Source organism: Aegilops tauschii, chromosome 2 (genome assembly GCF_002575655.3).
Source record: "Aegilops tauschii subsp. strangulata cultivar AL8/78 chromosome 2, Aet v6.0, whole genome shotgun sequence".
Lineage (NCBI taxonomy): Eukaryota > Viridiplantae > Streptophyta > Magnoliopsida > Poales > Poaceae > Aegilops > Aegilops tauschii.
In genome coordinates, this window is record NC_053036.3 from 294,719,157 (window position 1) to 294,791,245 (window position 72,089).

Genomic DNA, 72,089 nt, shown 5'->3' on the forward strand with positions numbered 1-72,089 from the left:
GGTTCAAACATGCTTGCCTGGTTCGGAGAAGTCGGAGTCTAGCTCGGCGAAGTTCGCGGCTCCGTCACCTCCTCCGGAACCTACGGTATAACGAAACCGTATACTAACGTGAAAACCGTTGCGTGCATAAAAATTGTTCCAAATTTTTTCCAAATAAATACGATAAAAAACTAGACAGAAATATAAGACTGACAGAAAAAGAATCAATCAAAAAGCATCTTTTATTTAAAAGATATAAGGGTTTTGGTCCAAGGGCTAATCTGTGATGAAACAGAAAAGATCCAGGGACTTGTTTGAAAAAGCAGAAACCGCTTCGGTAAGAAATACGTTAGCCCAGAGAGAAAACACATTCTGCCCGAAGGCGTTTTCAGAAAACGGTTCGAAGGGGAAAAGAAGAGAGGCTGATGGGGGGGTCCCACCCGTCAGGTTCAAAACTTCCAACAGAGCTCGCCGGCGCCCGAAGGCTGCGGTGGTCGCCGGCGTTGAACCACGGCGAGGTAGAGCGATCGGAGGGTACCTACGGGTTCAGGGTGTTCTTCCGCGTCGGTGGCTGGTGGACTAGACCGTCGGAGAGCACCACGTCGACGGCGATACTATCTCCGGCGGACGGTGGTTCGGGCGAGGGTGGAGCTTTCTGGTGGGTACTGCAAACTTCAAATTGATGCGCGGGTCAGAGATGTGGATGCACTAGGAGACTACTGGCATGAGCTGAGAGGTAGGGGTGCACGCACGGGAGTGGATCGAGCTGGATCCCGAAGCGGGTCGAGGTGGCCGGAGTTGGGGAAGAAGACTCCCTCTGGGCTCTTCCAGTGGCTTGGCGTGGTACTAGTGGTGTGTAGAGGTGGTGGGGTTCGAGTTCGAGCTCGGGACCTCCTTTTATAGGCGATCCGAGGAGGTGGCCGTGAACGGGATAACTCCGGCGAGCAATTATGGCGAGGCAGAGGTTGGGCAGGGGGTTTAGGTGGCTAGGCATCATCGTGGAGGATCACTGGCGCCGTTTCTCTGCTAAAACCTCGGTCGGGCTTGCGTAATGCACTGGCCCTTGACGGAACGGCCGTACGGGCACGGCGGCGGCAGGGAGCGTGCTCCGCGCCTACCAGTTCACGACGACGGACCTGCAGCGTGCACAGGTGAGTGGACGGCCACGCAGGGGCCTCTCGTGGCTTGGGCGGCACTGGACGGCGCCGTCCAACGCTGCGCCTCTCTGGCAGCCGCAAAGGGCGCTGCTGCCGTCGCTCACGGGGAGGCGCACCTCCACCAGCTCGTCGCCGACGCCCGCAAGCTTCCAGGCGATCGTGCGGCGCAGGGATAAGAAGGAGGCACAGGGCGCAAGGCGCCACCGCGGCTACTGGCGAGATCGAGGAGAGGTTCTGAAGAAAACGACAGCGGCTCACTGAAACTGTATACTGAACTTTCTGAACTTGACAGTAACAGTGCACGCCAGGTGTTTGATGATATGATTTGGCATGAGGAAAAAATTCTCGAGCTGGGACTTGGTGAGGTGACCTCTCGATGCATCCAGAGGCTGCCTGAATATTCTCAGATTTTTAGGAGGAGAAAACAAATGAATTTCATCAAATTTGACAAATATGGTCCAAACTTGCAGCAAGCACAATTTGAAATTTTTGAACTGGAGACCAGTGGATCTTCATGGATCTTGGTTGAGGGTTCTAAGGACTAGCCAGGGAAATTTGTTTGGAGGCAAAACTCAAAGGAGAAATGGTAGTTCCTTTGTAAATCTCCAAGAGCCAAAGTAGAGGACAAAAAAAGATTTTGATTAGAAATAAATGGAAACAAAATCATGGGGGAGTTCAACTTGCTGGATTTGAAGTTTATCTTGACACAAAGATGGGGAATGGCTTTTTGGGAGGGGATTTCCACTTATGTCATGGCAAGAGGAGATTTTGAAAGGGGAAAGGATCACTCCATAAGCCATAGGGCCATTTAAAAAAAAGATTTTCAAAAACTTTTCCAATGAAAAACATTGGTGTTGAGCCAACACAAGATGGAAAACCTCCAAAACCAAAGATCAAGTTTTGGATGGAACCAAATAAAATACTTGTTATAAAAGAAATTTTTTGTGAAGGAGAGTCCTTTAGAAGAAAAATTTAAATAACCTCCCTCAGATCAAATAAAGATTTTGATAAAACCAAAATAAAAATTTTGGGTGTCACCACACCTACCCCCTTAGGAAAAATCTCGTCCCCGAGATTTCAGCTGATCCTCAAATAGATGTGGGTACTCTGCCTGAAGAAAATCCTCTCTTTCCCATGTAGCTTCATCCTCGGTGTGATTGCTCCACTGAACCTTGAAATTTTTTGTTGTTTTCTGACGGGTTCTCCTTTCAGACTCTTCCAATATTTTTACTGGTCGCTCTCTGTAGGTGAGGTCTGGTTGCACATCAATGCTCTTATGAGATACATGCTTTTCCGGGTTGCTCACACATTTCCTCAACTGTGAGACGTGGAACACGTCATGGACGTCTGACAGCTCTTTGGGTAGGTCCAGCTGGTAGGCTACTGTGCCTCTTCGTGCAATTACACAGAAGGGTCCAATAAATCTTGGGGCTAGCTTCCCTTTGATTTTGAACCGTTGCAGGCCCCTCATAGGAGACACTCGTAGGTACACATATTCACCGGGCTCAAAGCTGACCTCACGATGTTTTCGATCGTAATAGCTCTTTTGTCGGCTTTGAGCTGTCTTGAGTCGGTCCCTGATTTGTTTAACTTTCTCCTCAGCTTCCTTGAGCATGTCTGGGCCGAAGATGCAACTGTCACCTGTTTCTGACCAGTTTAATGGGGTACGACACCTCCGTCCGTACAGTGCTTGAAAAGGTGCCATTTGTAGGCTGGCTTGGTAACTGTTGTTGTATGCGAACTCGGCATACGGCAAACTCTCTTCCCAACTGGATCCATAGGTGAGAACACAGGCTCTCAGCATGTCCTCTAGGATTTGGTTCACGCGTTCAATTCGTCCATCAGTCTGGGGGTGGTACGTTGTACTGAATGCTAGTTGAGTGCCCAGAGCTTGTTGTAAGTGATCCCAAAATTTTGAAACAAATTGAGTGCCTCAGTCGGATATTATAGTCTTTGGGACTCCATGCAGACAAACTATACGGGAGAGATAAAGCTTAGCAAGCCTCTGAGTGGAGTAGGTCGTCTTCACGGGAATGAAATGTGCTACCTTGGTTAGCCTATCTGTGATGACCCATATAGCATCATTTCCGCGTTGTGATCGAGGTAGTCCGACGATAAAATCCATTCCAATTTCGTCCCATTTCCACTCTGGTATCCTGTTGGGCTGTAGTAGCCCTGCTGGCTTTTGATGCTCAGCTTTAATGCGCTGGCACGAATCACAACAAGCAATGAATGTGGCTATATCCCTTTTCATACCGTGCCACCAAAATCTTTCCTGAATGTCCTTGTACATTTTGGTTCCTCCAGGGTGGATCGAATATGGGGCGGTGTGGCTTTCGGTTAGGATTTGTTGCTTGAGTTCCTCAATGTTTGGTACGCAAAGTCTGTCCCCGTACCATAATATTCCCTCATTTTCTGTGACGAACTCTGAAGCCTTGCCAAGGCTCATCTTTCTCTTTATGCCTTCGATGCTGGGATGTCCATGCTGAGCCTTCTTAATTTGTTCTATTAGGGTGGGCTGTATCTCCAGATTTGATACGCTGCCCTCAGCGACTATCATCATGTTGAGTTTGGCGAACTCCTGCTGAATTTCAGGCCTCAAGTTCGGTAGGCTGTCGTTGCCCGAGCTGGGGTTCCGACTAAGAGCATCTGCCACTACATTTGCTTTCCCTGGATGGTAGTGAATGCCGACATCATAGTCCTTGACTAATTCCAACCAGCGTCGTTGTCGCAAGTTGAGTTCTGGTTGTGTGAAAATGTATTTAAGGCTTTTGTGGTCCGTATATATTTCACAACGATTTCCCAACAGAAAGTGCCTCCACTCTTTGAGTGCATGGATGACTGCTGCTAGCTCCAAGTCATGAGTAGGATAATTCTCTTCATGTTTCCGTAGTTTCCTGGAAGCATACGCGACAACTTTGCCGTCCTGCATCAATACGCACCCGAGGCCCTTCCGGGATGCGTCACAATACACTTCAAAACTCTTGTGTATGTCCGGCACAACCAAAACCGGTGTTGTTGTTAGTTTCTTTTTGAGTTCTTGGAAGCTTTTCTCGCACGCTTCAGTCCATACAAATTTCTTGTCTTTCTTGAGCAACTGAGTCATTGGCTTTGCCACAGTGGAGAATCCTTCAATAAACCTTCGGTAATATCCAGCCATTCCTAGGAAACTCCGTACATCTGTTACGCTGGCTGGTGGCTTCCAGTCAAGTATGGCTTTGACTTTTTCTGGGTCTACGGCCACGCCTTCTTGGGTCAATATGTGGCCTAGAAAACCAACTTGTCTTAGCCAAAATTCACACTTGCTAAATTTGGCGTACAATTGATGTTTCCTTAATTCTCCCAATACAATTCTGAGATGTTCAGCATGTTCTTCTGGTGTCCTTGAGTATACCAGAATATCGTCAATGAACACCACAACAAATTTGTCCATAAATCTCATAAACACTTTGTTCATGAGGTGGACGAAATATGCGGGGGCGTTCGTCAGTCCAAACGGCATTACTGTGAACTCATATAATCCGTATCTGGAGGTGAATGCTGTCTTAGGGATATCTTCTGTCCGTACTTTTAATTGATGATATCCCGATCTTAAATCAATTTTTGAGAACACCTTGGCTTGTGCGAGCTGGTCAAACAAATCATTTATCCGTGGCATCGGATATTTGTTTTTCATGGTGACCATATTGAGAGCTCGATAGTCTATACACAATCTCAGTGTCCCATCCTTTTTCGTGGCGAATAATACTGGTGAACCCCAAGGTGAGGAGCTGGCTCGTATAAACCCTTTGTCCAGTAATTCTTTTATTTGCTTCTTCAATTCTACCAACTCGGAGGGTGCCATTCTATAAGGTTTCTTGTAAATGGGGGTGGTGCCAGGTGCTAGTTCAATGCTGAATTCTATCTCTCGGTCCGGTGGCATGCCTGGTAGTTCTTCGGGAAATACGTCGGGGAACTCACAAACCACTGGAACTTTTCTCAATTCTGAAATGTCCACCTTGTTCAACTTTGGTTGCCGTGCCCGTGGTCTCTCTTGAGCTGTAACTTTTATTGTCTTGCCATGATGGTGAGTGAGGATTACAGTCCGATTGAAGCAGTCAATAAATCCCTTGTTGGTGGTTAACCAGTCCATTCCTAGGATAACATCCAGTCCTTTATTTTCCAACACGATGAGATTTGCCAGAAACTTTAGTCCTTCAAACTCAATAATCACTCCTTGGCAGTAACTCTGAGTGATCTGCTTATTCCCGGGGGACTTGATGATCATAGACTTTTCCAAAGAAAGTATCGGAAAACCATGTTGTAAAACAAAACTCTTCGAAATGAACGAGTGAGAAGCTCCAGAATCAAACAAAGCCGTGGCAGGTATTGTGTTGACAGGGAATGTACCGAGCACGATATCTGGGGCATTCTGTGCTTCTTCCTTGGTCACATGGTTCAGGTGACCCTTCTTGTGATTGTTGTTGGGATTGAAATTGTTACGCCTGGGGGCTGGATTATTCCCACCATTGTTCGGCTTGGGGGCCGAGTTCCTCGGCTTTGGGCACTGCTTGGCATAGTGACCTTCCTCTCCACAAGCATAGCAAGTGACACCTGGACGGTATGTAAAGTCCTTGTCCCTTGAATGGAAATGTTTGGTTGGCCTTAGAGCAGTGGTCGTGGAATTTCTCGCTTCATTCCTCTGAATATCAGTCTTGCTCCGGTTGTTGCGAGCATGAGCCGTCTTGTCCCTCTTTCGCTTGCGAATATCCTCCAGACTGCGACGCTCATTCTGCAACGTAATGGCCTTGTCAACCAGAGTTTTGAAATCTGGGAATGTGTGTACGACCAGTTGGCATTTTAGTGCTGGCGCCAGGCCGTCCAAATTTTTTTCCATCCTTTTGTTCTCAGTCATATGCTCATCGTAGGCATAACGAGACAGTTGAGTAAACTGACTGTTGTATTCCGTCACTGTCATGCCTCTCTGCTTGAGGTCATCAAACTCCCTTTTCTTGATCTTTATAATGCTCCTGGGGATGTGCGCCCCACAAAAACCTTCCTTAAACTCTTCCCAGGCGATGTTATGTTCACTGGGGTGCATGTGTAGGAAATTTTCCCACCATGCGGCAGCTGCTCCAGTGAGGTAGTGAGGTGCATAAAGCACCTTCTCATGATCTGAACATTGAGCAATAAACAACTTTATTTCGATGTCTCAAAGCCAATCATCGGCTTCAAGCGGCCTATCAGTGTGAGCGAACGTTGGAGGGCGTGTCTTCTATAGTTCAGACAACTTGGAGTGCGGTTGGTATGGCTCACGGTGATTTCCCATATTGATGACGTGATTCATCATTTCTTGGTGTTGCTGTTGACTTTGTTCGAAAAGGCGGCATACTTGAGATAAGGCTGCCTCGCTGTCCTGTTGGCTAGACTGCCCCTGTGTGAAGTTGTTGTTGGTCTGTGTTCCATAAACTTCTTCCGGTGGATTTGGCATGGAACGAGTCCACGGACGAGACATTTTCCACTCTGGGGTATTATTTTGCAAAAATCATGAGAAGAACTGTGTGGCACAAGGAAAATTTTGCAAAGGCAAAATTTTAAAAGACCTCAAGATTTTTTTTTAAGAAACAAATTGATTTTGCAAGGAGAAGGACTGCTCAGTACATATCTTACACGCGATACGCAATTTACAAAACAGCACTCAGGATGTGCGTACACATTCCTGACATGTTATTTAGGCTAGTGCACTTCTCCGGGTTCCTACATGATGCGCACACAAACTACTTCTTACCAAACCTATGTACATATAAAACATATCATACAAGCGGGTACACCACACGGCTGCTAGGCGCACTCAGTCGGAGATGGTGAGGATGTCCTTCTGCCTGCCGAGGGTAAGACCCAGCGGCGCAGGAGACTCAACCTCCACCTCCTCCCTAATAGGCTCCAGGCGCGTAGCACTGCGCTGAGGAGAAGGTACGGGTGCGGCAGGCGGTGCAGCTCTGACTGGAGTGGGAGCAATGACCTGGTCGAACTCCTCAGTGGTAGGCAGACGGCGAGCGGTGGCCAAAATGGCAGGTGAATAGGAGGCTGAGGACGAGACGAAAGTCAAAGGCGGTGCCATGTGGAGAAGCTCCCTCCTGTTGGCAGAACAGCCCCGAACTAAGTCCATACGGGCAGCCACAAGATCGTCCACGAGGTTGTCGAAAGCTGCCTCCAGAGCTTTGAGATACTCAACAAGCATCTCGATAGCTTCATCCCTCTCTCCCCTATGGCACGCGAATGCATAGTGACAAGTATATGGCACATGGCATGGGAGGTAGCGGTAGCGACGAGTCTTCATCGTAGGAAGAATATCCCGAAGGTGAGCTATTGCCTCATGGGCGGCCATCTGCATGGCATGCCTCTCCGTAGGCATGGCCCTTCCCACAAAACGGAAGTGGCGAGATGCAGAACGTCCTCCCTTGAATTGCACCACGGCCTGGTGCATAGACACGTCGTCGCTGAGCTTGTGCTGGTATAGCGTGAACTCCGGACGAGTCGCTGGCCCGATCGTGAGCTTGGTGATGGAGACGAGGAGTTTGACAAACCCCTCGGGCACATTAGTGAACACTCGAGTCTCGCAGTCGCTGCCAGCCATCTACAAAAGTAGGCAAAAATTCTGAGTAGTCAAATCATAAATTTATGATGACCAACAGAAAATAGCTACATTTGCAAAATGCTGAAAAAGCACTAAAAACGCTAATAACCGATTAGCGATCGCACCTAGTGGCTTTCTACAGTCAGCCTGGCTCTGATACCAAGCTTGTCATGACCGGTTTTCCAATAAAACATTTATTGAGAAACCGATCCCTTTTACGGACCAGTAGAGAAGAATCCTTCTTACTGGTAGACAATTTCTTGATTACAGAAGAATCCAGGAGTACTAAATATAATACAAGGTTGAGCGGAGGCTGCTCAACAATTTATTACAAGCACGCCGATAATATACATAAAGGCGGAAATGACACAAGGGGGTATGGTGGCATACTACTGACTCATAATAAAAGTGGTGGTGGGTATGTCACAGTGAAGTGGGTGACATGACTCCTGAATCTAACAGCTCATCGAGCGCCGGAGTGAGGCTCGAGGACTCTTATTGTGGGTGGCGGAAGCGTATATAATACAAGTGACCAATATCCAGGATCGCACGGGACTGACTGGGACTCCTCTAGGCGTCGGACTCACTATCAAACTCTTCATCCATGAGATCGCCTTCGTCAACATCTGGCCAAATCAACAAGCCAGGTGAGTACTATGAAAGTACTCGCAAGACAGTTTGGACATAAGATATAACAAATGCAAACATGATGCATATGAACAGATTAATAATGCGCACTCAGATAATAAAATAGCTATGCATGGGAATTAAAAAGGAAGTCGGGCGGTAGTCCTCCCGAAATCCCAATGTAATACTGAAGGCCAATCGAGTGTCTGAATGACCCCTCGAAAGGATACAACTAAATTAACAATGCCGCAGTTGGGCGTCAGGGCGACACCACATAAAGGGCTTATATCAAAAGTAAATGACAAGAGTGCCACAGTCGGACGTCTGAGCGACATCACATAAAGGGCTTATATCAAAAGTAAATGACAAGAGTGCCACAGTCGGACGTCTGAACGACATCACATAAAGGGCTTATATTGAAAGTAAATGACAAGGGTGCCATAGTCGGACGTCTGAGCGACATCACATAAAGGGCTTATATCAAAAGTAAATGACAAGAGTGCCCCAGTCGGACGTCTGAGCGACATCACATAAAGGGCTTATATTTCATAACTCAATATTTCAGTAGCTTATGAAGTCAAATCATTTCAAGGAAATACTCAGGTACGAAATAATAAAAGGTTAGTCCATCCACGGGAATAACGTTCAACCGGGTTTACCACTCAAGCTTGTTCACCGGGGATTACCACGGAGACTGACACAGGGACTGACATGGATATGGATATACTAGCCACGGTCCTTGACCATGGACACGATGACTTGGAAGGTTTGACTCTGCAGAGTTTGTACTCTTAACCACAGCCAACGGATTTTAGTAGTCACAGGGGACTAGTTCCGTTTACGGTATTTTGGGAGAAACACATCTAACCAGTACACACCCATTCCACATTCCGATGCCAGGAATCACCCTAGGCAACGTTCAAGAAAAACTTTGAGACGGGGAGGCTACAACCTCGCGTAGCATGGGATCAAATTTATACCGCGCGCTCTAAGGGGTGCCCCCCTCTCGGTCCCAACCGGAAACACCCATGCCCCCTGACCGGATGACTGGCTTTAATCCAGGGCCATGGAACCCTCATCCCGGCCCCTCTATTTGGCGTGTACAAGGAAAGAGGTTAACAACTTACTAAACCGTATTCTTTGCAGAAAACATGTGGCAGTACGGGAGGGGACGAACGGTAACGTGGCTCGGCCCACGTTAACGTCGGAGTTCATTGGATGACATAAGACTGGCATGCTACAACAATACCATCTTACTACCTCTCATGTCACCACATGATAGGTCATCTCTCAATCAAAAGTTCACAGTAAACATCGAAGCACACGGTTAGTTGCCTTGTATGCAACGTAACACTCACCGATGCTCATATGCCATGCACAAACCATTCAAGCAAACATGCAAAAAACCCATCATATCAAAGGTTCAAACATGCTTGCCTGGTTCGGAGAAGTCGGAGTCTAGCTCGGCGAAGTTCGCGGCTCCGTCACCTCCTCCGGAACCTACGGTATAACGAAACCGTATACTAACGTGAAAACCGTTGCGTGCATAAAAATTGTTCCAAATTTTTTCCAAATAAATACGATAAAAAACTAGACAGAAATATAAGACTGACAGAAAAAGAATCAATCAAAAAGCATCTTTTATTTAAAAGATATAAGGGTTTTGGTCCAAGGGCTAATCTGTGATGAAACAGAAAAGATCCAGGGACTTGTTTGAAAAAGCAGAAACCGCTTCGGTAAGAAATACGTTAGCCCAGAGAGAAAACACATTCTGCCCGAAGGCGTTTTCAGAAAACGGTTCGAAGGGGAAAAGAAGAGAGGCTGATGGGGGGGTCCCACCCGTCAGGTTCAAAACTTCCAACAGAGCTCGCCGGCGCCCGAAGGCTGCGGTGGTCGCCGGCGTTGAACCACGGCGAGGTAGAGCGATCGGAGGGTACCTACGGGTTCAGGGTGTTCTTCCGCGTCGGTGGCTGGTGGACTAGACCGTCGGAGAGCACCACGTCGACGGCGATACTATCTCCGGCGGACGGTGGTTCGGGCGAGGGTGGAGCTTTCTGGTGGGTACTGCAAACTTCAAATTGATGCGCGGGTCAGAGATGTGGATGCACTAGGAGACTACTGGCATGAGCTGAGAGGTAGGGGTGCACGCACGGGAGTGGATCGAGCTGGATCCCGAAGCGGGTCGAGGTGGCCGGAGTTGGGGAAGAAGACTCCCTCTGGGCTCTTCCAGTGGCTTGGCGTGGTACTAGTGGTGTGTAGAGGTGGTGGGGTTCGAGTTCGAGCTCGGGACCTCCTTTTATAGGCGATCCGAGGAGGTGGCCGTGAACGGGATAACTCCGGCGAGCAATTATGGCGAGGCAGAGGTTGGGCAGGGGGTTTAGGTGGCTAGGCATCATCGTGGAGGATCACTGGCGCCGTTTCTCTGCTAAAACCTCGGTCGGGCTTGCGTAATGCACTGGCCCTTGACGGAACGGCCGTACGGGCACGGCGGCGGCAGGGAGCGTGCTCCGCGCCTACCAGTTCACGACGACGGACCTGCAGCGTGCACAGGTGAGTGGACGGCCACGCAGGGGCCTCTCGTGGCTTGGGCGGCACTGGACGGCGCCGTCCAACGCTGCGCCTCTCTGGCAGCCGCAAAGGGCGCTGCTGCCGTCGCTCACGGGGAGGCGCACCTCCACCAGCTCGTCGCCGACGCCCGCAAGCCTCCAGGCGATCGTGCGGCGCAGGGATAAGAAGGAGGCACAGGGCGCAAGGTGCCACCGCGGCTACTGGCGAGATCGAGGAGAGGTTCTGAAGAAAACGACAGCGGCTCACTGAAACTGTATACTGAACTTTCTGAACTTGACAGTAACAGTGCACGCCAGGTGTTTGATGATATGATTTGGCATGAGGAAAAAATTCTCGAGCTGGGACTTGGTGAGGTGACCTCTCGATGCATCCAGAGGCTGCCTGAATATTCTCAGATTTTTAGGAGGAGAAAACAAATGAATTTCATCAAATTTGACAAATATGGTCCAAACTTGCAGCAAGCACAATTTGAAATTTTTGAACTGGAGACCAGTGGATCTTCATGGATCTTGGTTGAGGGTTCTAAGGACTAGCCAGGGAAATTTGTTTGGAGGCAAAACTCAAAGGAGAAATGGTAGTTCCTTTGTAAATCTCCAAGAGCCAAAGTAGAGGACAAAAAAAGATTTTGATTAGAAATAAATGGAAACAAAATCATGGGGGAGTTCAACTTGCTGGATTTGAAGTTTATCTTGACACAAAGATGGGGAATGGCTTTTTGGGAGGGGATTTCCACTTATGTCATGGCAAGAGGAGATTTTGAAAGGGGAAAGGATCACTCCATAAGCCATAGGGCCATTTAAAAAAAAAGATTTTCAAAAACTTTTCCAATGAAAAACATTGGTGTTGAGCCAACACAAGATGGAAAACCTCCAAAACCAAAGATCAAGTTTTGGATGGAACCAAATAAAATACTTGTTATAAAAGAAACTTTTTGAGAAGGAGTCCTTTAGAAGAAAATTTTAAATAACCTCCCCTAGATCAAATAATGATTTGATAAAACCAAAATAAAATTTTTGGGTGTCACAACACCTACCCCCTTAGGAAAAATCTCGTCCCCGAGATTTCAGCTGATCCTCAAATAGATGTGGGTACTCTGCCTGAAGAAAATCCTCTCTTTCCCATGTAGCTTCATCCTCGGTGTGATTGCTCCACTGAACCTTGAAAATTTTTGTTGTTTTCTGACGGGTTCTCCTTTCAGACTCTTCCAATATTTTTACTGGTTGCTCTCTGTAGGTGAGGTCTGGTTGCACATCAATGCTCTCATGAGATACATGCTTTTCCGGGTTGCTCACACATTTCCTCAACTGTGAGACGTGGAACACGTCATGGACGTCTGACAGCTCTTTGGGTAGGTCCAGCTGGTAGGCTACTGTGCCTCTTCGTGCAATTACACAGAAGGGTCCAATAAATCTTGGGGCTAGCTTCCCTTTGATTTTGAACCGTTGCAGGCCCCTCATAGGAGACACTCGTAGGTACACATATTCACCGGGCTCAAAGCTGACCTCACGATGTTTTCGATCGTAATAGCTCTTTTGTCGGCTTTGAGCTGTCTTGAGTCGGTCCCTGATTTGTTTAACTTTCTCCTCAGCTTCCTTGAGCATGTCTGGGCCGAAGATGCGACTGTCACCTGTTTCTGACCAGTTTAATGGGGTACGACACCTCCGTCCGTACAGTGCTTCAAAAGGTGCCATTTGTAGGCTGGCTTGGTAACTGTTGTTGTATGCGAACTCGGCATACGGCAAACTTTCTTCCCAACTGGATCCATAGGTGAGAACACAGGCTCTCAGCATGTCCTCTAGGATTTGGTTCACGCGTTCAATTCGTCCATCAGTCTGGGGGTGGTACGTTGTACTGAATGCTAGTTGAGTGCCCAGAGCTTGTTGTAAGTGATCCCAAAATTTTGAAACAAATTGAGTGCCTCGGTCGGATATTATAGTCTTTGGGACTCCATGCAGACAAACTATACGGGAGAGATAAAGCTTAGCAAGCCTCTGAGTGGAGTAGGTCGTCTTCACGGGAATGAAATGTGCTACCTTGGTTAGCCTATCTGTGATGACCCATATAGCATCATTTCCGCGTTGTGATCGAGGTAGTCCGACGATAAAATCCATTCCAATTTCATCCCATTTCCACTCAGGTATCCTGTTGGGCTGTAGTAGCCCTGCTGGCTTTTGATGCTCAGCTTTAATGCGCTGGCACGAATCACAACAAGCAATGAATGTGGCTATATCCCTTTTCATACCGTGCCACCAAAATCTTTCCTGAATGTCCTTGTACATTTTGGTTCCTCCAGGGTGGATCGAATATGGGGCGGTGTGGCTTTCGGTTAGGATTTGTTGCTTGAGTTCCTCAATGTTTGGTACGCAAAGTTTGTCCCCGTACCATAATATTCCCTCATTTTCTGTGACGAACTCTGAAGCCTTGCCAAGGCTCATCTTTCTCTTTATGCCTTCGATGCTGGGATGTCCATGCTGAGCCTTCTTAATTTGTTCTATTAGGGTGGGCTGTATCTCCAGATTTGATACGCTGCCCTCAGCGACTATCATCATGTTGAGTTTGGCGAACTCCTGCTGAATTTCAGGCCTCAAGTTCGGTAGGCTGTCGTTGCCCGAGCTGGGGTTCCGACTAAGAGCATCTGCCACTACATTTGCTTTCCCTGGATGGTATGCCGACATCATAGTCCTTGACTAATTCCAACCAGCATCGTTGTCGCAAGTTGAGTTCTGGTTGTGTGAAAATGTATTTAAGGCTTTTGTGGTCCGTATATATTTCACAACGATTTCCCAACAGAAAGTGCCTCCACTCTTTGAGTGCATGGATGACTGCTGCTAGCTCCAAGTCATGAGTAGGATAATTCTCTTCATGTTTCCGTAGTTGCCTGGAAGCATGGAGGTAGTGATATTAAAGTTGTGCTAGTTGAGTAGTTGTGAATTTGATAAATACTTGTGTTGAAGTTTTCAAGTCCCGTAGCATACACGTATGGTAAACGTTATGTAACAAATTTGAAACATGAGGTGTTCTTTGATTGTCTTCCTTATGAGTGGCGGTCGGGGACGAGCGATGGTCTTTTCCTACCAATCTATCCCCCTAGGAGCATGCGCGTAGTGCTTGGTTTTTGATGACTTGTCGATTCTTGCAATAAGTATGTGAGTTCTTAATGACTAATGTTGAGTCCACGGATTATACGCACTCTCACCTTTCCATCATTGCTAGACTCTTCGATACCGTGCATTGCCCTTTCTCACATTGAGAGTTGGTGCAAACTTCGCCGGTGCATCCAAACCCTGTGATATGATACGCTCTTTCACACAAAAACCTCCTTATATCTTCCTCAAAACAGCCACCATACCTACCTATTATGGCATTTCCATAGCCATTCCGAGATATATTGCCATGCAACTTTCCACCATTCCGTTTATCATGACACGTTCATCATTGTCATATTGCTTTGTATGATCATGTAGTTGACATAGTATTTGTGGCAAAGCCACCGTTCATAATTCTTTCATACATGTCACTCTTGGTTCATTGCATATCCCGGTACACCGCCGGAGGCATTCATATAGAGTCATACTTTGTTCTAGTATCGAGTTGTAATAACTGAGTTGTAAATAAATAGAAGTGTGATGATCATCATTTTCTAGAGCATTGTCCCAAGTGAGGAATAATAAAAAAGAGAAAGGCCATAAAAAAGAGAAGGCCCAAAAAAAGAGAGAAAAAGAGAGAAGGGACAATGTTACTATCCTTTACCACACTTGTGCTTCAAAGTAGCACCATAATCTTCATGATAGAGAGTCTTGCTTTGTCACTTTCATATACTAGTGGGAATTTTTCATTATAGAACTTGGCTTGTATATTCCAACAATGGGCCTCCTCAAGTGCCCTAGGTCTTCGTGAGCAAGCAAGTTGGATGCACACCCACTTAGTTTCTTTTGTTGAGCTTTCATATATTTATAGCTCTAGTGCATCCGTTGCATGGCAATCCCTACTCCTCGCATTAACATCAATCGATGGGCATCTCCATAGCTCATTGGTTAGCCTCGTTGATGTGAGACTTTCTCCTTTTTTTGTCTTCTCCACATAACCCCCATCATCATATTCTATTCCACCCATAGTGCTATATCCATGGCTCACGCTCATGTATTGCGTGAAGGTTGAAAAGGTTTGAGATTACTAAAGTATGAAACAATTGCTTGGCTTGTCATCGGGGTTGTGCATGATGAGAGCATTCTTGTGGGACGAAAATGGAGCATGACTAAACTATATGATTTTGTAGGGATGACCTTTCTTTGGCCATGTTATTTTGAGAGGACATAATTGCTTAGTTAGTATGCTTGAAGTATTATTATTTTTATGTCAATATTGAACTTTTAGCTTGAATCTTTCGGATCTGAATATTCATACCACAATTAAGAAGAATTACATTGAAATTATGCCAAGTAGCATTCCACATCAAAAATTCTGTTTTTATCATTTACCTACTTGAGGACGAGCAGGAATTAAGCTTGGGGATGCTTGATACGTCTCCAACGTATCTATAATTTTTGATTGCTCCATGCTATATTATCTTCTGTTTTGGAAATTATTGGGCTTTATTATTCACTTTTATATTATTTTTGGGACTAACCTATTAACCGGAGGCCCAGCCCAGAATTGCTGTTTTTTGCCTATTTCAGAGTTTCGCATAAAAAGAAAATCAAACGGAGTCCAAACGGAATGAAACCTTCGGGAACGTGATTTTTGGAACGAACATGATCCAGAGGACTTGGACCCTACATCAAGAAATCAAACAGGAAGCCACGAGGTAGGGGGCGTGCCTACCCCCCTAGGCGCGCCCTCCACCCTCGTGGGCCCCATGTTGCTCCACCAACGTACTCCTTCCTCCTATATATACCTACGTACCCCCAAACGATCAGATACGGAGCCAAAAACCTAATTCCACCGCCGCAACCTTCTGTACCCGTGAGATCCCATCTTGGGGCCTGCTCCGGAGCTCCACCGGAGGGGGCATCGATCATGGAGGGCTTCTACATCAACACCATAGCCTCTCCGATGAAGTGTGAGTAGTTTACCTCAGACCTTCGGGTCCATAGTTATTAGCTAGATGGATTCTTCTCTCTTTTTGGATCTCAATACAATGTTCTCCCCCTCTCTTGTGGAGATCTATTCGATATAATCTTCTTTTGCGGTGTGTTTGTTGAGACCAATGAATTGTGGGTTTATGATCAAGTTTATCTATGAACAATATTTGAATCTTCTGAATTCTTTTATGTATGATTGGTTATCTTTGCAAGTCTCTTCGAATTATCAGTTTGGTTTGGCCTACTAGATTGATCTTTCTTGCAATGGGAGAAGTGCTTAGCTTTGGGTTCAATCTTGCGGTGTCCTTTCCCAGTGACAGTAGGGGCAGCAAGGCACGTATTCTATTGTTGCCATCGAGGATAACAAGATGGGGTTTTTTTATCATATTGCATGAATTTATCCCTCTACATCATGTCATCTTGCTTAAAGCATTACTCTGTTCTTATGAACTTAATACTCTAGATGCATGCTGGATAGCGGTCGATGTGTGGAGTAAAAGTAGTAGATGCAGGCAGGAGTCGGTCTACTTGTCTCGGACGTGATGCCTATATACATGATCATACCTAGATATTCTCATAACTATGCTCAATTCTGTCAATTGTTCAACGGTAATTTGTTCACCCACCGTAAAATACTTATGCTCTTGAGAGAAGCCACTAGTGAAACCTATGGCCCCCGGGTCTATTTTCCATCATATTAATCTTCCAACACTTAGCTATTTCCGTTGCTTTTTATTTTGCTTTTACTTTACTTTGCATCTTTATCATAAAAATACCAAAAATATTATCTTATCATATCTATCAGATCTCACTCTCGTAAGTGACCGTGTAGGGATTGACAACCCCTTATCGCGTTGGTTGCGAGGATTTATTTGTTTGTGTAGGTGCGAGGGACTCGCGCGTAGCCTCCTACTGGATTGATACCTTGGTTCTCAAAAACTGAGGGAAATACTTACGCTACTTTGCTGCATCACCCTTTCCTCTTCAAGGGAAAACCAACGCAGTGCTCAAGAGGTAGCAGCGTCTGGCGGCGCGAGGCGAACGGCGGCGGGGCGGAGTCCGGCGGAGGCACTCGGCCCGGCGGCGGGTGGCTGCGGGCCTCGGGGCCCAGATCGGGGCCCGGGCGGGCCTGACGTGGGCCTGATGGGCCGCGGCGGCTCATGCAGGTGGAGGAGAGCGGCGACTACATGTGGCGCAAGGGGATTGGTCGAGGGGGCGGCGACGGACTTGTCCAGCGCAGGATGGACATGTCCGGCAGCGGGAGGAGGAAGAAAGCTAGGGTTTGCCCAAAATTTCGGGGGGGGGGGTTTATATAGATTCTGGGAGCTAGGAGAGGGCTATTGAGGTGCGGTTTTCGCCCACACGATCATGATCCAACGACGGAGAGCACGGAGGGGGTTTAGATGGGCTAGTGGGCTTTTGTGAAGGGGTGCTGGGCTGCAAAGAGAAGGAGGGTTTCGGCGGCCGTTGGGGCATCAAACGACCTCCAAATGGAATGAAATTTGACAGGCGGTCTACCGGTGATGTACCAAGACCACATGTCAACTCTCGGCCCATTCCGAGAAGGTTTTTCTCCTGCTCACGAAACGAGATCTGAGAGGTGCAACGGGTGCATGTGAGAGTGTCGGATTCCGAAACGGACAACAGAGAGAACGGGGAGACCGGACGGATGCAAGTTTTGAAAAACATGCCGATGAAGTGCACATGATGACATGGCGAAGTGCAACACACAAGAAAATGACATGGCAACGACGGCAAATAACTAGAAGACACCTGGCGCATCGGACTCGGAGCATTACAACTCTCCTCCACTAACAAGAGATCTCGTCCCGAGATATTAGGAACGAGATGGAAGAGAAAGAGGACAAGGTAACCAAGAGTGCAAGAGAGAAGATGAACAAAGTCGAGAGTACTCGGGTAGAAAAGAGGACGACGAATATGACGAGAGCAAACAGCTCAAGGAACAAGATAGACTCTGAAACCACTCCAGTTAGAAGAAGACAAGAAGGGAATAAGAATGAAAGAATTGGGATAGCATCTCGGTTGAACATGGAATGGAATAGAACATGAACTTGACAAGATGGAACGATACTTGACGAGAGGAACAACACAATGCCTCCGAAAGAATTGAAAGAGTTGAATGAAAAGAACGAAGAAGAAGATGACATCTTCTACCACAATTGAGTTTGAAAAGCATCTTTGCAAGGAAGGATTGAACGGAGTTGTTGTAAATTCAACAACGAAAAGAATAAGCTTGTTGTGGAATTATTGAAAACTTCTCAAAATTATGAGCTGATAACAGGCCACAAACGGAAATGATTGAATAGTTGAGAAGAACGAAGAAATGCAAAACTCCACTTCAAAAGAATACAGAGAATTAATTGCATTTCGAGACACAAGAGGGAAAAAATACTTGCATTCCTCCAACAAGAATCTTGATGAACACTTGAAGAATGAATTAAATCCTGTTGAACCACCCTGAAGAACTCCGGTGACAAAAGGATGATGAGATAGAATTGAAGGATGAAAAGAATAAGATTAAAGCCTTGCGATGAATTAGATGGAGCTTCGCGACGAGACAAGCTAAAAAACTTGGAACTCCTGAAAAGAAAAGATGAACAACTTAGAACTAAGAGATTATTCATCAAGAAAAATCTCCGAAGGAAGGAATTAATCAACTTGATGAAAGAAGAATAAGAATTATGTTATGCTTATCCTTCATCAATTAAATCGGTGAGAAGCCATGGATTTGCATACTACTTATTCACGTTGGTAAAGATTAAGGGGGGATATAGCGCAAAACTTGGGAAGGTCTTCATGAACCACCGGTATGATTGGAAAGAACGAATGAATTGATATGATAACAAAGGAGAAGGAATTATGAACAAACCACCGTGAGAATTTGAAAATGGATAAAGAAAGAGAATTAATCACCGGGAGGAATTAGAAAATGAACGAAGATACTTGAGTGAATTAAGATGCAAGAGAACGAAGAGATCGCGAACTGATTAAAGAATGCTTGAACGAAGCACCGGTACAACTATGGGAACGAACGAAGCTGAAAACTTGGAACAAAGAAATATTCTGAAATGGAGGCCTCCGGATAATCGAAACGAAAAACAACTCCTGAAATACTCCGGATGGGTAAGAAAAGAATTTCTGACAAACGGAATAGTTTGAGAGGATAACATGAAGTAGAACCACGAATCTTCGAGAGAACGGCCAAGATTTAGAGGAAAACTCTTCTTCGGTCTTCAAATGTTGAGAATGACGTCGAGGCACACCACCAAAATTGTTGAGATACTCCGGGAGAATGAAAATCGAAGAGGTTGAGCCAACAACGAAAATAATTTGCAATCGATCTTGGAAAAGCACCTAATTGATGATTTTCATTCTTACGTCAAACTTCGAAAAGAATTTGAGAATAACTCCGGAAAATTAGGAGAGTCAGGTAAGATCCTTGGAAAAGACTTGTGGGTTAGGGCCCACTGAAAAGAAAAACATCACTGGAACGGATTGTTTGAATGAGATATGATGCACCAGAACGATTGAAAGACTCGAATGAGGTGACAACCTCGAAATAATTGAAGGCAAACACGAATCTTCTGAGATGTATTCATCACTCCGGAACGATAAACTGGCGAGAGGCGAATGAGCATGGGAAAATACTTGAGCCAAGGAAAAGAATATGATCAACTCGACAGACTTGAAATGAATCCACCGGAAAAGAAAACGAGACGAACAATGATTAACTAGACGAGAATTCACTGGTTGAGACAAATGAGGAAAGACTGAAGAGGCTCCGCAAGAACGAAATTGATGCTCGAATAGAGGCTCAGACTCCGGGAAGAAAAATGGGTGGGAGGGCGGGAAAAACAAAGGCAACTTGGAACGGGGAATCGACGAATAACTTGGAGAGAAACACACCAGTTGAAATAATTGAGGAAAGAATGCAAAGGCTTTGCACGAGTAGGATGGATACTCGATTAAGGACTCCGGCTCCGAGAAGAAAGAGGGTGGGCGGGTGGGAAAAAGAAAGTCTACTTCGGATGGTGAAGCAACGTCGTTGAGAAGGAACTGGGGATTGACCTCGCAAAAGGCGATGAGGTTCGAATGACTCCAAGGGAAGTGCGCCGGATGAAAGAGCTGACATCGCAACGAACGAAAACTAACTGTGTGATCCTAAAAAAAATTGAAGGGGAAGAGGAGTATATCAAAACACCTAAGTCAAGATTTCTCACCAGTGCGACGAAGGGGCTAAGGAGCAAAAGAATTCCTACTCTCCGATATAAATAGACTCCAAAAAAGTTTTCTTCTAGACTCGACAACGGCCAACTACGAACAATCAAGGGGGCTCCTATGGTCGCTCGAGGCTGTGATACCAACTTGTCACGCCCAATATGCAACTCTATCCTAAAGGAACTCAAAGGTCCCACCAAGGATAGAAGCGCATATTGGAGACGCTTTTGCAAGGTGGATCTCATTACATCGTACCATTACATAATAGTTGGAGATACATACAAGGCATACAAATGCCACAAGAATACATCAATACATCATACATGACATCAACATCCGACTACGGATGAAACACAAACAGAAGCTCAAACGACATCCACCCTGCTAGCCTAGGCTGCCGACCAGGAACCTAACCCAAGATCGACGAAGAAGAAGAAGAACTCCAAAACAAGTAAACATCGCTCTCACGTCATCATCATCGCATAACTTGTACCTGCAACTGGTGTTGTAGTAATCTGTGAGCCACGAGGACTCAGCAATCCCATTACCATGGGTATCAAGACTAGCAAAGCTTAATGGGTAGGAAAGGGCAAGTGGTGAGGTTGCAGCAGCGGCTAAGCAATGTATGGTGGCTAACTTACAATCACAAGAGTAAGATTAGAAACTACGCGAACGGTCGTAAACTAGTAATGATCAATAAGTGATCCTGAACTACTTACGTTCAAACATAAAACAACCGTGTTCTCCTCTCGAACTTCCCCGAAAAGAGACAGTCACGGTTACGCACGCGGTTGGTGTGTTTTAATCGAGTTTACTTCAAGTCCTCTACAACCGGATATTAACAAATTCCCATCAGCCACATAACCGCGGGCACGGCTCTCGAAAGTTTAAACCCTGCAGGGGTGTCCCAACTTAGCCCATGACAAGCTCACGATCCGCGGAGACCATCCTCCATCGCGGGACCCTCTCCGATCATACTCGGAATCCCGGTGCACAAGAGATTGCGAAAATGGTAAAACTAATCCAGCAAGACCTCCCGGCGTTCCGACACCCTGATAGTAGTCGCGCGTATCTCGTCTCAGGCCACGTCCTGATGAGCAGTCCGTACAACTAAAACCAGTCCTTGAGTTTCCCCGTGGTGGCACTGCAGGGGGCTCTAGTTTGGGACCAACACCATCAGCACTGGCCCCCCTGTTTATGTAGAAAGAATCCTCGGGTTCATGACGCCCTATGCCAATTAATTATTTATTTCAATATTATTATGGCAAATGTTAAAACCAATGTTGGGCCTTGCTGGAAGAGTTTTATTCAAAGCGAACTATCAAGAGGGGCCCATAAACCCTCACCGTGTTAGGGACGCAAAATCAAGGAACATAACACCGATATGATGGAAATTAGGGCGGCAAGAGTGGAACAAAACACCAGGCATATGGCCGAGCCTTCCACCCTTTACCAAGTATATATGTGCATTAATTAAATAAGAGATGTTGTGATATCCCATGATATCCATGTCCCAACATGGAACAACCTGCACTGCACCTGCAACTAGCAACGCTATAAGAGGGACTGAGCAAAACGGTAATATAGCCAAACAACGGTTTGCTAGGAAGGGTAAAAAGCTTAGAGGCTATCATGGCAATTTGGGAGGCTTCATAAATAAGTGGTAGGCAGCGCCACATAGCGATAGCTTCGAGACAACTAGCATAGCAAAGATAGTAGTGAGATCCAAGGTGACGGTCATCTTGCGTGAAATCCCGCTAGGAAGAAGAACGAGTCCATGAAGAAGATGAAGGCACGTAGATGAACCAAGCGTAGACGAACGAATCCTCATGATCGCAACGAAACAGGTACTAACGAGAAGAAGCACAACCGGAAAGAAGCGAACAACATGGTAAACACACAACACATAAACATGACATGATGCTCAACCAAGTATGATGCATGACAAGGCTATATGATTCTACTCATGGCAAGAGATGATGCATACAAGAACAGCACATCAAAGTAAGTTTAAATGAGGCCGAAACTACACATAACAATTTCCGGTAACTCCCCATATGCAAATTTCGAAATTGATCCAGATCTGAAGAAAACATTATGTTAAAGTTGTTAAATAGCAAGTTAAAGTGCACCATGATGATCTACGCGTTTTTCTAGTCAAGTTACGTATAAAGTTCATTTAATTTGGAGCTACGACCTAGAAGATATGAGCAAAACAAGTTACACATGGCATTGATGCAAATGCAAGCAAAACAACATCACAAACACTCCAAAACAAGGATGCAACAAGGTAACATAAAACTACGTGCAAAACCAAACAAGTTTCATGTAGAGCATGCTCCAAACGGAGTCACGGTTCAACACATACACTCAATACAAGTTTCAAACACAATCTGCCCAAAACAGCAACTAAGCACTTTGCATGAACACTGAGCTACTGTTAAAAACCACTAGGACATGCTCAAAACATCATGGCAAATATGCAAATGATAACAGGTTCACAGACTTGGCAGAAATCATCAAGTCACAGAAAATCAGCAACAGCATGTAGCACACTTTGCAAGCTTGTGCTAGTCACCACAAGGCACATAAAAATACATAGATTGCACCACTGTACATATGGCATGGATATGCTCCTAACATGTTGACATGATGCTCAAAAGATAAACAGACAAAATGCTATGAAAAAGACAACTCGGCAAGTTACAGCAGTTTATAACATTTGGCACTTCTGTAACGAGGATTACGGCATCAATATGAATAGTAACATGCATGAAAACTATACCACTACCTAGAGCACTCAGAGATGAACATTTTGATATATCATACATGCGAAACGAAGCAACGAGCACGAACATACACACCCCACAAGATGCACACATAATAAGAAATGTCAGGGACTTGGTAGAAAATTCAACCTCGCAGAGAAGTGGACGGGGAGGTACGGGGACGACGCGATCTGGGACGGGGCAGCGTTTGGATCGGCTCCCGGTGGATCTCATCCACCCTCGGCGGATCTGGCCGGAGTGGACTCCGGCGAGCGGCGGGGCGGCTCCGGCGACGATGGGGCGCGGTGCGGCGACGTGGAGGCGGCGGCGCAGGGTGGTGCGCTGGAGGTGGGGTGCCGGCGAGCGGTCGCAGAGCGGGGACGCCGGCGAGCGACGAGGCGGCGACGCGGGCGAGGCGGAGCAGCGAGGCGCGGGCAAGGCGGGCTGCGGGCGAGTGGCGCGGGCGGCGACGGCGGCGGCGGCGGCGAGGCGGCGCGGAGAGGCGGCGGTGACCGGCGCGCGGCAGGCGGCGGCGGGCGTCCGGCGGCGCGAGGTGAACGGCGGCGGCGCTCGGCCCGGCGGCGGGTGGCTGCGGGCCTCAGGGCCCAAATCGGGGCCCGGGCGGGCCTGACGGGCCGCGGCGAGTGATGCAGGGGGAGGAGGCCGGCGGCGACACGTGGCGCAAGGGGATTGGTCGAGGGGGCGGCGGCGGACTTGTTCGGCGCGGGGTTTGCCCGAAATTTCGGGTGAGAGGGGGTTTATATAGATTCTGGGAGTTAGGAAAGGGCTATTGAGGTGCGGTTTTCACCCACACGATCGCAATCCAACGACGGAGAGCATGGAGGGGGTTTAGATGGGCTAGTGGGATGTTGTGAAGGGGTGCTGGGCTGCAAAGAGAAGGAGGGTTTCGGCGGCCGTTGGGGCATCAAACGACCTCCAAATGGAATGAAATTTGATAGGCTGTTTACCGGTGATGTACCAAGACCACATGTCAACTCTCGGCCCATTCCGAGAAGGTTTTTCTCCCGCTCACGAAACAAGATCTGAGAGGTGCAACGGGTGCATGTGAGAGTACCGGATTCCGAAACGGACAACGGAGAGAACGGGGAGACCGGGACGGATGCAAGTTTTGAAGAACATGCCGATGAAATGCACATGATGACATGACAAAGTGTAATATGCAAGCAAATGACATGGCAACGACGGCAAATAACTGGAAGACACATGGCGCGTCGCACTCGGGGCGTTACACCTAGGTTGACCACACCGCCTCCGGTGAGGCAGCAGAAACACTCCTCGCGGCGGATTCATGAGCCATTTGGGCGGACGCAATGAATTCCTGGCGGAAGGAGTCCGAGCGCTGCCACCGGGCCGCCTCCTTCCGAGAGCGGTGGAGTGCAAGGCATACGGTCATTTCGTCCTCGGGGCCGCGTGGGACGGACTCCGGATCAATGGGTCTGAAGGTGTAGGACTCAGATCCATTGCCCTCCATGCCGGAGAAGGCCAGAGATCACCGGGTGGCGAAATGGAGCGGGTTTAGTCCGGAAACTGATAGGGATGAATATATGCGGGGCCAGATGGGCCCCACTGTGGGCCGAGTCCAATGTGGCGGCCACGTCCGGTCACGCCCGGGGCCACCCAATATTTGAGCTAGATATTAGGGATGCTGGTCAACCCATTTGGGTTGGGGTTTTTTACCGGTCAGTGACCCAAGGGTTTGAGGGTTTTTTTACCGGTCGGTACCCGGGCGTTTGAGGCACCCGGTAGATGCTCTTAGAGGATCACGCATGATTGAATCGACCGAGGGAGGACTGGCTTTTTCACATCTACGGCTCGCCTAGCGGGACCCTTTTTCTATATCATGATGCACTATTTTGCCTACAGATCCAGTGTCGGACAAACCTTCCGTCCCATTTTATTTGAGATTAGGATATAGTTAAACCAATCTGTCAGTAACGGAGAGCGGGCGTAAAAACATACTCCCTCCGTTTCAAAATTCTTGTCTTAGATTTGTCTAGATATCGATGTATCTAACACTAAAACGTAACTAGATACATCCGTATTTAGACAAATCTAAGACAAGAATTTTGAGACGGAGGGAGTACCTCCTTTTCCTCATGTATGTGCAATGTTATCTGATGTGCCCGCCAACGTCGGTATTATTGCTGAGAAGGCATGCTCAATCATATGTATTGGTCCAAATGAATTGCATGCTTCAAGATATAATCTTCAACATGTGTTACAGATTGGTTCATTTTGCATTGAGGTTTCACCAATTGAACCGAAGAAAGCTATGGTGAATCCAAACTTCAGAACTCCATCAAAACGAGTTCATGCAGGCGTTTCTCCAGATCGGTGATCCATATAGAAACTCCAAGGCGTACAACAAAAAGTACTAGGGCTAGGAGAGATTAATTAGCTTTCCTTAATTAAATAGTACTAGGGCTAGGAGAGAGATGACGTGTTGGAACAAGTAGTTGGATTTGAAGGAAATAGGAGATCTTCACGCGTACGTGTACGTGAGGTGGGCATGCCTGCCTGATTTTTTTTTCATGGTAATACTTATCTCATTCATATCATAAAAAATAAAGTATAAGTCACGTAAGAACCGACATGACAAAACTGAAAAGATAGCAGAACATCTCTCAGCTTGACAACAACGCCCGTCACCTACCTCCGGCACCACCACAGCAGCCACCAAAGAAAAGAATAACGGATCACCTCCTCACCTGAGTTCGACGCGGCTCCATCGCTGATATGCAGCTTTGCGGACCTCCAAGGTGGCTCACCAAAAGTGAACTCATTGTCGTTGAATGAATCAGACCGGGGCAACACCCCGGACACGCCATCGAACTCCAGATCTGGCACCCCACCACGACTAAGACGCCGAAGGGGGAAACCATACCTGCCATCCACGAACCACGAACCCAGCACAAGTTCCGTCTTCCAGATGTCGTCGATGCAGACCACAATCTGCATCCGCTCCTAGACTACCTCCCAAGCTCCGCGCCGACGCTGGAGCAAACACCGTCGCAACGGCGGAGCCCGAGGACACATGTCCACCACGAGGATGCCGCCGCCACGCCATCCTTGCTTGAACAGACTGGTTTCCAAATCCATCCCCAATCATATGACCGATGGCCTCGTCCGGGAAGGATCCGAAGAATCTTTATTCAGCGCTGTCATCGTCGCCGCCGAAGCCAAGATGGCGAACAGCCTAAAACCTAGACTACAAGGGAGTAAAAACGATTCACACTCGTGGATCCGGCGACCCCCCTACCACCGACGACCGAGGTCGCCGGCGGAGGGGAGCCACCGGAGGACGACACTGAAAGAGGGCCTCTCCTGGCGGCGGCTAGGGTTCCAGCCGCCAGGGAGAGAAAAACGATCAAAGACGATCTGATGGGTCGATGGCCAGTTGCGTCATGCATGCCTGATTCTGTCCATCCTCTTTCTGATGGTGGTTTGTATCGTTGCCTTTGTATATGCAAGTATATGTGAGTATTATGAGGGGAGGTATGTTTTCCGACAGATTAGACAACATGTTTATCAAATATTAAGCGGCCCGCTTTGCGTGTCGTTGTTATTTATTTTGTGTGAATTTTCTGCATTGAAAGTTGAACTTGGCTCGAGGTCCGTCGTTCTCGACGGATTGCATGCTGGTTATGTCTACTTTGGTGAGAGGTTCCTCGTGTGTCGAGGAATTGTCCTTTCGTCATGGTCACCCCTGCTTTAGGTTACCCGTACTGCTCGTATAACTGGGAGCATTATTTTATCGGTGGATCTTGGAGGAGTTTTGCATCATAAAAGATCGGGACAAAATATAGGCGTGTCCGAGGTCGTGCCCATATCAGTTAGTATCAGATTACTGGGTTTATTATGGTGCAAATTTTCTCTATAATTTGTCCGTACAGATTCTATAATTGCGATGAGGACAAAATATTATTTTGATGGTGAGATGTCCCAATGTGAGAAGGATCCGTCACGAGCCCTTTCATGGTTTGAAATCTATACAAGAGTGAAGGTGGGGCCAATTACTTGTGCTGCAATCTTTGACCGTTCTTCAGAAATAAATTTAGTAATGCATTGAAGCTAGCAATAGTAGAGCAGCCAGACCTATATAAGCTCACATGGCATGGAAAATTTGTGACAATAAAACATCAAGTAGAGGTGCCTTTTGGATTTTGTGGATTTACCGATTCGGTTTTATGTGATGTTCTTCCATATCGTAAATATGTGTGTAGCTTGATACTTGGTAAATCTTGGATAAAAAAGAGGGAGCTGCAGATTGATAAATCTGGCAATTTTTCTTGGAGGAAATTTAAGTTTCTTTGTCAAGGTCAGTGGGCTTATTTTGAAGCATACTCTTCTGAACAATATTTGGAGGATCGTAAGAGGCGAGACCGTGCACAGGCTGCAACTGATGCAAAGAAACAACAAAAGAAGATGGTGTTGTTAGAAAAATAAAAAGGCTGAGGATGGTGCCATTGTTACTAAAAATATTTCTGCACATGAGGAGAAAAAAGAGAAGGTGGTAGTACCAATGAGTGGGTTGAATGTACAACTTAAGAGGGTAGATGGCGGAGATAGCATGACAGTGAGCGGAGGTCAACGCACGAGTTTATTTCAGACTCAGTGTGACATCAAGGGTACATCGTGCAAGTTAAAAATTGATGGCGGTAGCTGCACTAATGGCATCAGCAAGATGTTGGTGGAGAAGCTTGGTTTGTCTACATGGCGATATGATGAACCATATCATTTGGAGTGGTTGAACAATTGTGGGCAGCTCAAAATTACACATAAGGCACGTGTAACATTTTCTGTTGGGCAGTATGTCGATGAGGTGGAATGCGATGTTTTGCCAATGAAAGTCTGCGGTTTGTTACTAGGCCGGCCTTGGCAATTTGATAGCAGTGCGCAACATGCTGGAAGGACCAACATATACACTTTTATTCATAATGGGAAGCAAAGGACACTTAAATCGAGGAATGAGAAATTAATTCGATGTGCTATTGACAGTGCAAAAGAAGAGGGCTCCCAAGAACAACATGAAACCGAAGATGGTTTCTCTTCAAGTGGAGGAGGATGATATTCTTTCGGTAAAGAAGGTCTCTAAAGATACCACGAAGCAGTGGACGGCTTCGTTTCAAGAGGAAGTGGATGATGTGCCCACCAACGTCGGTATTATTGCTGAGAAGACATGCTCGACCATATATATTGGTCCAAGTGAATTGCATGCTTCAAGATATAATCTTCGACATGTGTTACAGATTGGTTCATTTTGCATTGAGGTTCCACCAATTGAACCGAAGAAAGCTATGGTGCATCCAAACTTCAGGACTCCTCCAAAACGAATTCATGTAGGCATTTCTCCTGATCGGTAATCCATAAAGAAACTCCAAGGTGTACAACAAAAAGTATTTTTGTTTATTTAGTACTAGCAAATATGCCCGTGCGTTGTAATGGGAGATAAACTATCACATTATGCAGGTGTGGTAAATATAAAAAAAGTTTGAATCAAATTCAAGGATGAGATAAGGACTTTTAAAATGTCATTTCACAAACTATGTCTGAGTGATGTCATGATGAGACAAGGACTTTTAAAAAATCATTTTAAAAACTAAAAATGTGATGGTCTCATCACGACTTGATTTCCTAAGGCATCATAACGAAATATTTTTTTGGCTGAGCAAACTGCATTGATGGACCCTGCCTAAACTAGACTGATGAATGATCTATCTCGTCTTGACCTAGCGTAGTGGTGTGTACCACAAACTATGGGACCAAAATCATAGCTGTGTATGGATGCAAAATAGACATTTAGTCCTTTTTATATGGCTTGCAAAAACTAACCCATAGGAAGTTGCCTCAATTTTTTTGGGCTTGACGTTGTACAAAACATGGAAACCTTTATTTTACCCAACGCGAGGGACTAAATTAAATCATAAAATGACCTCTACAGATACCCTAATAAAACTTGTACGTAAGCGATGGTTCGTTTTGTTCATTATTTACGGATCTATTCTGTGAGCATTTCCTAAAATTTCATGGACATTTTTCCAAATTCCCGAATATTTTTTGATTATTGTATCATTTTTTAAAAATCATGAACATATTTTTTATTTCGTGAACATTTATTTGAAATAGTGAATTTTCTAGAATATGTGAACGTTTTTTTTATTATGAACATTTTATGATTTTTGAATGTTTTTTGAATTGACAAACAGCTTACGATTTCTCAATATTTTTAAAAACTATTTTTCTTAATTTGGTCCTTTAAATACCCCTAATTAATTTAGAGAAGAAAAAACAAAAACTGAAATGAGAAAGTAAAAAGAAAAAAAATAGAAGGAGGTGCCACGTCATGTGCCGGGCCGAGGAGACGCGCGGAAAAAGGGGGATCGATCGTTGGTCTCCCTTGTGGAGCGCTGCAGCCTTTGCCATCACGCTGTGCACATGCTTGTGTTATAGTAGTGTATTAGGCTCTAAGAAACACTTCGCGGTGATGTTTTTTTCTTAAGCCGAATCCTTTTTCTACACTTACCGGTGGCACGAGGAGTAATTACTAGCAACTTCGGGGGCAATCTCAATGACGAACGACCAGAAACAGTCTGTGCTTTAGTATTACTAGCACAAATGCCCATGCGTTGCAACGGGAGAAAACATTGATTCCAATGAACAACGGTTGGCCTAGTTGAGAAACTGTGTCGTGAGACAATGGACGCTCATGAGAAAAAAGATGGATCATCTGAGGATTGCGCATGAGATCATGACATGGGGCCGGTATTATTCCGAGTAAATTTATGTTTCTGAACCAGAAAAATTAGCAATATCAATAATCTTAAGTAATAGCATCAGCAAGCAAACCAACCTAGAATAACAATTGCAGCAGCAACAAGCAATTTCAAACATCATTTTGGTCCATTTAGCAGACGATGAGAGCGCTGTGGGTGGAGAGGGATGGGCGTACTGAGGAATTCAATTGGGTGCCTTCAACTTTGGAGCATATTCTTTGAGAGCTTAATAACTGCTACTTCTAAATGATGCATCATTGTAACCTTTACAAAATTATTGCATGTCAACACCGAGGTGATGGACGAAAGTTTTATACACGTGCACTTTGTGAACCTCCACTCATTTCATCAGATTGGTAAATTCATGTGTAGTCAATGGGCAGTGTTTATCCCAATCACTGCAAATAACCACCAGCCGTCCCAAAGTAGAGGAATATTCTAGATCTGAAAGTACCGGTAGTTAAGTTCTAATTTTTGGTAGAAAGCTAAAACTCAAATTGTTGACCCTACTGGTTTACAGCCAACGAAACCTCAGATACATGTCTAAAATTCATTAGGGCTGCCAGCCAACACACAAAAGCTCCTTTTTTGGAACATCACACATGTCAGGTTCACTTATTTAGAGGAAATGAAAGTTTTATCCACCAAATAAATCAACCTTGACAAAAGAATAAAGTTACCAGATGTCCTTACATAATCATTTTGCACAAACATACGCCACCTATACTGGAGAACAAAGTTGTCCGGCAACCAACAAAATGTTCAGATTACTTTATAAAGGCTGTCAATTTTTATTATGATGAAACCTTCAAAATTGCGTATCAAAGGTTCGGATCAAAGAAATGTAGGATCCTCATTCATACAATGAAATTTTCAAAGAGATGCCACATCTGGAGTCCGTGTGAGCCATACACGATACTCTCTCCGGTAAAACCACCCTAAATATAGGTCATTTGACATATATCAGTTTTACTTTGGGTTTTCTAGATACGACTTACTAATTCTAGGACATCGGCAGGCATGTTGTCTTAATTTGCTTTTGCAATCTCATGAAGAAAGCTGCAGATGTTCAACTTTTTTTTTCTAATGTGAGTTGTAATTTGGGTAACATAATCTTCAGAATGATTGTACAGATAACTCTTCCATGATCTACTTTTCTGAGTAAGATATTTACATATAAAGTATGCAACCCTTTGATGTTTAAGTACTTCTCAGGAGCTGAATATATGTCCTATGGAAATTTCTTACCAGATTTTGGAAGAATTTTCATATCAACAGAGGCCGCTCAGCTGTCATACTCAACAACCCAATGTACGGACTCTACTGAAATCGACAAGTGGTGCCTGCTTAGTGTGATCCAAAAAATTGGTTACAATTTGCAGAGAACTGCAGCTTCAACGGAAAGCGAAGTAAAAGATTTACAAAGAGGCACATCCTTTTCATTAAATCACAAAAAGTGAAATTATTTGTAAACAAAATAAAATACCAATAAATTCATTTGCTAGCTGTACTGATCCACAAATTATCTGAACTAATAGAATTTCCTAGTAGTATAGATCCACAAATTATCAGCTTACTTTGTTGGCACCATTGATCCACAAATTCATTTGCTGACCAACCCCCACGGGCAAGCTCAAGTGCCCCTAGAAGCATCTTCGGATACGTTGGTCTCATGTGTATCATGCAATGCCATGTTCTACTAAATGATTATAGCTAGAAAAATATTCTCCAACAGTTCCTTGAGCACACAAATGGCATGTAATTAATGCTAATTTTAGATAAAGGCAAGAGATGAGCTATTAGGTCAATTTCATCTATGGAAAGGACGATCAAGGATCAATACAGGGCTTAAGCTGCTCATATCACAAGGAGGCCATTGATTTAACCTGGTATGATTGGACATGGTTCAGGCGTGCACAGGCAGCATCTGGATCATCTTTTCCCATCTCCCTCAGGTTGCTAACGTTGCCACGCGCCTTGCAAACCAAAGATAACGCAGAAGAGAAGAATCTATCTGGGTCGCCGTTGCTGCCCTAGGTCCAGCCGTCGCTGGCCCTCGATCGATGATGGCTGCGTCTTACAGACCAGACTTCGACGGGGAGATGGTCTACCCGGATCGCCGCTGCTGCCGGCCCGACTGTCGCTGGCCCTCAATAGACGACATCTACTATGGTCCTCATGGTCGAACCGCTAGATAGACAACGTACGCGTCGGCCTGGGCCGCTGGGCGAGCTTTGGAGCAGGGGGATCTGCAGGAGGAAGAAGAGGAGAAGCGGCGGATAGCGGTGGAAGGAGAAGACGTCGTTCTCATGGGCGGCGTCGCTGCACCCCACGCTCTAGGTCGTCAAGGTTTGAGCCAGGTCATGACGTCGTTGGGGCGGCAGATCCGACCTGCCACCGTGGAACGCTCTAGGCGAAGACCGAAGAGGAGGTGGTAGCGGAGTTGGAGGCGCGTTCGGAAGATGAGATTGGACGAGCGACAGGGACAAGAGCCACGCAAGGGAATAAGGAAAAAGGAAGAACCGGGTCGGGCCGGATTTATTGGGCCACAACGCATTTGACAGACAAAACGAACAATACTGATGGACAACGGACGAACAAAACTAATAACGAACGAAGTTTACAATGGTAAGAAGCAATAGCCCTTTTATTAATGAATAAATAGGTATAGATAGATAGATTAGGGGTAGATAAGTCCTGTGATCAACGTGGCCAAAGAGATTAATTAGCTTTCCTTAATTAAATAGTACTAGGACTAGGAGAGAGATGACGTGTTGGACAAGTAGTTGGATTTGAAGGAAATAGGAGATCTTTACGCGTACATGTACATGAGGTGGGCCTGCGTGCCTGATTCTTTGTTTTTTTACATGATAATACGTGTTTCATTCATATCATAAAGAACAAAATATAAATCATGTAAAAATCAACATGACAAAATTGAAAAGATAGTAGAACATCTTTTTCAGATGGCGTTTTGTATCGTTGCCTTTATATATGAAGTATACGTGAGTATTATGAGTGGAGGTTATATTTTCTGACAGGTTAGACAACATGTGTAGCCAATATTAAGCGGCATTCTTTGCATGTCATTGTTATTTATTTTATGTGAATTTTCTGCATTAAAAGTTGTACTTGACTCGAGACCCGTTGTTTGCATGTTGTTTACATCTACTTCGGCAGGAGGTTTCTGGGATTGCCATTGGTCGTCGTAGCCCTAATTGGGAGTATTATTTTATCGGTGGATCTTGAAGGAGTTTTGCATCGTAAAAGATCAGGACAAAACATCAGCGCATCCGAGGTCGTGCCCATATCATTATCAATCAGCACAGCAAGTAGGCAAAGGTTCCAAGATCAAACAATCAAATAGCTATTAACAACATATTAATATGAATTGAAGTGTAAAAAAGAGCGCGATAAGATGGCATGAGTCACACCTAGTTAAACTGTTTTCACAACATACAGAACAAATTGTTGCGCGATTTACACAAGAGCCTCCGAACCAGGGCAGAGTTCAGGGTGGCCTCAGATTCTTGGCCTCACCCTACGGCCACTAGTGTCGCCACCGTCCGAGAGCTGTCCCCATACACTCTGGCTTTTCCCGCCACTACTGCACGGCTCCTCACACCCAGCAACAGTTCTCAGTATCTCCGACTGAAGTGATGGGCAATTATCCTTGAGGTAATCAAACCCGTCAGTCCGGATCACAGCTGCAGAGACATAAGGGCATCTAGAATGTTATGGAGCTTTATAAACTTATTAACTAAGCCAAGAAAGCAACCATGTATATGAAGCATTAATTTCCAAGCCAGTAACAGATCTAAATTGCTGAAAAAGACTATGCTAGTTGATTTAATTACATTATTCTTGGTTAGCAAACTACAGAGTAAACTACTCCCTCCAATCCAAAATAAGTGTCACAGTTTTGAACTAAGGTTAGTTCAAACTTAGTTCAAAACTGTGACACTTATTATGGATCAGAGGGAGTACATTCAGGTGCATCATATTTAACAGCAATTCTACTAATCATGAAACGTGATAGCGCAACTAAGCAGCACAAACATATTTATACCTCAGAAAGCAAAGCAATACAACTATACCAATGAGAATCATCATCTACAGTACAACATCGAGCTACTTATCTTCTACTTGCATGTCAAACAAATGTAACGCCAGAAACTCAAAGCATGCACATTTCACCTCTCACTGAAATTGTTTATAGCTTGTAATCAAACTAATCATTCCCCCCTCTTTTTGTTCATACTTTAAACGCTCCATAAGAAAAATCCCCATCAGTGACCACAGACCAGAGCATGGCACTATATAAATCCACAAAATGATTACTTGAATACCACTGCCAGGCAAGTTTTTTTACTAAACATGAATTCATGTATGAATGCTACTGTACCATGTGATGAATTTAAGTTAGATTTGATGTAAAAGCTTAAGTACCTGAAAGATTTTCTGCAGCAAATTTTAGGCAAACGGCTTTAAGCTCCATGGCGTGGTGACTATCAGCCAATGCAAGAGTACTTGCAACCGAGGCCACAGAAATGCCTTTGCACAAGTAAGATTCACATAGCAATCTTAACCTTCCTAAGTCATACTTGTCTGCTGCGGCCAACAACTTTGCCGCCAAAGTATCAAAAATAGAGCCCATGGAGCTTGATGCATCCAACTCATAATCATCAACGAGGGTATCTCTGTAGATGAAATGAAGCATTGCCTGGACGGAGTATGCACATATAGTAAGTATACTTGCTCCCAGGTTATACTGGAAGACATTGATAACAAACAAAATAGATACACACCTTGAAAACCTTGGGCTCTAGATCATCAAGAACAATCTCCTTCAGATCCTCACTCTCATTAACCTCGTTCTTGTCTCCTTCTGATTCATCGTCAAAAAGTTTGGATCTAAATACAGTAGACCGTGCAGCCAACACCAACTTATGGGCATGAAACCTCTCTCCACTCACATTAAGAATAACATCAACCCCTTCATTACTGTCCAAAAGAGAACCGAAGTGGTAGCCAAGATCAGAGTCTGGAACCTGAATGGAGTGTGGTCTGGAGTAATCAATAGTTGAAACCACAACACCCACAGTGCAGTTTATCCTCAAACAATCATCTTTAAGAAAGTCCGATGTCTCAAGAGCAGTTCGCCGAAAGAACCGTTTGTAACCCCTGAAATGAAGAATGAATATCAGAACCCAGACTGCCGAGGCTGTTAAAGACTGGGGATCTAGATATTTGTCACACTTTACAAGGGGGTTGATGATTTGCCACAGGATAGTGCAAATTATCAAATGAGGAAGTAAAGTGTGGGTTAAGATCTAATTTCTCATTAAAGACTTGTATTAACGAATTCACACCTATACCTACAAATGTCATGGGTTGGTAGTTACATCATATCCAAGGTTCATATTTCGTATCAACAAAAAGGAAAACATAGGACACCAAAGTTTCCAGATACCACTGGCAAGCAGATTTAAAAGAAAAAGAAAAAACGTTTTTCCTAATTATAGTTTGAACTTGGGAATGAAAATAACTGAAAAGCTACACCTATTGCAGTTGTCAAGATTAAAAAACAAGACCTGAGCCTCCCAACGACAGTGACATACCACCATGAGAAGTACAGTTCTGTGATATAATTTTAATCATTGTTTATATTATTACTATGGTCCAACATTTGGAACTCCTATGTTTTTTGCCTGAAATGCATATCTACAGGAGCTGGCAGCAAATCAGAAAGAATATGAATGTAAGTATTAATGGGCTTGAGAATCTGAGCTCATCATGCTAGTGGCCTGAAGGCACTGTCGAGCAAGAGCTATTGCTTTGTTTTTATTTCCAGAACATTTTGGTTACCAAACAGAAATCTCTGATTTCGTGGAAATGAGACTGGGGGTAACAGCTCTTTCATTTAAACCAAAGGTTACTTCGTGATGTCCTAAACTGTACGGGCACACTTCAACATACAACTATTCAAATGAAGTGAAACTCAACAAAAAGAATAGGTGAATAAATACCATAACATGTTGTAAGGACACAAGTACTCAAGATTGACTATTAAAGCAGTTCGGTTCCATGGTATAAAGAAGAGTCATTCCAAACACATTGCCTTTCACACAATACAGTCCACCAAGGAATTACTCCAGTAACAGAAGATGTCGTCTTAAACACAACCAAATAAACATATTATAAATGGCAACAAATTCACCAACCAAACGATCTGTCAACGGATGTACACCCAAGAATATCCAGTCAGCAACCTAATCAAGTGACATTATGCTTTACAATAAAAGCATGTAAAAGTAAAAGCATAAGTTTACTGTTAGACTACAGCATTGCAGTGACAAAACTATAGTAATGGGCTAATGGCACTAGCACAAGAAGTTGGATTTACCTCTTATTATTAAATATAAGATGTTAAGGGATAAACCTTTATAAAAGAGGATGTGTGTGCTACAATTGAGATTAGGCAAAAAGATGAACTAGTTCTGAAGCATCTCAAGTCTCTTCTTTCCAGCCAACTCTGCCTCTTCATTCCCCTCTACCCTACGGGCAGTTCATCAATCGAAGCATTACAGTCAGCCTACCTTTTATAGTGTTTTCCACAATGTGTACTGTCATCAATGTGATCAACAGTTGGGCATAGAGCCACAGCAAAGCAACATATTACACCAGAAATTAGGAATGAAAAATCAAAATTGTAAAGCTACTGATGCATACCATACTCAACAGATCAAAACCAGATAATTCAAACAGTAGCATGCCATTGGATTGAGCTAATAGACATTAAGTAGCGGATAATCCTCGTGGCTGTACTAGAACACCAAAAATGGCTGCCTTGCTATCACCTAATAATCCTGACATCACCTGAAGTTGAATCCCTAGACTAAAGCATGACAACTACCCCCAGCATGCAAGCACTAACATCAATCGAATCACAGACTCAACTGTCCTAGCTAAAGCTCCACAGACGCCAATTCAACGACAGTGTCATAGTTCATACCAGAACAAATTCAACCAAAGCAGGAGGGTTATTCAGAGGCGCCTGCTTACCACATGGAGCCTCGGTACTTGAGGGTGTAGGGCCCAGACTCGAGCGAGCGATCGAAGTGGGAGTGGACCTTGTGCTTGCCCTTGCCGCTCTGGTCCTGCAGCGTGAGCTCAAAGAGAGCGCGGACGTCAGTGCCCTCGGAAGCGAGCGCGATGAAGACGGAAACGTAGGCCGAGTTGTCCTCGGGGTTCTTCCCGTCTGGGTAGAAGTAGATAGCCCACTGGTATCCCCCGACGGTGAAGGTCTCGCTCGCGATGTGCTTCCCGACGCCCATCCCCTTGGCGAGGGAGTAGCCCTGGATCACGAAGCGGTGGGAGCCGTTCACCGTCTCCGTCACGGAGCGCGAGCTGGTAGGGGACGCCGCCATGTCACGCAACGACGGGGCGCCTGTGGCAGCAGGGGGGGCAGGTCCCGGCGGCGGCGAGGCGTCGCCGGCGTCGTCGTCCATGGGAATGCGATTGGCTAGGGTTAGGGTTGGGGCTAAGAGGCCAGGATTGGGGAATTTTCGGCCGATTGGCCGTACGGGTCTTTGGTTTGGTTCTGCTCGTGGGACGGCTGTGCCATCCACGGGTGACACGTGGAGCTAAGAATTCGTTCCGGCTCGGTCGGTTTGTGCATTCTTGGTCTTATCGAATTTTTTTAATAATAATAATACGTGTCTCATTCATATCATAACGAACAAAGTAAGAGTCACGTAAAGATCGATATGACAAAATTGAAAAGATAGCAGAACATCTCTGAGTTTGACGCCAACGTTCGTCACCTGCTTCCGGCACCACCACAGCAGCCACTGAAGAAAAGAATAACGAATCACCTCCTCACCCGAGCTCGACGCGGCTCCTTTGCTGATATGAAGCTTTGCGGACCTCCAAGGTGGCTCATCAAAAGTGAAACCCTTGCCGTTGAACGAATCAGACCGAGGCAACACCCCGGACACGTCATCGAACTCCAGATCTGGCACCCCACCACGACTAAAACGCCGGAGGAGGATACCATACCTGTCATCCACGAACCACGAACCCAGCACATGCTCCGTCTTCCAGATATCGTCGACGCAGACTACAATCTGCATCCGCTCCTGTACTACCTCCCAAGCTCCACGCCGACTCAGGAGCAAACGCCGTCGCAACGGTGGAGCCCGAGGACACAGGTCCGCCACGAGGATGCCGCCGTCACGCCATCCTTGCTTGAACAGACTGGTTTCCAAATCCAACCATAGGACCGATGGCCTTGTCCGGGAAGGATCCGAAGAATCTTTATTCAGCGCTGTCATCGTCGCCGCTGAAGCAAAGACGATGAACAACCTAAATACCTAGACTACGAGGGAGTAAAAGCGATCCACACGCGTGGATCCGGCGACCCCCTTCACCACCGACCACCGAGGTAGCCGGCGGAGGGGAGCCGCCGGAGAGCGGCGTTAGAAGATCGGCCTCCCCTGGCAGCGGCTAGGGTTCCAGCCGCCAGGGACGAGAGGAATAGAAAGTCTTACTCATCTTATCGAGCTTGCTAACTTAAGCGCACGTGCATTTGAACATCTCTAGTTATTTACTACACATCTCTACCAATAGGTAGGGTGTAGTTTGTGTGTTCATAGAGGTGAGCGTATGAGCATATGTATGAGCGCTTGCTTATGTTCCATGTTCAAAATAAATAAATAAAATACTAGCGAAAGAGCTCGTGCGTTGCAATGGGAGAGAAAATAACACACACTCTTAATCCTGTAACCATGACTCAAGACCCTACTAGGTCCACGTCCTTTATTTTCACACGTCATCACATTTGTGTTGTCGACGGTAGCCTTAGTGCTCACATGACGAAACACGTTTGAATATGGTCAGTCCTAAGGCGTCTCTCTCTCACTCGCGCGCACACTCGCTTAGAATAAGATGAGAAATATGTTGTTTTCCCCCACGAGGTTTTTCAGAGGTGTGCATGCGTGGTTGTTGATGTTTTTTCTCTCAATCTGATTTTAAATGGGTGTTTATTTGCAATTTGGATAGCCGCTGGTACGAAAGAAAAACGGATCGTGCACTATATATATTAAGTTTTCACTAAAAAAATATTTTAGAAATATTTAACAGCTAAAAATAACATCATATTTAGATTCCATATACTTTTTAATCAAATTTCATATATAACATGTTATAATCAGAGTTACAGTTTAAAAGATATGTATAATTTTGTTTTAGATAAAATGCAGATTGATTAACCGAAAAGCCAGGCGGTTTTCTGTTAAAACGATTCAGCTGACTTAAATACGGCTCGCGGGTTGATTAGTATAAAAGGCAGGGGCTTTTGTGTAAAATGCAAAAAACGGTTGGTCCTCGCTTACAGATGGACTATGAGTTAACTAATAGAAAAGGCAGGGATTTTCTGCATAAGGACGCGACGGCGACTAGAAGTACTTCGTGCTTTATTATTAGGGAAAGAAATACCCCTAGAGTTCAAAAAAATACTACCCTTATAATTAAGAAAACTCTGAAACGATGTTTTAGTCACTACTTTAGTGAGCTACAAATTTACAAAGGGAGTAGAAAATGCAATACAGTATATTTTTTGAAATAATTCTTGCATTACAATCAAGGGCTACAATCATGTTTGACTCATAACGTTTATGCTTGTATCGAATGTGGGTCTCTTATAAATTTTGTTTCTCCCCTCTAATAAATATATGATACGTCATTGTCGTACTCTCAAAAAATTGTTCTACTCCAGAACAACCTTCAAATCCAGCCAAAATCATACATCATTTCAGACTTGAGACCTACCAAAATTTGCAAACGCATGACTAGAAGAATTCTAAGTATGACGAATATAAGTATAATTGTCACAGCCCTAGCTTAGTCATTGCATAATCATCCATGCATCATGTTTAAAATTCAAATGAATTTAAAATGAGGATTGATCAAACCCTAGCACCCATTTGAATTATCAGGATCAACTAAAATATTTTTCAATGAACCCAAAATGCCCTTCAAAAAAAAGTTCATCATTTTTGAATTGGTTGGAAACTATGCCAAAAGTGGTGCACATTTTCTAGGTCGTCATGGATTTTTGAATTAAATCATATTGTATTTGAATTGGGGCATTTAAATTCTACAAATAATTTGAAATGCTCCAACAATTCGAAAGCAGCTGAGAGTCTCTGAAATAATTAATTTACTGCCCACAAGTGTTTTCAGGATTTATAAAATTGATTTGGTATTAAAACTAAATCAAAAACAAACTGCAAAATTAGAAAACAGAAGCAAATAGGAAAAAAAGACAAAAATGTACCTCGCGGCCTCCTACTATAGTCGGCCCAGCTCCTGTGCAACCCACGAGGCCCAACTGCCAGTCGTCTTCAACCTAGCGCCAGAAGGACACCGGGCGTGTGCCCGCGCACGCGTGCCACCTCCTCCCTGTCTGTGCGCCTCCTCGACCCCCTGGACTCACCAGACGCTGCCATGCTGCCCCCCAACCTCTCTCTCACTCTCCCATGCTCCTTCCCTCCTCTGCTCTCTTCCCGCAGCACACCCGAGCTACCTCGTCGACGCCGATCGCCGTACCCGTGGCCACCACCAGCCCCTCGCCTCAATGTTCTGTCCACAAGCTCTACTACATCGCCCTCTTCCTCCTAGACAAGACCCACGACGCCGGATGCATTGCATCCACGGCATCATCATCATCTTCAACCTCTGGTACACGAGATCGTCGTCGTCGATTCATCGGCCACAGCGCGCCCCCGGCCTCGTCTTCGCCTCTTCTGGAACTGGTGTGAGCTCCCGATCAAAATCCCCTTACCTAGCCGTTGTGGGCGTCCTCTAACGAGCTCCCTTCCCGCACCCGTGAGCTCACTACCAGCGTCCATGTCGTCGCCATCGTTGGAGTGGACAGACCTCGTGACCGAGCACGCGTACGTTCTCTTGGCGTCGCTATGAACCTAAAATGCACCCCGGTTGGTGAAGGAAATATGCCCTAGAGGCAATAATAAAGTTATTATTTATTTCCTTATTTCATGATAAATGTTTTATTCATGCTAGAATTGTATTAACCGGAAACATGATACATGTGTGAATACATAGACAAACATAGTGTCACTAGTATGCCTCTACTTGACTAGCTCGTTAATCAAAGATGGTTAAGTTTCCTAGCCATAGACATGAGTTGCCATTTAATTAACGGGATCACATCATTAGGAGAATAATGTGATTGACTTGACCCATTCCGTTAGCTTAGCACTTGATTGTTTTAGTATGTTGCTATTGCTTTCTTCATGACTTATACATGTTCCTATGACTATGAGATTATGCAACTCCCGTTTACTGGAGGATCACTTTGTGTGCTACCAAACGTCACAACGTAACTGGGTGATTATAAAGGTGCTCTACAGGTGTCTCCGAAGGTACTTGTTGGGTTGGCGTATTTCGAGATTAGGATTTGTCACTCCGATTGTCGGAGAGGTATCTCTGGGCCCACTCGGTAATGCACATCATTATAAGCCTTGCAAGCATTGCAACTAATGAGTTAGTTGCGGGATGATGTATTACGGAATGAGTAAAGAGACTTACCGGTAACGAGATTGAACTAGGTATTTGAGATACCGACGATCGAATCTCGGGCAAGTAACATACCGATGACAAAGGGAACAATGTATGCTGTTATGCGGTTTAACCGATAAAGATCTTCGTAGAATATGTGGGAGCCAATATGAGCATCCAGGTTCCGCTATTGGTTATTGACCGGAGACGTGTCTCGGTCATGTCTACATAGTTCTCGAACCCGTAGGGTCCGCACGCTTAAAGTTCGATGACGATTGTATTATGAGTTTATGTGATTTGATGTACCGAAGGTAGTTCGGAGTCCCGGATGAGATCGGGGACATGACGAGGAGTCTCGAAATGGCCGAGACGTAAATATCGATATATTGGACGACTATATTCGGACATCGAAAAGGTTCCGAGTGATTCGGGTATTTTTGGGGGTCCGGGGAGTTACGGGAATACGAGGAAGAAGCAATGGGCCTCATGGGCCAAATGGTGGAAGAGAGGAGGCAGGGCGCGCGGCCCCCTAGCCCAAACCGAATTGGACTAGGGGGCCGTCCCCCCTTTCCTCCTTTTCCTCCCTCTCCTTCCTTCTCCTTCCCTTCCTTCCCCTCTCCTACTTGGACTAGGAAAGAGGGGGGGGGATCCTACTTGGAGTAGGATTGCCCCCCTTGGGCGCGCCTCCTCCCCTTGGCCGGCCCTCTCCTCCTCCCCCCTTTATATACGGAGGAGGGGGGCACCCCATAGACACAATGATTGATCTCTTGATCTCTTAGCCCTGTGCGGTGCCCCCCTCCACCATATTCCACCTCGATAATATCGTAGCGGTGCTTAGGCGAAGCGGTGCTTAGGCGAAGCCCTGCGTCGGTAGCATCATCATCACTGTCACCACGCCGTCGTGCTGACGAAACTCTCCCTCAAAGCTCGGCTGGATCGGAGTTCGAGGGACGTCATCGAGCTGAACGTGTGCTGAACTCGGAGGTGCCGTGCGTTCGGTACTTGGATCGGTCGGATCGTGAAGACGTACGACTACATCAACCGCGTTGTGCTAACGCTTCCGCTTTCGATCTACGAGGGTACGTGGACACACTCTCCCCTCTCGTTGCTATGCATCACCATGATCCTGTGTGTGCGTAGGTTTGAAATTACTACGTTCCCTAACAGTTGGCTCCCTTGCGTGCTATAACGCTGCGTCCGTGCGAGCCCGTGTGCCGGCCGCCTCTGACCTTGGCGCCGCCGTCACCTTCGGCCACCCCACGGCCTCCCGCGTGTTCCATTGGATGCGTGCGAGCCTGAGCTTCACTGCACTGCGCCGTCGATTTGGTCGTGGGAGAGCGAAACCCGATGACCTCCGTCGTCCTGTGAGCTCGCCGGCGGCTAACTCCGGCGGGTTGACATGGTCGCTTATTAGGCGCTAATCACCGTAGTTAGTTTAGCACTAATGACCTTCCCTAGGTCGCTGACAATGGGGCCCAGACAGCTAATGTTTTAGTTTAGATTTAATTAACCCAGTTAATCAGCTGTGTGACACTAACATGCAGAACCCACACGTCAGCTTTGACCTGGACCACCCCTATTGACTACTGACGTCATCCTGATGTCATGCTGATGCAGTAGATCATTTACTGGATTTAGTATATTTTAGAATAACCAGAAAAATCCAGAAAATGATATAAACTTCAAAATTTCATAGTAATTCAACTGTAGCTCAGAATGAAATAATTTATACATGAAAAATGATCAAAAAATCCAATCTATCCAATGGTAATGTTTTCATGCATGACAAAGCAAGTTAAACGTGCTGATCAAGTCAAATAAATTAAATGGACATTGAAAAATCATATGTAGAGTTTGGAATTGAACCTTTGGTTCAAATCAACTCAAACCAATCTGTTGCTAGTTGCATTAGCTCAATCAACAACATATTGCCATGTCATGATCATGCATCATATTTGTTGCATTACATTGATTGTGTTCCTTCTTTGTTGCCGGTGTTTGTTCCCTCTCGGTAGACTTTTTCCGACATTGAGATCGATGTCACTGATGAAGACACAATGCTATCTTCAAAAGTGCTAGGCAAGCAAACCCCCTTTGAGCATTCCGATACAATCCCACTCTCTTGCTCTTGCTCTCTTTTATTGCATTAGGACAACAACGATTCAACTGTTACATGTTGTGGTAGTTGAACCCATTCCTCTGCATGACCTGTCTTTGCCACGGTAAATAGTTGAAACCCACTAGCATGAGTAGGAGTTGTTTGAGCCATGATGTGCCTACTCATTCATGATTATTTGTTATGTCTGCTATGCTTAGAGTTGTGTCAGGTTTGATTCATCTGGGATGGATTGGAATGATGGCGTACATGTCCTACTATTGAGAGCTAAGTGTGTGAACACGATTCAGTAAAGGTAGCGATGAGAGGCCATGAAGGAGTACATGGTGGGTTATCTCATTGGGACCGTCCTTAGGAACTGAGTTATGTGTTTGTGATCCAAGACAACTACTACCACACATTGGGCCCTGAAATATGACCCCGCTCGACTTATTAACCCCTTGTACTCTGTCCAGGAATTGCAAGTAATTTCTGGTGTTTGTAGTATGCTGGAGGTCGTGCGTAGCACTGACCCTAGGGGTGGCTTGATACATCTCCAACGTATCTATAATTTTTGATTGTTCCATGCTATTATATTATCCATCTAGGATGTTTTATATGCATTTATATGCTATTTTATATGATTTTTGGGACTAACCTATTAACCTAGAGCCCAGTGCCAGTTTCTGTTTTTTCCTTGTTTTTGAGTTTTACAGAAAAGGAATACCAAACGGAGTCCAATTGACGTGCCAATTTTTGATGATTTTGTATGGACCAAAAGAAGCCCCCAAAGTAAAAGAGTTAGGCTAGAAGAGTCCCGGGCTGTCCAAGAGGGTGGGGGGCGCGCCCTACCCCCTGGGCGTGGGCCCCTATCTCGTGGACGACTCGGAGACCCCCCTGACGTGAGACCGACGCCAAAAATTCCTATAAATACAGAAACCTCCAGAACATAACCTAGATCAGGAGTTCCGCCGCCGCAAGCCTCTGTAGCCACCAAAAACCAATCGGGGCCCTGTTCCGGCACCCTGCCGGAGGGGGGATCCCTCACCGGTGGCCATCTTCATCATCCCGGCGCTCTCCATGACGAGGAGGGAGTAGTTCACCCTCGGGGCTAAGGGTATGTACCAGTAGCTATGTGTTTGATCTCTCTCTCGTGTTCTTGATTCGGCACGATCTTGATGTATCACGAGCTTTGCTATTATAGTTGGATCTTATGATGTTTCTCCCCCTCTACTCTCTTGTAATGGATTGAGTTTTCCCTTTGAAGTTATCTTATCGATTGAGTCTTTAAGGATTTGAGAACACTTGATGTATGTCTTGCGTGGGATACCCGTGGTGACAATGGGGTATTCTATTGATTCACTTGATGTATGTTTTGGTGATCAACTTGTGGGTTCCGTGACCTTGGGAATCTATGCATAGGGGTTGGCACACGTTTTCGTCTTGACTCTCCGGTAGAAACTTTGGGGCACTCTTTGAAGTTCTTTGTGTTGGTTGAATAGATGAATCTGAGATTGTGTGATGCATATCGTATAATCATACCCACGGATACTTGAGGTGACATTGGAGTATCTAGATGACATTAGGGTTTTGGTTGATTTGTGTCTTAAGGTGTTATTCTAGTACAAACTCTAGAATAGATCGAATGGAAAGAATAGCTTCGTGTTATTTTACTACGAACTCTTGAATAGATCGATCAGAAAGGATAACTTTGAGGTGGTTTCGTACCCTACAATAATCTCTTCGTTTGTTCTCCGCTATTAGTGACTTTGGAGTGACTCTTTGTTGCATGTTGAGGGATAGTTATATGATCCAATTATGTTACTATTATTGAGAGAACTTGCATTAGTGAAAGTATGAACTCTAGGCCTTGTTTCAACGCATTGCAATACCGTTTGTGCTCACTTTTATCATTAGTTACCTTGTTGTTTTTATATTTTCAGATTACAAAAACCTAATTTGCCATCCATATTGCACTTGTATCACCATCTCTTCCCCGAACTAGTGCACCTATACATTTTACCATTGTATTGGGTGTGTTGGGGACACAAGAGACTCTTTGTTATTCTGTTGCAGGGTTGTATGAGAGAGACCATCTTCATCCTACGCCTCCCACGGATTGATAAACCTTAGGTCATCCACTTGAGGGAAATTTGCTACTGTCCTACAAACCTCTGCACTTGAAGGCCCAACAACGTCTACAAGAAGAAGGTTGTGTAGTAGACATCAGTGGGCTATGAAGCGGTAGGCAAGTGGCACGGTGTACCAGGGCACCCATTTCGTGGGCTTGGGAACCCTGTGAAACACCCCCAATGTCATGCTACAGTGACCTGATACTAATGGTGCCATGTCATCAAGTTTAACTAAGCCAAATTGCCACTTGATAAAAAATCAAAGCCAATTTCAAATTTAATATTAAGTCAAATAAATTATTTCTTCAAATAGTAAAATAAAAATGTTCATAATATTGCAAATAATCACTGAGTAATTGTCTTGCAGGAACCAACATTTTATAAGATATTTAAGTGCCATAAAACAATTAAAACAGGGTAAAAACATAATTTAAAATGTTTCTCTAAATTATAAAATTCTAAACTAATTAAATAAGTGCCAAACTTTTTGTGGCAGTGGCCTAAATTACAATACTAATTTAGGTGTAAGTTTCTTATTTTATAAAACTATTTTAGTATAAAAAGGAAATAGAAAACAAAATAAAAAATAACAAAATAACAAAGCTTACCTATTGGACTGGGCCTTAAGTCAACATCGCAGGCCCGGCCCAACTCCTCCCCCCCCAGCCGTTCTGGATCAGCCACGGGGCGGCCATCCCGGACCTCCCTGCCGTTCCTCGCGATGGATAAGGCCACTCCGCACCTCGCTGCTAACCCTGGAACCCACTTTCCCTCTCCCTCGCAGCCCTTTGCACAGATCCGAGCTCGCCCGACCAAGCCCGTCGCCATCGCGTTGTCATTGCCTTGCTCCGCGACCTCCCTGAGTTGCGCGAGCTTGTCCGGTGGCTCCACTGAGCTCTTCTCCGCCGACGGCACTGCCGGACTAGAGCCGGGAGGCCGTCACGACGTCGTCCACTGCGTTCTTCCCCGCCACGGCCACCGCGTGATACGTCTCCAACGTATCTATAGTTTTTTTATTGTTCCATGCTATTATATTATCTGTTTTGGATGTTTTATATGCATTAATATGTTATTTTATATTATTTTTGGGACTAACCTATTAACCTAGAGCCCAGTGCCAGTTTCTGTTTTTTTCTTGTTTTAGAGTTTCGCAGAAAAGGAATACCAAACGTTGTCCAAACGGAATAAAACCTTCGTGATGATTTTTCTTGGACCAGAAAACACCCCAGTGACTTGGAGATCAAGTCAGAAGAGCCACGAGGCGGCCACAAGGGTGGAGGGCGTGCCCCCTATCTTGTGGGCCCCCCATGACCCTCCTGACCTAATTCTCCAGCCTATATATTCCCAAACCACCAAAAGTATCCACGAAAACACTTTTCCATCGCCGCAACCTTCTGTACCCGTGAGATCCCATCTAGGGACCTTTTCCGGCACCCTGCTGGAGGGGGATTCGATAACGGAGGGCTTCTACATGAACTCCTTTTCCCTTCCGATGAAGCGTGAATAGTTTACCATAGACCTACGGGTCCATAGCTAGTAGCTAGATGGCTTCTTCTCTCTCTTTGCTTCTCAATACCATGTTCTCCTCGATGTTCTTGGAGATCTATCCGATGTAATCTTCTTTTGCGTTGTGTTTGTCGAGATCCGATGAATTGTGGATTTATGATCAGCTTATCTATGAATATTATTTGAATCTTCTCTGAATTCTTTTATGCATGATTTGATATCTTTGTAATTCTCTTCGAACTATCGGTTTGATTTGGCCAACTAGATTGGTTTTTCTTGCAATGGGAGAAGTGCTTAGCTTTGGGTTCAATCTTGCAGTGTCCTTTCCCAGTGACAGTAGGGGCAGCATGGCACGTATTGTATTGTTGCCATCGAGGATAAAAAATGGGGTTTACATCATATTGCTTGAGTTTATTCCTCTACATCATGTCATCTTACTTAATGCGTTACTCTGTTCTTCATGAACTTAATACTCTAGATGTAGGCAGGAGTCGGTCAATGTGTGGAGTAATAGTAGTAGATGCAGAATCGTTTCGGTCTACTTGACACGGACGTGATGCCTATATTCATGATCATTGCCTTAGATATCGTCATAACTTTGCGCTTTTCTATCAATTGCTCGACAGTAATTTGTTTGCTTTTTAGTTTGCCACAATCATCCTTGCTGTACACACCTTTTGAGAGGGACACGCATGAATTGTGATTTATTAGAATACTCTATGTGCTTCACTTATATCTTTTGAGCAAAGCAATTTTGCTCTAGTGCTTCACTTATATGTTTTTAGAGCACGGCAGTGGTTTTATTTTATAGAAATTATTGAACTCTCATGCTTCACTTATATTATTTTGAGAGTCTTTAAACAACATGGTAATTTGCTTTGGTTATAAATTTAGTCCGAATATGATAGGCATCCAAGAGGGATATAATAAAAAACTTTCATATAATGTGCATTGAATACTATGAGAAGTTTGATTCCTTATGATTGTTTTGAGATATAAAGATGGTGATATTATAGTCATGCTAGTGAGTAGTTGTGAATTTGAGAAATACTTGTGTTAAGGTTTGTGATTCCCGTAGCATGCACGTATGGTGAACCTTATGTAACGAAGTTGGAGCATGAGGTATTTTTTGATTGTCTTCCTTATGAGTGGCGGTCGGGGACAAGCGATGGTCTTTTCCTACCAATCTATCCCCCTAGGAGCATGCGCGTAGTAATTTGTTTTGATAACTAATAGATTTTTGCAATAAGTATGTAGTTCTTTATGACTAATGTTGAGTCCATGGATTATACGCACTCTCACCCTTCCACCATTGCTAGCGTCTCTAGTACCGCACAACTTTCGCCGGTACCACAAGGGTGGAGGGGGCGCCCAGGGGGTAGGGCGCACCCCCCTTGTCTTGTGGGCCCCCCGTGACCCTCCTGACCTAATTCTTCAACCTATATATTGCCAAATATTTCCAAACCATCAGAAGTATCCACGAAAACACTTTTCCACCGCTGCAACCTTCTGTACCCATGAGATCCCATCCAGGGACCTTTTTCGGCACCCTGGAGGGGGATTCTATCATGGAGGGCTTCTACATCAACTCTATTGCCCTTCCGATGAAGCATGAGTAGTTTACCACGGACATACGGGTCCATAGCTAGTAGCTAGATGACTTCTTCTCTCTCTTTGCTTCTCAATACCATGCTCTCCTCGATGTTCTTGGAGATCTATCCGATGTAATCTTCTTTTGCGGTGTGTTTGTCGAGATCCGATGAATTGTGGATTTATGATCAGCTTATCTATGAATATTATTTGAATCTTCTCTGAATTCTTTTATGCATGATTTGATATCTTGGTAATTCTCTTTGAACTATCGGTTTGGTTTGGCAAATTAGATTAGTTTTTATTGCAATGGGAGAAGTGCTTAGTTTTGGGTTCAATCTTGCGGTGTCCTTTCCCAGTGACAGTAGGGACAGCAAGGCACGTATTGTATTGTTGCCGTCGAGGATAAAAAGATGGGGTTTACATCATATTGCTTGAGTTTATTCCTCTACATCATGTCATCTTACTTAATGTGTTACTCTATTCTTCATGAACTTAATACTCTAGATGCAGGCAGGAGTCGGTCGATGTGTGGAGTAATAGTAGTAGATGCAGAATCGTTTCGGTCTACTTGACACGGACGTGATGCCTATATTCATGATCATTGCCTTAGATATCATCATAACTTTGCGCTTTTCTATCAATTGCTCGACAGTAATTTGTTTACCCACCGTATTATTTGTTGAAAGATCGAGGATGTCGCCTGGAGGGGGGGGGTGAATAGGCACTTTAAAATAATTACAGTTTAGGCTTGAGCAAATGCGGAATAAACCTAGCGGTTAATTTGTCAAGCACAAACCTACAACAACTAGGCTCACCTATGTGCACCAACAACTTATGCTAAGCAAGATAAACTACTAGGTGATAGCAAGATATATGACAAGAAACAATATGGCGAGCACAAAGTAAAGTGCATAAGTAAAGGGCTCGGGTAAGAGATAACCGAGGCACGCGGAGACGACGATGTATCCCGAAGTTCACACCCTTGCGGATGCTAATCTCCGTTTGGAGCGGTGTGGAGGCACAATGCTACCCAAGAAGCCACTAGGGCCACCGTAATCTCCTCACGCCCTCGCACAATGAAAGATGCCGTGATTCCACTAAGGGACCCTTGAGGGCGGTCACCGAATCCGTACAAATGGCAACCCTTGAGGGCGGTCACCGAACCCGTACACTTTGGCAACCCTTGGGGGCGGACACCGGTACCTGTCAAATTGCTCAGGGCGATCTCCACAACCTAATTGGAGACCTCGACGCTTGCCCGGAGCTTTACACCACAATGATTGAGCTCCAAACACCACCAACCGTCTAGGGCGCCCAAGCACCCAAGAGGAACAAGCTCAAGGGTACCAAGCACCCAAGAGTAATAAGCTTCTCAACTTGTAACTTCTACGTATCACCGTGGGGAACTCAAACGATGCACCAAATGCAATGGCAAGGGCACACGGAGTGCCCAAGTCCTTCTCTCCCAAATCCCACCAAAGCAACTAATGCTAGGGAGGAAGATGAGAGGAAGAACAAGAAGGAGAACACTAAGAACTCCAAGATCTAGATCCAAGGGGTTCCCCTCACATAGAGGAGAAAGTGATTGGTGGAAATGTGGATCTAGATCTCCCCTCTCCTTCCCCCCCAAAACTAGCAAGAATCCATGGAGGGATTGAGAGATAGCAAGCTCGAAGAAGGTCAACAATGGGGGAAGAACACGAGCTCAAGAGATAAGGTTCAATGGGGAAGAAGACCCCTTTTATAGGTAGGGAAAATCCAACCGTTATCCTCACAGCCCGCACCGAGTGGTACTACCGCTCCAAGGAGCGGTACTACCGCTAAGGCGACCGTAGCCAAATAAACACTACTGCAACGGGGCAACAGGACGGTACTACTGCCGGAGCGGTACTACTGCCTGCCCTTGCGGTACTACCGCAAGGGTAGTATTCAACGGCCACAAAGGTGCAACACACGACAGTATACACTGTGAGGCAGCGGTACTACCGCTGGGGATAGCGGTACTACCGCGTGTCTAGGATGTAAAAAATTACTGCCACGCCTACATCCGCTGGAGCTAGCTTCGAGTAGAAAGTCGGCACGGTACTACCGCTCACAGGGAGCGGTACTACCGCGTAAGGGCGGATGTAAAAAATTACATCCGCGCCTACTTCCGCATGGATCAACGTCAGGGCTGGAGGCAGCGGTACTACCGCTCACCAAGAGCGGTACTACCGCTCACCAAGAGCGGTACTACCGCTGGCCCCTGCGGTACTACTGCTCCCTTGAGCAGTACTACCGCAAGTCACAGAGGCTTTAGCACTTGCTTGCCTTCATATCGCAGCTAAAGACAACAGAAGGATACAATAAAACCAGAACTGCCATAATTCTGCAAATGATCTCCGAATTGAGCAAACTCAAGCTTGTTGGATAGAAGACAACGAGTAGCATCAAAACAGCGAGGTATGCCTAGCATATAGAGGAGTGAAACCTCCAACAAAGAAGAACCGGCATAACCTCCAACATCGAAAACATCATAGAAGATGCAAGTGAACCCCGTTTTTCAATGAACTCGGCTTGTCATCAACATGACCATAAGCTCTAAGACTCACAAAGAGAACCAAACAAGAACCAAGAAAGATGATGCAAGGATGCAATGGTTTGAGCTCTCTACGAACGATACGATCAATCTACTCAACGAGAGCCCCGCTTGATAGTACGGCAATCGATCCTATAACCCGGTCTCCCAAGTACCACCAAGAGACCGAAAAAATAGAAAACCTATCAAGGGAAAACCTTTGCCTTGCACATGATCCACTTGAGCTAGATGATGACGATCTTGTCCTCCTCAAGATGGACCACCTTTCTTGATTGCGTTGGGTCGTTGAAGACTAGATGATTGCTCCCCCATACTCCACTATGGGCGAGCCACTCTTCGGCACATCTTCACAAGTCCATTGACACCACAATGGACGAAAAGCTTCAAGCACTTGATCTCTTCGTGATGCTTCACTTGAACTTGCACATGGCAATCTTGATCATGATCACCACTTGATGTCATCCTCTCCATGGGTTGAGTGATATCTTCCTCTTGACGCAAGCCCATGGACACGTACCTAACCCCACATAGAACTCTCACATAGATTGTCGGATCACGGGTTCCAGCAAAAGCCTCAAGGTTCAAACACTGGGGTGCGCACGAAGATCTCCCCCTACCGATCCACGTCCTAGCATCGCTAAGATCTCAAGGGCTAACTCGACGAACTTGCAACACAAGGGACACAAGATTTATACTGGTTCGGGCCACCATTGTGGTGTAATACCCTACTCCAGTGCGGTGGTGGTGGATTGCCTCTTGGGCTGAGGATGAACAGTACAAGGGGAAGAACAGCCTCCTGAGGCGAGGTGTTCTTGTGCTTGGTGAACTTGAGTGGGTGAAGATCACTCAAGTTGGGATGAGATGCCTCCGAATGAGTTATCCCCTACGGTGGTGGCTAGTCCTGTTTATATAGGCCCTGGTCCTCTCCCCAAATATCGAGCGGAAAGGGAGCCAACAATGGCCAATTTGAAAGGGGGCAGCTAGTACATCTTATCCTGACAAAAGCAGTCTTCGCCTGCAAAAGGCTCTGGTGGTGACGCCGCCTTGGGCTCCATGGTGACCTCCGTCTTGCCGTCCTGCTGGTCTTGGTCTCGTTGCACTGACATGGAAACCTTTGCTTGACGCCTCGGTACTCCGCGCCTGCACTTGCCTCCTTAGCACCAAAGAGGAAACAAGTACACTGTGCGCACTGGCGCCCGCCTGGTCTCGGTCGTCATGGCTCACGTCACGAGAACCTCACGAGGTTTGCCTTGCCTTGATCTCTCCGCCCCTCGCGAGCCAACCTGGTGAGGCCGCTCCCGAGGGGGTCTTGCACCGTCCGCCTCACGAGGCTTGGCCCCTCGCGAGGGTCTTGAGTGCTTGTTGGTGAAGATGGGCCGTACGGGCCCGCTCGCAGAGCCATGCCATGGGTCGCAGGCAGGCAAGTCTGGGGACCCCCGTTCCCAGAACATCGACAGTAGCCCCCGGGCCCAAGGCGCGCTCGGGCTTGGCTTCGAGGCGAAGCCAAAGGTCAAGTGAAGAGCACCACGGGCCCCAATAGCCTGCGGCCTTGGTCGACGCGTGGCGGTTGATTGGACGTGGGCATCTCCGCTTCCCCACGCTGCCTTGGAATCCGCCTGGCTATGCGGCCACCGCAACCTACACAGTTATTCTTCCATCGTCCGCGCCATACTTCCCCAATTCTCTGCTTCCCCGGGACTCCGCTCCTCTTTCCAATCTGACCTGAGCTCTGCTCACTCCATTGCCATGGCGCCGAAACAAGCGGATAAGGGGAAGAAACCTCTGCCTTTGGCCAGTGCGCCCCCGGCCGTCGAGCCCGCAGTTGGCCGATTGCTAGTGCTCAACAATGAGGCCATGGGCAAGGTGCGTCCCATGCTCGCCTCCAGTTTCAATGAGTGGAGAAAGACGGCGGCTTGGCCTGCGTCTCGTGCTCGCATTGACTGGGCTGCCACCGAGGTCCCAATCTTCATCGATGCCCTCTGGGCCGGCCTGGTCCCTCCTTTCTCCGCCTTCTTCAACGTAGTGCTTGAACACTATCAGATCCACATGCTGCATCTTGATCCCCAGTCTGTGACCCTTCTTGCCGTCTTCGCCTTCGTGTGCGAGGCCATGGTGGGCATTTCCCCTTCTGTGGCCCTTCTTCGCCACTTCTTCTCGTTGCATCTGATTGACCCCCGGCAGAGCTCGGGATGCCTGAGCTTCCAGGCTGTGGCTGCGACAGCAGGCGCGGGGATCGACTTCGAGCTTCCTCCATCCACGAGCGGGTTTCGGACACGGTGGGTATTCGTTGATGTCGGAGTGCTCAGCCCTCTGCTCCATTCTTCGTCGACGCCTGCCATCCCCAACTCCGGTTGGGGCCACGAGAAGCTCGCGAGCCCTTGCCTTGTCCCTGTCTGGCTCAGGCTGAAGAGGCTGAAGGACCGTGGCGTAACTGCGCCTATGGTGGTGAAGGAGTTTGTCCGGCGCCGAGTCACCCCACTTCAGCGCCATTCTCGGCCGATGTGGGCCTTGCTCAACAGCAAGGACCATATGAGGCTTCAGGAGTCCGGGCTCCCTCTTGAGACGCGCCAGACGGTGCTTGGGGTCTTGGCGGGCGTTCCATCGCCAGACGACATGCCTGGGAAGAGTTGTTTGTTGTACCGTTGCTCGAACAAGGAGGAATTCGTGGAGCACATGCCTTCCTTTGACGAGTGGGGGCTTGTGATGCCCCCGATTCGACCGTACACTAATCATACACGCAAATGTGTACGATCAAGATCAGGGACTCACGGGAAGATATCAGAAGACAACTCTAGACACAAAATGAAATAATACAAGCTTCATATTACAAGCCAGGGGCCTCGAGGGCTCGAATACAAGCTCGATACACAAGAGTCAGCGGAAGCAACAATATCTGAGTACAGACATTAGTTAAACAAGGATGCCTTAAGAAGGCTAGGACAAACATCAACGATCGAAGAGGCAAGGCCTCCTGCCTGGGACCTCCTAACTACTCCTGATCTTCGGCGGCCTCCATGTAGTAGTATACATCGGCGGTGGCATCTGGCTCCAAGGATCCACCATCTGGTTGCATCAAACGGAAAGAAGAAAGAAGGGGGAAAGGGGTAGCAAAGCAACCGTGAGTACTCATCCAAAGTACTCGCAAGCATCAGATCTATACTAAGTATGCATTGGTATCAAATGGAAGGGCTGTATCTGTGGACTGAACTGCAGAATTCCAGAATAGAGGGGAAGGCCTAACCTATCGAAGACTAGCATCTTCAAGCAGCTCCAAGCATCTTGCAGCAAGTAGAAGAGTAAAGAATAGCAGTTTATATTTAACAAACATGTTGCAGCATCAACGCCCAGAGATCCTTCCTCGACTCCCTACGAGAAAGCAATCCCGGAGCCACATATCTTAAGTATCCATTTCTAGTTGTATTAGATCAAGATATAAGTCTGAACGTCCATTACCGTGGACACGATATTCGAATAAAGATCTTCCCTGCAGGGGTGCACCACGTTTTCCAACACGCTCGATCACTCTGGCCGGACACACTTTTCTGGGGTCAATGCCCGGCCTCGGAAGATCAACACATCGTAGCCCTACCTAGGCTCAGCAGAGAGGTCCCCCCGGTCTACATCCTAAGCACTCCGGGGTCTGGGCCCATCGCCCGTTGCACTCCGGTTCGTTACGTGCAGGGCGGGTCCAGGCTCCACCACTACAGGATGGTGCCGGCCCAGCCGTGCCGCAATGCTGAACTGGACGTCTGACAAAGCTTCGGCTGATACTGCGACGTCGAGGCCCATAACAATTCTCGCGTGGTGGTTAGTGCGTAAAGGCCAAATGCCAATTCAGAACAAATACCCAAACCTGTTAGTGAATTAACAATTAAAGTAGTGACGGCTGTTGGGACAAGTCCGGAGCTATCACCCCTCCTGGGTGATACCGCTAAACAGCCAGCCGCCACTGTTAGATCGCACGGGTGCTCTCCGGGCCCGCCCGGCTTTCACAACGGTCTCAAGTGAAGTCAAGGTAACTATGTGTCCAGACATCAAGGGGAAAACCCGAGGAATCACCCTCGGAGGATTCCACTCAATGTAATCATCAAGGTGAACGTAAGAGGGACCACCCTCGAGGTTCACACTTGAGGTGTTGAACGACAGAGCCGTATCGGGAATGGTGAAAGAGGAAATCACCCTTGATGACCACGACCGAATAGCTACACTATTATCATCAGGAGTGCGTTATGAGGGATCACCCTCGGCACTCGATAGTAGCTCTGCAGAGTCGAGCAACAAAAGGGGCGTGATGTGATGTGAGGTGTCGGGCTCTGGTCGTCGATCACATAGATCGAGTCGTCGATGATGAAGCAGGGGCAACAAGGACAAGTGGGGGTCACTGATGGATCACTAACCAACCTATACTAAGCAGTTTAGGATAAGAAGGTAGGTAACAATAGCAGGTACAAAAGCAGGCTATGCATCAGAATAGGAGCAAACAATAACAGTAGCAAAATCTAATGCAAGCATGAGAGAATGGAATGGGCGATATCGGGATGATCAAAGGGGGGCTTGCCTGGTTGCTCAGACAAGAAGAAGGGGTCGTCGTCGACGTAGTCGATCACAGGGGCATCAGCAGCGATCTCGGGGTCTACCGGAGAGAAGAGGGGGAAGAAACAGTAAATACATAGCAAGCAAGAGCATAACAGGACAACAGGCAGAGCTAGACGTGTTCTAACGCGGTGCTAGACGATACCGGCGAAGGGGGAGAACATCCGGGAATGTTTCCCCGAAGTTTGGCATTTTCGGACAATCGAACCGGAGGGGGACGGTTGCAGGTTCGCTATGCTAGGGATGACTGGCGGACGAACAGAGAGCGTATCCGGATTCGTCTCGTCGTTCTGAGCAACTTTCATGTAGAAAACCTTTTCATCCGAGCTACGGATTATTTTATATTAATTTCCAAAGTTTTAAATCAATTTTAGAATTTATTTAATTAATTTAATTCAACATTGTCCAAAACAGTGTTTGCTGACGTCAGTATGACGTCAGCAGTCAACAGAGGTGTTGACTGGTCAAACTGACGTGTGGGCCCAGTGGGACCCACCTGTAATACACTGTTAGGTTGATTAGGGTTTAGGTTAAACTAATTACTGTTTAATTAAACTAACAGGTTAATTAGATTAATTAAATAGGATTAGTTAACTTAATTAATTAATTAATTAATTAATTAATAATTACTTTTATTAATTCATTTTTATTTTTATTTATTATTATTATTAAAAAAACGTTCTGGGCGGGCCCCCTTTGGCAGTGGCCTAAAGGGCCAAACGGGGGCGGGTTAGTGGGCGCGTGGGCGCTGGGCGGAGCCGGGCGTCGGGCGCTAGCCCGCTTGACAGGGCACCACGGCCAGGAGGCGAAGGGCGCCGATGCGTGGCTCGGCGCCGCCGGCCATAGCCGGAGCGGGGCGACGCGGCGTGGCCAGACGAGGCCGGCCGGAGCGCGGGGGTCGGTGGAGTGGGCGCGGGGCACATCAGTCGCACGGACTCACGGGCGCGGCCGCCGGCGGTAGCGGCGAGGGAGGAGAAACAGGAGGAGGCCAGGAGGGGCGTGAGGCGCAGCGGGGCGACGCCGGGCAGCAGCAGTGGCAGCGGTTAGCGGCAGGCAAGGCCCGGCGAGGCCGGCGGACAGCACGCGCGCGGTGGCGGCCGGAGCGGGGCCATCGGCGGGGCAAGGAGGGCGGGGGCGCGGGCTGTGGTAACTGTGGGGCAGAGGCAGCGTGCGCTAGAGGAAGGCAAAAGCGGCGGGGGTTGCTGCGGGGTGCAGCAGGAGCAGGGGCTCGGCGGGAGATGTAGCTGGAGGCGGGAGCGGAGGGCGACGGCGGGCGTGCACGGGGCGCACGCGTGCGGTGGCCGCGGCAACGAGCGCAGGGCGCGCGAGCGCGGGACAGAGGGGGGGAGGAGCAAGGCGGAGGCTCACTGGGGCGGTAGGGGTTCGGGCAGGGGGTCGAGGTGGAGGTCGGGGACGTTGCGCGTAGAGGAAGCAGGCCGGCGATGGCGTCCGGTGAGGTCGTTCTCCGGGCGGCGACGAACGGCGTCGGGCGGCGGCGTGGTTCGGTTCCAGGTGCGGCGGGGCGCACGAGCCCCGATCCGATCTGGATCGGGGGGGCGAGTCGAGGGGGAAGTGGGTGTCGCTGGGGTTAGGGTTTGGGTAGTGGGGGATATAGGGGAGTGGGGCCGGTTGGGCCGGGTGGGTTGGCCCAGTGGGGCTGTGGCATGCTGGGCCGGAGCCCGGGGGGGGGGGGGGTTGCTTTCTCTCTTTTTTTTCTCAGTTTTGTTTTCTGTTTTTATATTTTCTTTTCTTTTATTTATTTTCCTATCCATTTTAATTCTCTTTAAAATATTTAGGCATCCTAAACAAGTGTGGTACCTTCATCTTAAATACCTAGGCTTTACTTAGCACACTCCGAACATTTTAGTTTTGAGGTTTGGAAACTTTTATCGTTTGACTTAATTTCAAATTTGAACTTGAAACGTTTTGAACTAACACGTGAGTAGCAACAGTAACAGAGGTGACGTGGCATCATTAGCAGAGTTTTACTGTAGCCTAATTATCCGGGCGTTACAAATCTCCTCCACTACAAGAAATCTCGTCCCGAGATTTAGGAGGTAGAAGGAAACAACGCGGGGTATTCATCACGCAGGCGATCCTCGCGTTCCCAAGTGGCTTCACCTTCAGAATGGTGCGACCACTGGACCTTGAGGAACTTGATCGCTTTCTGACATGTGCGGCGTTCAGCTTGGTCGAGAATGCGGACCGGATGCTCTTTATAGGAGAGGTCCTGTTGCAACTTGAGCACTTCATGATCCACTGCTCGGATTGGGTCCTTGAAGCAGCGGCGGAGTTGTGACACGTGGAACACATCGTGAACCTGAGAAAGGTTCGACGGAAGCTCCAACTGGTATGCCACTTTTCCACGCCTTTCAAGAATAGTGAATGGACCAATATAGCGAGGAGCTAGCTTTCCCTTGATCCCAAAGCGGTGTGCACTCTTCATTGGTGTGACTCGAAGATAGGCCTTTTCACCAGGTTGATAGACCATGTCTTTGTGATGACGGTCATAATTACTCTTTTGACGTGATTAAGCAGTCTTGGGATTCTCGCGAATGACGCGGACTTGTTCTTCGGCGTGTTGGATAATATCCGGACCGAAGAGTGGACGTTCCCCAGTTTCTGACCAGTTCAGAGGGGTTCGGCACTTTCGTCCATATAACACTTCAAAGGGAGCCATCTTCAGACTAGCTTGATAGCTATTGTTGTAAGAGAACTCAGCATACGGGAGAGATTCCTCCCATTTCTTGCTAAAGGAAAAGACACAAGCTCGAAGCATGTCTTCGAGAACTTGATTGATGCGTTCAACTTGTCCCTGAGACTGAGGGTGAAATGCAGTGCTGAAAGATAGATGAGTTCCCATAGCTTCTTGGAAACTTGCCCAGAATCTTGAAGTGAATAAGCTGCCACAATCTGAGCTGATTACCAGCGGAATGCCGTGAAGTGAAACAATTCTGGACATATAGAGAGTTGCCAACTGACTAGCAGTTATGGTTTCTTTGACGGCCAGAAAGTGTGCAACTTTAGAAAGCCGGTCAATGACGACAAGAATAGCATCATTACCTTTCTGCGATTTGGGAAAACCGGTGACAAAGTCCATTTCGACATGGTCCCATTTCCATTCAGGAATAGAGATAGGTTGCAGAGTTCCAGCGGGCCTTTGATGTTCTGCTTTGATACGACGGCAAACGTCACATTGAGCAACATAACGAGCAATGTCTTGCTTCATATTTGACCACCAGAATCTCTGACGAATGTCTTGGTACATCTTGGTACTACCGGGATGAATAGACAGCAGAGTGTCATGAGCTTCTTCCATAACCTCCTTAGTCATATCCAGGTTTTTCTCCTTACACGGCACCACTAGGCGGGCTTTGAAGTACAAAGTGCCATCATCAGTAATAGTGAAGAATGAGGGCTTTCCTTCTGCGAGGTAGCGCTTAATCTTCTTAACTTGAGAGTCATAATTATGCAGTTCCTTGATGCTATCCACGAGATCTGGTTTAGCAACCAGGGTATTGAGAGAACCCTGGGAAACAACACGGAGGTTCATCTTGCAAAACTCCTTAGGAGGGGGAGCGAGTGCACCCGGAGGAACAATATGGAGGTTCAACTTTCTGAATTCTTCAACAAGCGAAGGCTGAACTTTGCAAACCTCGAGATGGTTGCAATATGATTTGCGGCTCAAGGCATCAGCCATTACATTAGCCTTGCCTGGTGTATAGGAAATACCCATGTCAAAGTCTGCTACGATCTCCATCCATCTCTGCTAACGGAGGTTCAAATATGGCTGAGTAAACAGGTACTTCAGACTTTGGTGGTCGGTGAAGATCTCGCAACGATTACCAAGAAGGTAATGTCGCCACTATTTCAGTGCATGAATGACAGCAGCAAGCTCGAGGTCATGAACTGGATAGTTCTCTTCGTGTGGGCGCAACTGACGAGAGGCATAGGCAATCACTCTGCGCTCTTGCATTAGGACATAGCCTAATCCTTGTCGTGAAGCATCGCAATAAATGACGAAATTGTTCTTAGTATCGAGAGGAGCAAGCACAGGGGCAGAAGTCAGCTTGTCCTTGAGTGTCTGGAAACTTTCCTGACATTTTTCTGTCCACTCGAACTTGACGCCCTTGTGAAGCAGACCAGTCAGGGGCTTGGCGATCTTGGAGAAGTTCTCGACAAATCGACGGCAATAGCTGGCGAGTCCAAGAAAACTTCTGACTTGTTTGACATTCTTCGGAGGAGTCCAATCGAGAATAGCCTGAACTCGCTCTGGGTTGACGGCAATACCATCCTTGGAGATGACATGCCCAAGGTAGGTCACTTCAGGAAGCCAGAATTCACACTTGGAATACTTAGCATATAGTTGATGCTCTCGAAGTTTTTCCAGAACAAGTCAAAGGTGTTCAGCATGTTCTTCTTTATTCTTGGAATATACAAGGATATCATCTAGATAAACCACGACGAACTTGTCGAGGTATTCCATGAATATATAGTTCATCAGACGAGAGAATGTCGCTGGAGCATTTGTCAAACCAAAGGACATGACGGTGTACTCGTATGAACCATAGCGAGTAACGAAGGCGGTCTTAGGAATATCCTCTTCATGAACCCGAATCTGGTGGTAACCCAACCTCAAATCAAGCTTAGAGAATACTGAGGAACCAGCAAGTTGATCATACAGATCATTGATTCTGGGAAGCGGATACTTGTTCTGAATTGTTGCCTGGTTGATAGGTCGGTAATCTTGGACCAAACGATTAGTTCCATCCTTCTTCTTGACAAAGAGAGAAGGTGCTCCCCAAGCAGAGGAACTAGGACAAATGAATCCCTTGTGAAGAGATTTGTCTATTTCCTCCTTAAGTTCAAGGAGTTCATGTGGCGGCATCTTGTATGTCCGCTTGGCAATAGGAGTAGTGCCCGGCTTCAAGTCTATGATGAAATCAACAGCTCTAGTAGGGGGTATTCCTAGAAGTTCTTCTGGAAAGACATCTTCGAATTCACGAACGACTGGAATGTTCTCTATTCCCTCAAGAGGTGAAGCATTCAATGCATTCAGAACATATATCTGGTTCTCGGCATCCCGAGCTGCGCGGGCTGAGTATTTGACTGTCTGGCCAGAAGGGTGGGTGAGCTGGACTGTCTTGGTAGCACATTCAATCAAAGCATCATGGGCTGTCAACCAATCCATACCAAGAATGATGTCTATGTTGGAAGGTCCGAGTACAATGAGAGAAGCCGGAAAAAGTAGACCTCCAATCTCGATTTGGTTGCGAGGGCTTACCATTGAGGTTTGCCACTTGGAACCTGGGGATTGAACCGCTAAGGGAGTGGGTAATTTTTCCATGTATAACTCATGCGTCTGAGCAAATTGTTGGGACACAAAAGTATGCGATGCTCCTGAATCAAAGAGAACAGAAGCTGGCACTGAATTAACGTGAAGGGTTCCCATCACAATTTTTGGGGACTCATGAGCTTCTTCAATCTTGACATGGGAGACTTGACCACCAGTCACCGTAGGCGGACTAGCAGTACACACACTGGTATGATGGTTTCGACGGCCCTTCTTACGATCAATAGGACATCGTGATGAATTTTGCGGCTGACCCTGGCGACAGTTGAAAGCACGGTGCCCTGGCTGACCACACTTGCGGCATAAACCATCATTATGGGGAGGAGCTACAACATTGGATTGTCCACCCTGAGTCGTTAGCAGTCTCGGCGGCGGAGGCAGCGAGGTGCAACATAAGACGGCCTTGGTGTTGGAGTAGGTCGGTGATGGACATTATGTGGGATCCAGACTCGACGTTTCTGAGTAGGCTGACTCGAGGATGGGCCAACATCTCGAGTACGCTTGAGTGACTCCTGGTACTCACTCAGACCAGTTTCAGTTCGGAATGATTGGCTGACAAGCGTCGCAAAGTCTGCGCAATCATGAGCAACAAGTGCGAGCTTTATATCGGGATGCAGACCTTCACGGAATTTCTCCTGCTTGCGAGCGTCAGTGCAGACGTCATCCGCAGCATAGCAAGATAATTCAAGGAATTTCCTCTGCTACTCATCCACTATCATTGTGTCCTGTGAGAGTTTGCGGAACTCCTTCTTCTTCTGGTCCATCAGACCTTGAGGAATGTGTCGTGCACGGAAGGCTAACTGAAATTCCTGCCAAGTGGTTACAGTCTCTGCAGGTAGCATACCCCACAATCGGCCACTAAGAAAATAAGATATACAATAGTACAATGTTATACTTGAAAGTTAATTGCATGGTGCTTCCAATAATATTTGTTCTGCATTGTGAATGTTTATATTTTCTCCTAAAATATTAGTCACGGGAAAGAGAAATGAAGGGCATATCTCTCCTTGTCTCCACCGACACCCCCTCTTTCTACACCACTTTCACGTACGCACACTAACTATCTCTCGGCCCTCTAAAAGTATGCATGCCCCTGACACATTCACGCGTGACGGACACTGTATTTCAAGCGAAAGCACTATACGGTCACTGGACTTCAGAATATGCTCATTACGGTCACCGTATACATTCTCGTGGTGATCATACCGTATCTAGCTCACGATACGTCTCCGTATTTTGTGGATGACACTTATGGACATTGTATTTGATGCGTGCTTCGTATTTTGTTGACGACACTTACGGTCATTGTATTTGAAATGAAAGCACGATATGGTCAGTGGACTTCAGAATAAGATCATCACGGTCACCATATACATTTTGTGGTGCAAACCAGCCTGTGGTTGGATGGTTAGGAGGACAGTGGTTTCCCTAGCCCACCAGGGTTAAAGTCCCGGTGCTCGCATTTGTCTTGGATTAATTTCAGTATTTTCTGACGATGTGCGCTCAGTGCGAGGAGACGTTCCCCTCGACTACGAGGCACCTATGGTGACTTCGTAAAATCTCAAGATCATATGCTGGCTCACTCTCTCGAAGGTGCTCATAGGGGTAGGGTCTGCCTGTGTGCACTTATAGCGGTGAGTGTTTGCGTGTATATATGAGCCCTTGCGTCTGTACCATGTTAAAAAAATACATGTCGTGATTATACGGTCACTGGCTCACCCGTACAACTCAGTATTTTGTTGATGACACGATCAATTGACCAGTCAAACGTTCCATGTCACACAACTAGTGTTGCACCATCAGCGCGCATAACCGTAGGGCCCACTTGTTAGCGCGTATATGAAAAAACATATTGTAGTTTGAGTCTGTACTATGTTCATAAAATACATTTTATGGTGATCGTACGGTCACTAGCTCACCATACGGCTCCGTAATTTGTTGATGACACGATCAATTGACCAGTCAAATGGTCCACATTCAGCTACGCACATTACCATAGGGCCCACCCGTCAGCGCGTATATGAAACACGTAAATGGTAATAAATTAGCGGTCGGTGGGGATTCGAAGTCGTGAGACCTCTAGTTGGCAGCCCGCGCCCCCTAACCACAGCAGACAAGGATCACCTTGTGATGATATGCTGAGCCGGCCATTTTCATTGCACGCACGCACAAGCCACTGTGGTAAATACAAACTCATCACACATGCGCACAAACACGCCCGCAACGCTCGCATGCATACATGCAATACTCACACGTACCGATTTAGCTACACTTCAGTCGACTGAATCGACTTTTAGGTCAGTCGATGTTCAAGGGGTGGGGGGCTCACCGGAGTTAAGGAAGAACCAGCCGCAGCGGGGAGTGGGGCTTGCCGGAGAGGTACCTCACTATCTATCTTAGGGTTCAGGGTTGGGGCGGTGGTCGCCGGCGGTGGGGGGCACGGTGGTGGGGCGGTGGCGTGGGGATCATCGGTGAAAAAGCTTGGCGTGGGGGGTCCTAGAGGGATGGGGGGGCATTTGCAAAGATATTTCAGTAGGTGTCAACTTATTCAAATCAAGTCTACGATATAAAGAGAGAGGCATAACACTAACACCGGCTCCAAGATCACATAAAGCAGTTTTAGCATAGTTTCTTTTAATGGAGCATGGTATAGTGGGTACTCCTGGATCTCCTAGTTTCTTTGGTATTCCACCCTTAAAAGTATAATTAGCAAGCATGGTGGAAATTTCAGCTTCCGGTATCTTTCTTTTATTAGTGAAAATTTCTTTCATATACTTAGCATAAGGATTCATTTTGAGCATATCAGTCAAACGCATACGCAAAAAGATAGGTCTAATCATTTCAGCAAAGCGCTCAAAATCCTCATCATCCTTTTTCTTGGATGGTTTGGGAGGAAAAGGCATGGGTTTCTGAACCCATGGTTCCCTTTCTTTACCGTGTTTCCTAGCAACAAAGTCTCTCTTATCATAACGTTGATTCTTTGATTGTGGGTTATCAAGATCAACAGTAGGTTCAATTTCTACATCATTATTATTGCTAGGTTGAGCATCATCATTAACATTATTACTAGGTTCATGTTCATTACCAGATTGTGTTTCAGCATCAGAAATAGAAATATCATTTGGATTCTCAGGTGGTTCAGCAATAGGTTCACTAGAAGCATGCAAAGTCCTATCATTTTTCTTTTTCTTCTTTTAGAAGGACTAGGTGCGTCTATATTATTTCTTTGAGAATCTTGTTCAATTCTCTTAGGGTGGCCCTCAGGATACAAAGGTTCCTGAGTCATTTTACCAGTTCTAGTAGCCACTCTAACAGCATAGTCATTATTCTTATTATTTAATTCATTGAGCAAATCATTCTGAGCTTTAAGTACTTGTTCTACTTGAGTGGTAACCATAGAAGCATGTTTACTAATGAGTTTAAGTTCACCTTTAATTCTAGACATATAATCACCCAAGTGTTCAATCATGTAAGCATTTTGTTTTAATTGTCTACCAAAATAAGCATTAAAATCTTCTTGCTTAACCATAAAGTTATCAAACTCATCCAAACATTGGCTAGCAAACTTTGTAGGAGGGATCTCAGCTTTATCATATCTATAGGGAGAATTTACCTGTACTACCTGTGTCGGGTTATCAAGACCATGTGTTTCTTCAATAGGCGGTAAATTAAGACCATGTATTTCTTCAATAGGAGGTAAATTCTTAACATCTTCAGCTTTAATACCCTTTTCTTTCATAGATTTCTTTGCCTCTTGCATATCTTCAGGGCTGAGAAATAGAACACCCCTCTTCTTCGGAGTTGGTTTAGGAATAGGCTCAGGAGCTCGCTCGGGAAGTGTCCAATTATTTTCATTTGTCAACATATTATTCAATAGAATTTCAGCTTCATCCGGTGTTCTTTCCCTGAAAACAGAACCAGCACAACTATCCAGGTAATCTCTGGAAGCATCGGTTAGTCCATTATAAAAGATATCAAGTATTTCATTTTTCTTAAGAGGATGATCAGGCAAAGCATTAAGTAATTGGAGAAGCCTCCCCCAAGCTTGTGGGAGACTCTCTTCTTCAAGTTGCACGAAATTATATATTTCCCTTAAGGCAGCTTGTTTCTTATGAGCGGGGAAATATTTAGCAGAGAAGTAATAAATCATATCCTGGGGACTACACACACAACCAGGATCAAGAGAATTAAACCATATCTTAGCATCACCCTTTAACGAGAACGGAAATATTTTAAGGATGTAAAAGTAGCGAGTTCTCTCATCATTAGTGAACAGGGTGGCTATATCATTTAATTTAGTAAGATGTGCCACAACAGTCTCAGATTCATAGCCATAAAAAGGATTGGATTCAACCAAAGTAATTATATCAGGATCAACAAAGAATTCATAATCCTTATCAGTAACAAAGATAGGTGAGGTAGCATAAGTAGGATCATATTTCATTCTAGCATTCAGAGTTTTTTGTTTAAGCTTAGCTAATAATTTCTTAAGATCACTTCTATCATTGCAAGCAAGAAAATCTTTTTTAGTTTCTTCATCCATAACATAGCCCTCAGGCACAACAGGCAATTCATATTTATTGGGAGAGCCTTCATCATCACATTCATCAATATTATCAGTTCCAATAATTTCATTCTCTCTAGCCCTAGCAAGTTGTTCATCAAGAAATTCACCAAGTGGCACAGTAGTATCAAGCATAGAAGTAGTTTCATCATAAGTATCATGCATAGCAGAAGTGGCATCATCAATAACATGCGAGATATCAGAATTAATAGCAGAAGCAGGGTTAGGTGTCTCAAGCTTACTCAAAACAGAAGGTGAATCAAGTGTACAGCTAGATGGCAATTCCTTACATCCCCTCGTAGTTGAGGGATAAATTTTTGTTTTCTCATCTTTCAAGTTCCACATAGTGGCCAGCAGATATAAATCCCAAGTGACTAAAAGAATAGAGCTATGCTCCCCGGCAACGGCGCCAGAAAATAGTCTTGATAACCCACAAGTATAGGGGATCGCAACAGTTTTCGAGGATAGAGTATTCAACCCAAATTTATTGATTCGACACAAGGGGAGCCAAAGAATATTCTCAAGTATTAGCAGTTGAGTTGTCAATTCAACCACACCTGGATAACTTAGTATCTGCAGCAAAGTATTTAGTGGCAAAGTAATATGGAAGTAACGGTAACGATAGCAAAAGTAATATTTTTGGGTTTTGTAGTGATTGTAACAGTAGCAACGGAAAAGTAAATAAGCGAAGAACAATATGTGAAAAGCTCGTAGGCATTGGATCGGTGATGGAGAATTATGCCGGATGCGGTTCATCATGTAACAATCATAACATAGGGTGACACAGAAGTATCTCCAATTCATCAATGTAATGTAGGCATGTATTCCGAATATAGTCATACGTGCTTATGGAAAGAACTTGCATGACATCTTTTGTCCTAACCTCCCGTGGCAGCGGGGTCCTAATGGAAACTAAGGGATATTACGGCCTCCTTTTAATAGAGTACCGGACCAAAGCATTAACACATAGTGAATACATGAACTCCTCAAACTACGATCATCACCGGGAGTGGTCACGATTATTGTCCCTTCGGGGTTGCCGGATCATAACACATAGTAGGTGACTATAGACTTGCAAGATAGGATCAAGAACTCACATATATTCATGAAAACATAATAGGTTCAGATCTGAAATCATGGCACTCGGGCCCTAGTGACAAGCATTAAGCATAGCAAAGTCATAGCAACATCAATCTCAGAACATAGTGGATACTAGGGATCAAACCCTAACAAAACTAACTCGATTACATGATAGATCTCATCCAACCCATCACCGTCCAGCAAGCCCACGATGGAATTACTCACGCACGGCAGTGAGCATCATGAAATTGGTGATGGAGGATGGTTGATGATGACGATGGCAACGGATTCTCCTCCCCGGAGCCCCGAACGGACTCCAGATCAGCCCTCTTGAGAGAGTTTAGGGCTTGGTGGCGGCTCCGTATCGTAAAACGCGATGAATCCTTCTCTCTGATTTTTTTCTCCCCGAACACGAATATATGGAGTTGGAGTTGAGGTCGGTGGAGCAACAGGGGGCCCACGAGGCAGGGGGCGCGCCCCCCACCTCGTGGACAGGTGGTGGCCCCCCTGGCCTTGATTCTTTCGACAATATTTTTAATATTTTCCAAAATAAGTTCCGTGGAGTTTCGGGTCATTCCGAGAACTTTTGTTTCTGCACATAAATAACACCATAGCAATTCTGCTGAAAACAGCGTCAGTCCGGGTTAGTTCTATTCAAATCATGCAAGTTAGAGTCCAAAACAAGGGCAAAAGTGTTTGGAAAAGTAGATACGACGGAGACGTATCAAGGCAGCGCGGGAGCGGCGGTTCAGCCGGTGTTGGCTGACGGCTCAAGGGGGTGGAGGTTGAAGATGAACTGAAGGCCCTTGATTTCGTATCCAACGGCTGGAAAGTCGACTAACCAGAGATGAAAAAGTCAGTCGACTGACGTGTAGCCTCACCCCGCACATACACATGCACGCACGCAACACTCACATGAACACACGCACGCATGCAGGCGTGCAACACTGACACATACACATGCACTCAAAAACACACGCATGCATGCAGGCGTGCAACACTGACACGTACACATCCACTCACGAACACACGCACGCACGCACACATGCATGCAACACTGAAATGTACACATGCACGCACGCAACACTCGCACGCCTGCATGCACACGACGCAAGACACACACTCAACCTATACGTCTACAAGACCCTCCCAAGGGTACAAGATCGTAGCTGAGGTAACAAGCTAAACGTCTAAGTCCACGCCGAACTACTATTGAGACTGAAGTCTCTCTGCAAAACATAAATTAAGCAAACGTGAGTACAAATGTACCCAGCAAGACTTACATCAGAACTAGCTACATATGCATCAGTATCAACGAAGGGGGTGGTGTAGTTTGACTGCAGCAAGCCAGCTTTGACTCGGTGGCTATCCTGTACTACGACTGCAATTAACTCTTTTGAGGTGGCGCACACGAGTCCACATATTCACCATATCAATACACCACTATGGATCTGCTCCCGTCTCCCTACGAGAACGCCATCCATAGCACTCACGCTTATCTTGCGCATTTTAGAGTATCCACTTCCACTTGTCTATGAACTGTACAGGCAACCCAGAAGTCCTTTACCGCGGACACGGCTATTCGAATAGATGATGTTAACCTTGCAGGGGTGTACTTCTTCACACACGCTCTCGCCACTTACCACCATGTACACGTCGTGTATCTCGGCAACCTTCAAGCGGAAGCCTGGCGAGGGAGTTGGCCACGACCTGACTAACCACGCAAGTCTCTAGTCCAGGTTTATCGCCTATTCGGGTTCCATCCGCAAGGAGATCCGGCCGGGGTATCACTCACGGCCCCAAACGATGTGTGCAGGGTTCCCCAGCCCACCTCGATGGATGGATCTACGCTTGGTACACCGTGCCATGGTGCCTAGTCTGTCCCAAGCCCACCTGTACCGGGTGCCACTTGGTAGACTACTAACACAACCTACAAACACCAGAAACTAGTTGCAACTCCTGGACAGAGATCGAGGCGGTTAATAAGGCGAGAGGGGTCGAGTTACCGGAACCCAATGTGTGGTAGTAACTGTTCATGGATCACAAACACAGAACTCAGTTCCTAAGGACGGTTTCAATGAGACAACCCACCATGTACTCCTACATGGCCTCTCACCGCTACCTTTACCAAATCGTGTTCACACACTTAGCTCACACACAGTAGGACATGTTCATCACCATTCCAATTCATTCCCGATGAATCAGACCTGACTCAACTCTAAGCAGTAGCAGGCATGACAAACAAGCATGAATGAGTAGGCACATCAGGGCTCAAACAACTCCTACTCATGCTAGTGGGTTTCATCTATTTACTGTGGCAATGACAGGTCATGTAGAGGAAAGGGGTTCAACTACCGCAGCATGTAACAGTTGAATCGTTGTTGTCCTAATGTAGTAAAAGAGAGTAGGACCGAGAGAGTGGGATTGTATCGAAATGTACAAGGGGGTTTTGCTTGCCTGGGACTTCTGAAGATAGTATAGTTCTTCATTGGTGTCATCGATCACAGCATCGGAACAACGTCTACCGAGGGGGAACAACACCGGCAACAGAGAAAGAACACAATCATTGAAATGCACAATATGATGCATGATCATGACATGTCAATATGCTGTGATTTGAGCTAATGCAACTAAGAACAGAAGGGTTTGAGTTGATTTGAACCAAAGGTTCAAATTCAAATTCAAACTAAGAACTTATAAAGTGCATTATCATGTTTTGATTTAAACAACAAGGTTAATTTGTTTAAACATGCATGAAACCAGTACAAATGGATAGATTGGATTTTCCTGATCATTTTTCATATATAATTTATTTCATTTAGAGTTATGGTTGAATTTCTATGGATTTTAGAAGTTTTGGGCATTTTCTGGAATTTCCTGAATATAAATAAATCCAGAAAATACTTTATTGGGTCAGCATTGCGTCACTGTGACGTCAGCGGTCAACGGGGCCGGTCCAGGTCAAACTGACCAGTGGGCCCCGCGTGTCAGTGGTTAATTAAACTAACTAAATTTAGTTAGTCCTAACCTAGGTTAATTAGCAGGGCTGGGCCCCACCTGTCATAGACCCAGGGGAGGTCAAACCCCTGGTCAACAGGGCCTAACAGGCCGGCGGCTCGCCGCTGGCGAGTGCCGAGACGGCGGAGCGCGTCGGGAATCGCCCACAGCCGACGGTTTTGGGCGTGGGAAGGCTCTACGAGGAGCTGCTGCTCGCGCGCATCCAATGGTGGCAGGGGGAGGGCACGAGGTGGCCGGGGTTGAGCATGGCGACGACCTTGGCGGCGGCCGAAGCTCGAGTGAGCTCGGGGTCGAGGCCGCAGTGTGCAAAAGGACGGGGTTTTGAGCTAGGGAGACGCTACGCGATGCGGCGATCACGTTAGGCACGCCGGAGTGATCACTGGGTCACCGGAGCTACGTCGGCGACGAGCTCAGGCTGCGGCGGTTCTCTGGTACGGCGGCTGGCACAGCTAGAGGACCGGAACGAGCTCGGGGAGGACTGGGAAAGACGGCAGAGCTGACAGCAATCTCGATGGCGTCGTCAGCGAGCTCGGGGATGCACTGGAGTCGGCGAGGCAGCGATGGCGATCTCCGACGCCCGGGGTTGAAGACAAGGGCGAAGGGGGCTTCACACGGCGTCCGGCGATGCGTGGCTGATGGAGACGACGCAGGACGACGACGCGGAGGTCGTGGGCATGACGGAGGGGCGAGGGGGTGGCTGTGGCTGCGGCGGCTTTGGACGGCGGCGACGGTTGTATTCGATGGTGCCGCGGGGAGAGAGCAGAGGAGGGGAAAGGTGCAGGGGGTTGAGAGAGGTGCGTGGTGTCGCAGGAGGCAACCAGGGCGACGAGGGGGCAGCTAGGCAGGCAGGAGGTGGCCGGGCGCGTGCCGGCGTGCGTCGGCTACGCGCGCTCCTATTGGCGCGGGGAGGAAGACGACAGGGAGCCGGGGAGGTGGGCTGGGCCAGCCACTTGGGCTCTAGGTGGCCGCACAGGAGGTAAGCCCAGGTAGGTATTGCTACCTCTTGAGCACTGCGTTGGTTTTCCCTTGAAGAGGAAAGGGTGATGCAGCAAAGTAGCATAAGTATTTCCCTCAGTTTTTGAGAACCAAGGTATCAATCCAGTAGGAGGCTACGCGCGAGTCCGTCGCACCTACACAAAACAAATAAATCCTCGCAACCAACGCTATAAGGGGTTGTCAATCCCTTCACGGTCACTTACGAGAGTGAGATCTGATAGATATGATAGGATAATGTTTTTGGTATTTTTGTGATAAGATGCAAAGTAAAATAAAAGCAAAGTAAAAAGCAAAGGAAATAACTAAGTGTTGGAAGATTAATATAATGAAGATAGACCCCTGGGCCATAGGTTTCACTAGTGGCTTCTCTCAAGAGCATACGTATTTTACGGTGGGTGAACGAATTACTGTTGAGCAATTGACAGCATTGAGCATAGTTATGAGAATATCTAGGTATGATCATGTATATAGGCATCACGTCCGAGACAAGTAGACCGACTCCTACCTGCATCTACTACTATTACTCCACTCATCGACCGGTATCCAGCATGCATCTAGAGTATTAAGTTCATGGAAACAGAGTAACGCCTTAAGCAAGATGACATGATGTAGAGGGATAAATTCATGCAATATGATAAAAACCCATCTTGTTATCCTCGATGGCAACAATACAATACGTGCCTTGCTGCCCCTACTGTCACTAGGAAAGGACACCGCAAGATTGAACCCAAAGCTAAGCACTTCTCCCATTGCAAGAAAGATCAATCTAGTAGGCCAAACCAAACTGATAACTCAAAGAGACTTGCAAAGATAACCAATCATACATAAAAGAATTCAGAGAAGATTCAAATATTGTTCATAGATAATCTTGATCATAAACCCACAATTCATCGGTCTCAACAAACACACTGCAAAAAGTAGATTACATCGAATAGATCTCCACGAGAGAGGGGGAGAACATTGTATTGAGATCCAAAAAGAGAGAAGAAGCCATCTAGCTAATAACTATGGACCCGAAGGTCTGAGGTAAACTACTCACACTTCATCGGAGAGGCTATGATGATGATGTAGAAGCCCTCTTGATGGATGCCCCTCCGGCGGAGCTCCGGAACAGGCCCCAAGATGGGATCTCGTGGGTACAGAAGGTTGCGGCGGTGGAATTAGGTTTT

At 46.3% G+C, this 72,089-nt stretch overlaps 1 protein-coding gene across 1 annotated transcript; it reads right to left on the reverse strand.

Annotated features, from left to right (window-relative positions):
- Positions 1-33,121: 33,121 nt before the first annotated feature.
- LOC109742268 (BTB/POZ and MATH domain-containing protein 5) lies at positions 33,122-37,486 on the reverse strand. The gene is made up of 4 exons (XM_020301357.4): positions 36,895-37,486; positions 34,638-35,013; positions 34,279-34,552; positions 33,122-33,536 (listed from the first exon to the last, which is right to left on the reverse strand). The coding sequence occupies exons 1-4, from the start codon at positions 37,338-37,340 to the stop codon at positions 33,352-33,354; spliced, it is 1,281 nt and encodes a 426-aa protein (XP_020156946.1). The 5' UTR covers positions 37,341-37,486; the 3' UTR covers positions 33,122-33,351.
- Positions 37,487-72,089: the final 34,603 nt, after the last annotated feature.

Excerpts from the sequence above, each read along its gene's own strand:
- LOC109742268 (XM_020301357.4), bottom strand. The coding sequence starts at position 37,340 with ATGGACGACGACGCCGGCGACGCCTCGCCGCCGCCGGGACCTGCCCCC. Across the intron at positions 35,014-36,894 it reads AAGTACCGAGGCTCCATGTG|GGGTTACAAACGGTTCTTTC; the intron begins GTAAGCAGGCGC and ends TCTTCATTTCAG. Across the intron at positions 34,553-34,637 it reads TAGAGCCCAAGGTTTTCAAG|GCAATGCTTCATTTCATCTA; the intron begins GTGTGTATCTAT and ends TACTCCGTCCAG.